This window comes from Adiantum capillus-veneris, chromosome 1 (assembly GCF_014529385.1).
Source record: "Adiantum capillus-veneris isolate H3 chromosome 1, ASM1452938v2, whole genome shotgun sequence".
NCBI lineage: Eukaryota > Viridiplantae > Streptophyta > Polypodiopsida > Polypodiales > Pteridaceae > Adiantum > Adiantum capillus-veneris.
In genome coordinates this window covers 48,493,729-48,565,817 of record NC_140931.1, presented here as the reverse complement: position 1 = coordinate 48,565,817, position 72,089 = coordinate 48,493,729, and the positions used below count along the sequence as shown (strand labels likewise).

At 41.7% G+C, this 72,089-nt stretch overlaps 2 protein-coding genes and 1 pseudogene across 2 annotated transcripts; all 3 read left to right on the top strand.

Moving 5' to 3' along the window:
• The first annotated feature begins 35,476 nt into the window (after positions 1-35,476).
• On the top strand, positions 35,477-35,770 carry LOC147464680 (uncharacterized). Its single transcript, XM_086509925.1, has one exon. It carries the CDS (start codon positions 35,477-35,479, stop codon positions 35,768-35,770), a length of 294 nt encoding a protein of 97 aa, XP_086366051.1.
• A 39-nt stretch (positions 35,771-35,809) lies between these two features.
• On the top strand, positions 35,810-36,288 carry LOC147464679 (uncharacterized). The gene is made up of 2 exons (XM_086509918.1): positions 35,810-35,870; positions 35,960-36,288. Exons 1-2 carry the CDS (start codon positions 35,810-35,812, stop codon positions 36,286-36,288), a joined length of 390 nt encoding a protein of 129 aa, XP_086366044.1.
• A 20,202-nt stretch (positions 36,289-56,490) lies between these two features.
• Positions 56,491-63,007, top strand: LOC147464678 (uncharacterized; annotated as a pseudogene).
• Positions 63,008-72,089: the final 9,082 nt, after the last annotated feature.

Sequence of the window (72,089 nt, the reverse complement as noted above, 5' to 3'; positions counted from 1 at the left end):
AACTTTATCTTTAGTATCGCTTGGAAGAAATTGCTTTATGATGGAAACTCGTAGAGTTTTCCATGTCTTTGGGGCTTCTCCATTTCCATGAAGGCTAGCCCACCATTGACGAGCTAATTTTTGGAAGTGCATAGCTACATGGCGTAGCTTGGAGGACTCTGTGAAGCCCTCGTCCCCAAAGGCCGCATCAAATTGCTGGATGAAGGCCAACACTTTGTCGGTAGCACCAAAGGTGCCATCGTAGGTGAGAAAAGAGATACTCTTTCCTCCCTCCTTGAACTTCTTTAGCTTTTGTGACCTTCGCCATGCAGGAAATGATTTGCGATGTCCTCCCCTCTTGTATTCTCTAGGAGAATAGCCATAACTTTCATCGGAAGAGGAGGAAGATGAAGAAGAAGGAGAAGAGGGTGACCTCTTCCTAGCCCTTTTTTTCCTTTGTTTCCTCTCTTGCCTTTCAGATTGATGAGGAGAAGGACTATAGGTTGCTCTTTTCCTCTTGGGAGGAGTAGGCGATCGTCTAGACCGCCGTCTTCGTGGAGCCACATCTTCAGAATAACTTAGACTGTCATTGCTTTCTTTCTCTTTGGATTCCTCCTCTCGAATGGGAGAGAGTCTTCTTTTGGGGGTCTCTTCAAGAGGCCTCCTAAGCTCTCTCTCCTCTGGGAGAGGAAGGGAAATTCCATAAGCACGAAGTTGTTGAGTAACTTCGTCTTGCAAAACAGGGTTGCCCATAGCTTGTTGCAACCTAGTGACGAGATAATTCACAAACATGGGAGCATCATCATTAGCACCTTCATGTGAAAAATCAAAGCTATCAATGTTCATTCTACTCTCTTGATTATTGTCAACCATGTTAACAAAATTTATGTTTATACTTAGTGTATGCTTTGGCAATACAAAACCTTAGTTGCCACTCCTCTTAGCCTTTGAAAATCGGCTCTTAAGTATCTACACCCACGGCTCAAAGTGGTTAATTATAGAGAGTAGAGGAGTAGGTCTAACATAGCAGAGTTGCCAAGGGCTAGCTCCTTTCGGACTTCTTATGGCTCAATAATGGTAAAGCCGTAGGCAAGTCTAAAAAGACTCCATTATTAAGTCCAAAGCTCCAGAGGTGTGCACCATCCCCCACATAGTGGGCTTAACAAAACCGATATTAGATCCCAGTTCCACTTACTCTATTATAATTAACAACATCAACCATTTATAGGCTACTTAAGGACCTCTCTTCTTAAGCAAGAAAAGAGAAACCAAATGCTCTGATACCAATGTAATGGAATTTGCCTATTCAATTTGAGAGTACCGGAATTTAATGAGAGTACTTTCAAGAAATGATTTTGTGAGCATAGCGGGTTAACATAATTGAAGATAGCAACATAATCATAGCAATTAGTTAACTTGGCATAGACAATACTTTTGCAAGAGAGAGAATTTAGAGAACATGACAACAGTTGAGGACCGGATTTATGTGGAGCCGGTCCCCCCTCCAATAGGCATTTGTATTATGATTTCTCCCATAAAGAGAGACTTGTTACAATACATTCTTTGTGTTCCTTGTGACCTAGGTGAAGCAATGAAGATGGAAAGCTTCATGCATCACCATCATAGCATAACCTAAACTTGAAGAAAGATTTAACTATACCAAGCCTCAGTCCCAAGACCTCAAACACCTTAGAAGGTGGAGAGAGCTAGCAGGGAATGAGGGTAGGGAAGAGGAAGAAGAAACATTTCGTAGGAGAAAGAATTAGTTCCTCACTTATCATACTCTTGTTGCTAGCATACATAATAGCATAGTAATGAAGAAGAAGGAGATGGCAAGCTTAAGCATTGAAGCATGGCTCTTGGATGGATTTGCACTCCATAGCCAAGAGTGTTGGTGTAGGCTCTCAACCTCTACTTGCTTGGAGAAGGAGAGGGAGCTCTTGCACTTTGCATAGTACACAATGAGAGTGTTTGTGAGTGTGTGTGGGTGAGTATACCCCCTAAGCACCCCCCTAGCTTACTTGGGTCGACCCCCCCTTGTAGCTCATGCTTGAAGCTCATTGGACCCCTCCAGGACTAGCCAATCACAAGCAGAAGCGATTACAAGCAACAGGGATAGCCTTGGGACAAGTGTCCCCCTTTCCCCTTTGAGAGAGAGGACTTGATAAATTCAAAAACAATTAGATAATTCAAGTAATTTATCATTGGACCCCTTTGAAGCCTAGCCAATAGGCTTCAAGCAACACATGAAGGTAACATGGGTAGGGACCTGACATGTGTCCTTGCTGCCTCTTCAAGCTGGGGCTTCCCTTGTGAGTGTGAGTGTGTGTTCTCTCTCTAATCCCTAGGAAAAGGGCTCGCCCCCCCTCTTGTAGGGATGCTTTTGACTTTAGGAGCTCAAGCATGTTAGTCATCAAGCATGACAAAGCACTTGGACTAGGGGGTATTCCCACAAGCATCTCAGGCAAGCATGTCAAGGCACCTCAAGCACCTTAATCTAGTGGCAAGTCAAGCACCTCAAGCATGGAGTAATTCAAGCACCTCAAGCACCTTAATCAAGCACCTCAAGTAGGACAAACACCTCAAGCATGACAAGCACCTCAAGCAGGTCAAACACCTCGAGCTTGGGCCGGGTTCCCACCTCAAGCTCAGCCCTAGCTTACCTAAGGTCAAAGGACTTTTACACACATTATTGGAGGTCTTCAATGAAGCTAACCCTAAGGTCTTATGCTCCATTGGTTAGCCTTGCTCTTGATAGACCATCTCCCATTTGGGCCCCTTTACTATTGGCCCCGTGTTGAGATAGATCTATAAGCACATATCTATATCTTAACACTTGTTCCCATTTATTCTCCCACATTAAGTGATCAATTTAATATGAGAAAATAATTTGGGTTGGTATAATTTGGGTTGGTATAATTTGGGTTGGTTAGATATTATATTTTATGACAGTGGTCATCTTAACAACAAGGGTAAATATCTCTTCAAAGTCCACACCTTGTTGTTGCTTAAATCCCTTTGCAACAAGTATTGCTTTGTATGGAGCACTCCCAAGGCCCTCATACTATGTTCTGAAATTCATAGCATGTTCTGCTCTTATCACTTGCTTGTAGAGAGCAACATGTTCCTAGGGATCTCCATTCCCATTGAAAGTTTTCTTGACCCATTTTTGCACTTGGGAGGGTCTGAAACCATCCTTTGTTGGTTTGGTATTTGATACTGTACATAAGATGGTCGATACCGTATTGGTGGTTGGATCAAATTCTGTGTATAAGGTGTTTGTGGTTGGTATGGCCCGTGCATGGCCAAATAAAAACCATTTCATTCTTGCATTCCAAGTTGCTAGAATGTGCTTCCTATAGGTGCTAGATCTGGAAGGGTTTGGAAGACCTTTGTCTAGGTATGCCCCCACATGTTGACAAACCCTGCAAATCTTGCGGCATTACTCATGGTTTTCCTATAGTAGAAAATCTATTCATCATTGGGAAACCTTGGTAGGTGTACCTTTGGGCTTCACCTTCTGGTATGGCTTCAAAATTTTGCCTATGTATGTCTTGGAATGTCACATTAGGAAGTGGCACATTGTCGACATACACACACAAAATCGTTGTTTTGGATAAAGAACTCATGCATGGATACGTTGTGCGATAAAATACTCTTACGTGAGCTTTTGTATCATCCATGTAGTAGATTCCTATTGAGGTATCCTCAATCATGATTCTTTTCACAAGTATCGAGTTCACATACTTGGCCTACTGATTTACTGGGGTCAGTGGTTCCATGGACGGTGGATGTATTGGAGTAATGTCCATTGCACGCCTCTTGGAAACCAATCTTCCCATGTTGTTGACCTCGTTAGGCTTGTCCATGGCTAAGTACATAGCCCCGTCCCTACCTACGTATCGATCTCCTTGGTAATTTACCATGGGTTTCGCTTGGAAGTTGGTTTGTGTGTCCTCTATCTTAACACAAGTCCTATCCAGTGAATCTTCATAGATTTCGACACCATGGGCATTGTTGTAAAGATATGTCAAGGTAATTTTAAATGCCCTTGATCCTCTTTGTGAAGAATCACTTTCAAAAATCTGCCCGTCAATGGTGGACTAGTCTCCGCGCGAATGGCAAAGCCCCAAGAACATGGAAAACTCTGCGAGTTTCCATAATGAAGCAATTCCTTGCAAGCGATGCCAAGGACAAAGTGCTCATCGAATGGCAAAGTTTGAAGCTACTTTCCAATGAGTCTATCCACAAGTATGTGGACAAATTTTGGGATTTACATCTCAAAGCTGCAATCTTTCAAAAGATAGACTTTGTCGAGCAAAAGCAAAAATTTTGTGCGGGATTACCTGAAGAAATGGCCGAGTATGTCAACTCACAACGGTCTAGTACTATCACCGAAGTCATCCACCACACTATGTTTGCTTCAAGGATCAATTCCAACAAGGGGCTAGGAGGAATACTAAGCCCATGGAAAACAAAGACCGAAATGAATCTAAAGGAAAGAACACTGCTCAAAACTCTTCCCAAGGCAACACCACCACCACCAACAACAACAATAACAAGGCAAAGGAGAAAGGAGTTTAAAAATGTAAAAATAAACTCTTTCCTGAAGAGTTAGAGGCCTTTTGCAAAGACCATAAATGCTTTAAGTGTGAGGAGCAAGGACATGGCTATCGTTCTTGCCCCAAAAGAACTATATGCAATGACACTCCTAGAGCGTCCATGGTTGAAGCTCCAAAAGAGGACACCCATTGCAAAGGATCCTCTCTCTCCTATGCTTGAGGAAAGGTGAGAGAGCATGATGCCCTTATGCTTTTTGAGCCACTAATTTGTACCTACGCTTCCACTATGAGCATTGGATGTGTAAGAGTGGAAAGTGGATACCCTACAATCCAGTGTTGCTGATTTGTGACATTTGACATACCCATTACTTTGTCAAATGGTGTTTTTGAGATTGTGCATGTCAATGACCATTGGATTCTCTCCAACATACGAGAACACTTGATTATCTTGGGCTATGAAGATATCAAAGATGCCTATTTTCGTCTCAATCGGCACAAAGTCAGTTAGATTTTTATGTTGTCTACATGTATCCCAATGTTAGTCTTCTAAAAGCTTTTTTGTTGTTTCATATCGGTAGGCGGATGGAGGCAACCATGAAGTGCAAGAGGAGTGGAGGGTTGGCAGTGCACTGTCTTTACGTTGATCTGATAGATCAATGTGACCGACTTTGATGCCACGTTGTAAAGCATTTTGTTTAATGGAAACACAAAACTTCTTTGTCGTTATAGTATCACTACCATTGATTAAATTTTTTACATTTTGTTTAAGTGTTTGTGTGTGCACCTATGTGTGTTTGTGTGTATCTCAAAGAGCTTTGGGTTTTTTTTTTTTTTGCAACGAGGGGGGGGGGGGTATATAAGATGCTTATTTGTCTATCACCATTGGAGAGAGAGAGAGAGAGAGAGAGAGAGAGAGAGAGAGAGAGAGAGAGTTCACCATGGCAACACATGCTCCTCCCACGCAGCATCATCATCAAAAGAGACACACACCCCCCTTTTGCGGTTCCTTCTTTCAGAGAGAGAGAGAGAGAGAGAGAGAGAGAGAGAGAGAGAGAGAGAGAGAGAGAGAGAGAGAGAGAGAGAGAGAGAGAGAGAGAGAGAGAGAGATCACCATGGCAACACATGCTCCTCCCACGCAGCAACATCATCAAAAGAGCCACACACCCCCCTTTTGCGGTTCCTTCTTTCCTAGAGGACACCAAATACGTTGGACGCAATGATCTTCACGGCTTCTTCACTTGCACAATCGATTTACAAAAACCTATGCAACTCCACAATGACACTTTTCACACCATCATTGAGTATATGCATGTGCACATACTCAAGTATGTTGTGAGCTTTGAAGACAACAGCATGTTGTGGTTGCCATGTGACCTGCTTTGCTACATCCACAAGGGGGACACTGCATTTTCAAAGAGACTAGCCTGCTTGAGGTGATTGCAAAAGAGGCAAACCACTTCCTCCAAGTGACAAAGGAAGTTGCAGACTCCTTCAAGAAGCACAAAATTGGGCAATCTTTCTTGTCCAACATTGCCACTTGTGATGAAGTGGGAATTAGTACTAAGGGCTACGTTGCCTTATATGGTCTCCTTAAGGATGCTTTAAGGGAAAGAGGAATTACTGAGAATGTTTTTCCTATACCATTTAAGGTCAATCTTGCTAAGAAGGCTTTGAACTAGGATGTGTACTTTCGAATAGGGGGCTATTTGCACATAGAGGAGATAATGTCTTCATCCACCTTTACCAAGAGGTCAAAAGGAGTAAGAAAACATACCAATGCAAGCGTCGGTGCAGACAGAGTGGACAAGGGATTTCCTTACTCAATGTCAAATAATATTTTTGTTGATTTGAGAAAGCTTCAAATGGCAATGGTACATTTTTATGGTGTACCATCTAATGATGAGGCTACAACAATGCGTAGTCAGTTTTTTTTTCCAAATTATGGTTTTTCATATGTTATTTTTGACATTTTGTAGCGCTAGGATCAAAGTTGACGTGTGTGCTCTAGCTAGACGAGTGTCAAATTGTGAAGAAACAAAGACTAGAAAGGATGAGTATTACTCTCATGAACGAGGCCTTATTTCATGCGAGGCGTTATCCTCATCATCCATACTTGGTGTGGCTTCAAGGTTGATATAGGATTTGCTCTCATCAACTGTGCGGGGATTGTGCGAACCAGACAAGTCAGGGCGGATAGGAGTTTGGTTGGCAACAATCTTGCTTCTGTTGCAACAAACTCCTCATTCGTGACTTTACTCTGCTCTGACAGAGTCCCTTAATGGAAGCAACTTGTCATCTGTATGTTTTGGTGCAGGATCAAGAGGGAACTCCATCTTTGTGCATATAAGGCTTAAGCACTCATCTAACCGCTCACCAAAAGCCTTTTCCAGATCATACAAGAATAGATACTCTTCATCTTCAATCATTATGTTGTTTAGGCGGTTGATCTCCACTTTGGGTATTGCACCTGGGTCACGATTGTTGAGGTCGGGCACCTCGAAGGTGCCAGAAATATGCTCTCTCACTGTAATTTCCCCTTCCAAGAAGTGGGTATATTTGACGGCTTGCAATCTTTGCTCACTCTGAACATCTATAGGGGCGGGCGTGGGATCTTTACTATTTGGCAACACCCCACCCATTGCCAAATGCGGGATCTCCATCTCCTCCAAGGAGGGCTCCTCATTGACAAGGAAATAGAATGTTCTATATTTGGTGCTTGTAAACGGGCTACGACATCCGATTTCTTGAGGCACAAACTCAACAAATGGATGAGATCCTCTTGGATGTGGCCACACAGCTCTTGGATAAAATTCCTAGAAGAAGGGACAAAACATTACCACAGAAGAAATTTAAAGTATGTATTGGAGCATAGCAAAATGCACCTTGTAGCTGTAACCCTTATTTTTTGAGCACCGCCTTCGGGGGCTAAAGTCTCTATGGATGAGAAACTCCTCTTATGTTTCCTTGCACCTAAGGGCGTCTTTTTAAGATGCAGGATCTTATCTTTAATCTTTGCAATCTTAGCATTTTTCTCTTCCACGTGTAGTTGCACTTCCTCCTCTGCATGAATGATCCTTTCGCGCAATCCACTAGTGGTATGGGAAAGAAGTTGGCATTGATGCAAAGACCATTGTGTGCTATTAGCTCCAATAGTCAACAATCACTTGCAGTGTCCACCAAGAAGACCTTGCTCCCCTCTCTACATATTGTAAGAATAAGCAAGGCTATTGAATGTTGAATACACATTGATCATTAGGGTAGAGGCAACCATGCACCCAAAGGTCCACATTGGTGTGACATGTATCATGGTGTTGTTGTGCAATTTACAAGTATTGAGTTTTAAGGGTGCGAAGTCCTTTGGCAGTCGAACATGTAGAGACACCATTTTTGAACTTGGAGATCTTGCTGCGGATGGGAGGTTTGTAATGTCACTTAGCTCCATGGAAAGGGGGATAAAGTTGGCATCAAGCAAGAGACCTATGGTATGAAGAGCTACAACAGAGATACGGAGTGGAGAGGAGAGCTATGGAGTGGACAACTATGGAATGGAGAGCTGCAGAGCTACGGAGTGGAGAGGAGAGCTATGGGATGGAGAGCTGCAGTAGAGCTATGGAGTGGAGAGCTATGGAGTGGACCTGCAACAAGGAGAGGGAAGGAGAAAGAGTTTGTGATGAAAAATAGAAGAGAGAAGAGAGAGGGAGAGGAGTGTGAGAGAGGGGAGTGATTTTGGAGGGAACTGAGAAAAGGTGGAAATTTGACATTTTGCAGGTCTAGCAGTGAGATTTTGAGAGAAAAATTTGATTTTTGGGTATGCATATAGGTTGGGGAGAAGTTTTGAGTAAAAATGAGGTTTATTTGAATTTTTCTTGAAAAAGGGCGGGGGTTATGGACGCCCTTGATGATGTGGCAAAAGAAAGGGGGTAGGGTAGTTATTGTCATAAGGGCCACCACTTTTTTGGGTAGAGAGAGAATGTACCTAATACCCCCCCAGACTCTATTTCAGCCTACAAAAATCCTATGACAACCCAAAAAAAATCCTATGAGAAAACCCTCATTGAATGCTCTTCTCTCCTAAATCACACACATTTTTTTGCCTTAATCCCTTAAAATTAGGGATCCTTACAAGGCCCTTTTGGGGTTCATATTTTTGCTAATGTGACAGAGCACTAAACCAGATCACTATCAAAGTAATATTTCTTGTACTGTGGGTAGAAGATCTGTTTGATAAGCTACAAGGCTTGACCTACTTTAGTAGGATTGACCTTAAAAGTGGCTATCATCAAATAAGGATAGTGAATGAAGATATCGTAAAGACCACATTCACACAATGTTGGTCTTTATATGAATACCTTGTCATGCCTTTTGGCTTGACAAATCTCTAGACACATTCAACTGCTTAATGGAGAAAATCTTCAGACCCTGGCGCAAGTTTACTGCGATGATATCATCATCTACTCCAAATCTATTGAGGAGCATAAGCAACATCTCTAGGTAATTTTTCAAGCATTGAGGGAGAATAAACTTGTCATTAATCAAAAGAAGAGTGAATTTTTCCTTCAAGAGATTCAATACTTAAGTCACATTATCTCGCAAGATGGTATCCGTATGGATCCAACCAAGTTAGAGGTAATAAAAGGATGGCATAACGCAAGGAATCTACAGGAGCTCCAAAGCTTTATTGGTATGTGTGCATACTATAGATGCTTCATAGCTATATTCTCACAAATAGCAAGACCATTACATGACTTGACAAAGTAGAATGTTAAGTATATGGATTGCCAAAGAACAAAATGCTTTTGAGAACCTTAAAGAAAAATTTACTTTTCAACCTGTGCTTACATTGCCGGATCTCTCAAAACCATGTGAGGTCCAATGTGATGCTTGTGGAGATTGCCTTGGAGCAATCTTGCTTCAAGAAGGGCATGCCATAGCATATGAGAGTCGAAGACTCGATTCCGATGAGCGAGTATTGGGCATCTACGAAAAGGAGTTGCTATCTGTCATACATTCCCTTGACACATGGAAGCACTATCTTTTGGGGATCCTACTAACAGATCACCAAAGTCTTAAGTACTTCATGACACAAACCAAGCTCTCCGACAAACAAATGAGGTGGGAAAATTTTCTTTCACAATTCAATTTTCATATTGCTCACAAGCACAATCAAGTGGCCGATGCACTATCATGATGACCAAGGGGAAATGCGGTGTCCATAGCAACTGACAATGATCTATCTTCCATGATAGATGAGTATGCTATTGACCCCGATTTGAAGGATGTAATTTCATCCCTTGCCTTAGGGAAGAAAGAAGAACCATTCACCTTGCAGGATGGTTACCTTCTCCATGGCAATAGGCTATGTGTTACTCACTCCCTTCATGACAAAGTAATGTATGAATCCCATGCTCCTCCCTATGCAGGGCATAGAGGGCAACCTACTCTTTGAGAAGTAGAAACATACTTCTATTGGCCTACCATAAAAGTAGACATACAAGAGTATGTTTGAAAATGCATCGTATGCCAAAAGACAAAGTATGATATAGGGAAGCAACCTGGGGTACTCCAGCCATTACCAATCCCTAATTCACCATGGGAGAGTATATCCATGGATTTTATCTTTGGATTACCCAAGCCTATCCATGGGAATATGCAAATATGGACAATAGTCGACAGGTTTAGCAAACAAACACACTTTATACTTGTCAAAAAGACTATTAAGGCGCACCAAATGGCAAACCTCTTTATAGCCCAAATTTTCAAACACCATGGCTTGCCAACATCAATCGTGTCGGATAGAGATCCTCAAATGACCAATAATTTTTGGAAGGGTCTCTTTGAGAATCTAGTTACAAGGCTAGATTTCTCTTCAGTCTATCACCCACAAACGGATGGCCAAAGTGAAATAGCTAACCTCACGATTCTAGATCTACTCAAGACCTATGTTACGAAAGTAGATCAACGTTCCCAATGGGAGAGGTACCTACCCCTTGTAGAGTATGCGTACAATAACACTATATACAGGGAAGACTCCTTTTGAGATCATTGACGAAAGACCAAAAAGTCCCTTGCTACTTAAGGTACATGGGAAGATCTTCGCGCTGATGAGTATAGCCGAGACCTACAAGAATATTTTCAAAAGATTGAGGCTATATCCATCTCCCAACAAAGGCAAAAAGCTGTTATTGACAAGCACAGATGGGACTTAGCCTTCAAGAAAAATGATTGGGTCCTACTCAAGTTTCCCAAGGCTCAATTGAGGCAAACTACGAGCAAAAATCTTACGCGTTATCAAAAGTATTATGCTAAATTATCAAAAAGATACAATGGTCCTTTCCAAATCTTAAAACGAACCAATGAGATGGCCTATCCGCTAAGAAATGTAGACTAATGACTAAGACTTTATCTTCTCTACCTCATAGTCCAGGACGACTATGGTTTCAAGAGAGAGGTAATGTCATAAAATGTAATATCTACCTATTTCAAAAAGACTTTCTCATATTAAACTGATCATTTAATATTGCAAAGATGAATGGGAACAAGAGGTAGAATATAGACATGTGCACATAATGGAGCTCAAAAGACCTTAGGGTTAGCTTCATTCAAGACCTCCAAAGGTTAGTGTTAAAAGTTATTACCTAAGATCTTAGGCAAGGTAGGAATAACCTTGAGGTGGGAACCCTACCCAAGTGTTGACCGTTGGGTCAACAACACAACATAACTCAAGTTTCGTACCAAAGTCTTATCTTTTGCGAGTTATGAAATGCTGCAAATTATGGCTATAAACTTCATTTGTAATGAGTAGTTATTCTAGTTTCAGAAGCCGGGGTGCAATGGCACTTCCAGATTGTAAATACAAAGCCATTTGACCCTTTCAACCCCATTTTTGGTTAAACCTAAGGTAGCCTTAGTATATAAGGTACCTAGGTCATTTTGTAAAAGGACTTTAATCATAATCAAAGTTTTAGCGCTGCCGTCTACTGTGTGTGAGAGAGAAAGAGAGTGAGTGTGAGCTTCATCCTCCCGCTACGCCCGGCTCGCTGAACACATTGGAGATCCGATTGCACCATTGCGGTAGGCTCGAGGAGAGCTACGCGACAACGCCAAGCATTCCACGCGAGACGAAGCGCGCACGCCGACGTATCTACTAGCTATTTGTGGCCGTAAGTGTATCAAACGATGTCTGTTTTTTGTGTGCTAGTAGTCTATAGAATCGTGGCGACATAAGCTATGCATAGGTACTCATAAATTTCAGTTTCGAGCACTTTCAAAATTCGGCTCTGTCATCCTATGCGCTTTCCGCAGATGGGTTTAGAGTGAGGGTTTTGAGTGTAGAAGCTTATGGACAGGTGTATCCTAGTGAGGGGATGGTGTTCCTTAAGTTTCGTATGAATCTGGCATGATTAGGTGAGTTACCTTCCGCATGTGTGTATGTGGCTAGGTGGTGTAGTTGAGAGCAGTGAGGTTCTTGATTGTGGTTTAGTTGGCCTTCCTGAGTGTTGTATGTGTAGGATGGTCTCAGCCTGACAAGCTTAAGAGATTTCCTCCGTGTGCCTATCGTGTCATCTGTGTCCTCGATTGACATTATGTTGATCTAGGTAGTGTTTGTATGCACTTCATGGGTGTGTGAGTCTCTCCCGTCCAACATTGGCGCCGCTGCCGGGGACACAAGGACCTAAGTAGGTTTCCTACTAACACTTGTGTGATGGTTGCTTGATTTAGTTTCGGCTAAAAAAAAGCGTTTTTCTTAAGTGGATCCGGAAGAGGATATTCCGCGATCAAGTGGATAGCCAGGAAGCGTGTGTCTTGCCGAGGGTCTGCGACTAGATAGGTTTAGTTAGGATATGTGGATTAGAGTAGTTGTTGGTGGTCGAGTGATTTGTGAGGTGATAAAAGCGTTTACTAGTCCGTGTGTGGCAGTGAAGCGTTTTTCTACTCATAGATGCAAAACCCCATATGGTTTGTAGGAGTAGCTTTAGGTAAGTGATTTGATTCTGATCTAGAGCTATTCATCATTGAATTATTTGCTAAAGTGCTTGATTGCATTTGAAATCACGAAAAAGTGTGCTTTTGAGGGTAAAAATGCATTAAACAAGCTTTTGTGGATATTTTTGTATGACTAACTGATGTTGTGCATATAAAAGAGCATTTGCAAGGGTTCTATGAAGAAAACCTGCAATTTTGTAAACATAGACATCCTATGCGTAGGATGTCTCAAGGGGGTTCTGGAGACCAATTTTGAAAATTCAGACTGCACCAGTGGGTTAAGAGGGTAGGTTTCACCCTAATAACATATTGACTTGGGCGTTTTTCCCTATTTTTGTTGACCAAAAGCCAAAAGGCGGAGTCAAAAAACGCAAAATTTTAGCAAAGGCTTAATTGAGTGATTTTTGCATGTTTTTGCAATTGTGAAGCATACTTGCACTTGCTGAGAGCATAAGGAAGCATCAGGGACACTTCAGTCTGAAAAAATCAGCACTAGACATCCTACGCGTAGGATGTCTACAGGGTGATCTGGTGGAAATTTTGAAAATCTGAGGTTACCAGTGTGTTTAGAAGGTAGATTTTACCCTATTTTCACCTGGAAAGTGGAAGTTTGACCAAATTTTGACAGATCAAGACCAAAAGATGAGAATGGACAGACATCCTATCCAAATTGTGCCCAAGGCATAATTTTAGAGACCAAACCATAGGATGACTTCATGTGCATGTTATACATGATGTTTTGAGTCCATGTGGGAGTTTTCACCTCATTTGGGTGAGAAAATTGGGTTCAAAGCGGACTTTAACACTTTTGACTGAAAAAGACAAGAACAGGTAAAATTTGGGTCTTTTGAGATCCAAACTCAAATCTAAGCATACCACTGGGTTGCTGACATCAAGGGGAAGCTTTGGGTCAAGTATGGGGTCAAACAGGCCAAAAAGACATCCTACGCGTAGTATGACATATGTGTGATTTTGCACTCCAAACTTAATTTTGAGCATACCACAGTGATCAGCACCTTAAGGAGAGTCTGTGGTTCAAATTTGGGGTAATTCTGAGCAGTTAGACATCCTACGCGTAGGATGTCTAAGGCATAATTCTGAAACCAAAATTTTATTGTGACCATACCATGCTGTCATATAGCCTTAGGCAAGCCTCCTAGTCAAATTTGGTCCAATTTGGAGCTGATTTGACTTAGGAATTCATCAGAACAGACATCAGGATTTTGAAACAGATTCTTGATCATTTGACCAGCCTATAGGTGTCAGAATCAAAAAGTAAAAATAGCTGTGAGTTTAGCACATCAAGGGGAAGCTACAGTGCAAGTTTGAGCTGAAACAGAGCGAAAAGACATCCTATGCGTAGGATGTCTCCAGCTTGATTTAGGACTCCAAATCAACCTATGAGCACACCACTGTGATCAGCACATCAAGGAGAAGCTGGGGTGAAAATTTCAAGTCATTCTGAGCAAAAAGACATCCTACGCGTAGGATGTCTCAAGGCCATTTTTAAATCCAAATGAGATTCTGAGCATACCATTGTGTTGCTGGACTTAAGGGGAGTCTCTAGACCAAATTTTGTTAAATTCTGAGCATATAGACATACTACGCGTAGGATGTCTCCAGGCCAGTTTCAGGGTCCAATGGTGCTTTTGACCACACAGAAGTGTTCACAGTGTCACAGAGATCCCAAATCTTTTTTCAAAATTGAATTTGGACTCATTTTGACCATTCTAAACTGCATTTCACTGTTTTGGCCATAACTTTCACAAACGGTATCGGATCGGAAAAGTTTTTATATCAAAACGTAGCCTGAGAGCGGCTCTACAGATCTTAGAGCAAAATTTGAACTAAATGTATGCCAATGGAAACCATTTAGTTCAACTTTGAAAAAAAAAACGTCGTTTGAGGCCTCAAAATTCATTCGGAAGTCAGGGGTGTCTAAAAGCGACAATTTACAAGAATTGTGACGAAACGGTTGTGGTTTTGGACATAGTTTCGACTTTTCCCTAACCAAAGCACTTGAACACAGTGGACTAAGTCTACTTGAACCAAGAAAAAGATCTTAAGCCCAGAAATCATGTCTACCCTAGATTCAAACGCAGCTTACACAAGCTTGGAGATCTCGACGATAGAGGAATATCCTCCCACAATGGATCTTCCAAACTTGCAATTGATAAAGACCCATCTTGTTGAGAGAGTTTGGATGATCGATCATGAGAGTGAAGGACTATATAGAAACATTGATGACAACGAGGTCAATCTTTATAGGTGCTCAGATCCATACCTAGAAGAGATAACGGAATACAAGCTCTTATATGTCTACACATACGGAGTTGACTGTCAATGGAGATCTATAGTTGCTGACAAGTATTGACGAGAATACAAAGTTGTAGAAAGCACAAATCCACAAACTGTACTAGAAAGAGGTGGATATTTGGTCAATGAAGGACCACAAATGCCTCCACCAAAGACGAGAATTCCTATAGGAATTCCAAGAAGAGAGCCACCAGGATTCCCTTCAAGAGCAATAACGAGAGAAGGATTGGGAGAGTCTCTGGTTAGACTTGTAGACAATCGACGAGTTAGACCATCCCAAGTCTAGAAATGGGTAAACAGAAAATACTCCGGAGATAAAGATCCGAGAGATCACATAGCGGCTTTTAGAAGAGTGATTAGAGCAGAGGAAGTTTCAGATTTTGCGACACAGTTTGCCGGATTTGGATTGACTCTAGAAGATGATGCAGCTACATGGTTCGACTCGGTGGAAAAATGGGATTTTGAGACCCTAGATGAGCTGTTTGAGGAGTTTATTGAAGAATTCTCGCCAAATGGCATTGCTCACAACACGGTCTCGCAAATCCATAGATTCAAACAGAAAGAGAATGAATCAGTACGCAAAGCATCATTACGGCTCAAGAGATATGTTAAGCTCTGTCCGAGAGCGGAATTAACTACGCAAGCACGACTGATGCTGATCTTTATCCAGGGAATGAGACATGCGGGCCTTCAGAAGGATCTGCATATGATAAGGAGGATGACGCTAAACGAGTTGATCAAAGAAGCTCTTTATCTAGTGGATAACTGTGAGGCATACAAAGAAAAGGACTTAAAGAGTGAAGGAGATGACACATCCTCTCAGCACAGTGTTTCACAGATAAGTGAGTCCATTGCCAAGCCAACGACACCTATTGATCAAGAAAAGCTTATCGATGACTTGGTCAAGAGGTTGATTCCTCTTGTAAGGTCTGATTCGGGAGAGCCGAAGTGGTGTGAAATTGAGAGAAAATGGACGAACCATACAGGGGAAGAGTGCTATTATAGCATGGAAAATGCTAGGGAGAGGTATGTACAACTTGTTCTAGAAGCACCTACTCCACCTAGATACATTACGGGAAATGCGCCAGGACCAGTAGGAGTTTTAAGGCCACAGCTTGTCTTAGGACAACAACCTCCGCTGCCAGGTGCTAGAATGCCGGTAGACATGAGATACATGCCAATGATGGAAGCATCAAATAAACCAATGCCAGTACCAGCTACAATGTGGTATAGCAACCAAAGTAGGTACTACCCTTCGGAGCAACAAAAGGTGAGAGAAACACATGGAGTGGTGAGGCCGGTACAACCTCCACCTCCCGGGTTTCAGTCGAAAGAAAGAAGGTATGAAATGGATGAAAGGACATTGCGATTCATTGCAAATAGCGGCTTATCTAGGTCAAAGCTTGCTTATAGCCAAGAGGAAATGCTAAAAGAATCTCCTCAACCAGAGACAGATTTTCACAAAAGTCGTGACAACCACTTGGTCAAACAATGTCCTCATATGGAGATCACTGAAGTAAATGCCTATTGTCTTGAGTGTGGCATCACTCACTTGATCCCCGATTGCCCGAAAAACCCAAACCAAATCAGGAAAATCACGACAAATGTATCAGGGATTGTTCAACTCCCTAGTAGCTCAGAAAATGAAAATGTTGTACCAGTTCAAGTGGTTACGAGAGCACAAGCTCAAAAGAAAGCTGATGAGAATCCAGAGACAAAGAACACGAAAAGTGACACGAGTCCAAAGACAGATGATGGACCAAAGACAGACGCACCTAGTCAGAAAACCAAGAGCAAACGAAATAGTTGGAAAGCTAGAAAGACTAGGATGAAAGCACACAGGTAACGAGAGCAAAAATCCCTAGCTGAGAAGCTTATCGAAGCTGCGGAGAAGATAAAACAACATGAGGAAAAGGAGGCACCTTCTCTTACACAGATGGTTAAACCTCTAGAAGTACCATCCACGGATGAGAAACCGAGAAGTGCTAGTTCAGGAGGATCTGTGTTGGTAGAGAAGGTTAATGAGACATTAGATGCCCTCTTGAAAGCCTATGATGCGAGGCTCAAAAACAATCAAACCCAAGAAGAAAGGTGGATGACATATCCCTGTACGAAACTAGAAAAGCAAAGGTTTGAAATGTGCAAGAAAATGATTCAAACAGCCCAAGCTTTACTAGAAGCACGAGTTGCAAAACCTGAGGATGTGATCCGTGTCATGCCTACACAAATAATCCCACCAAACCAGGAACTAAAAGAGCCAGATTCTAGTCATGAGCACAGACCAAACCTCAAAGACCCAGCATTAGAACCAAGGATAGTACTGAATACCACGGATAACTCTTCCGAGGGATTTCACCAAGCTATACCTGAGGATTGTAAAGAGATAGATGGTCTTGACGAATTGTGGAAACAAGTCAATGAGGCCAATGAAGCCGATGACCTAAGAAGACGAGTAGACAAGACTGGTGATGAACGAGAAGTGTTTCTACCACCAATAGAGGAATTTGAGACTGGATCTCAAATGAATCTAGACGTGCGATCGTATTGGGGCAACAAAGGATCTGTACAATCTATGGATAGTCAACCCCATTCGCTAAGAACACTACCATCCTACATGGGAGAGTACGAGACCAAGTTAGATGTGGTTGCAGTCCCATCACAGAGACTGTCTCCCAACAAGGCCATCGATTCAAAGGGGCTAGTAGATATTCTATCTACCCCAGTCACCTGTACAATAGTGTTAGCCGAGTTTCTCAGAATAAGACCAAACATGTGGGCTAATGTGGGTAAATGTCTAGAGAAATTTGGTGTAAAAACCCCAATGACTCAAATTGAGGAAGGCATCAAAGAGCTTGAAATGCCTCAACTAAATACTAGGCTAGTGCCATTAAAGAAGGTAGGCGAGTATTACGAGGGAGAAGATGGAAACACCACCCTTCCTGTGGAATTAAATGGTGTACAAACCATGGCAATCCTTGACAGTGGAGCTGGTGTGGCCATTGCAACCAAAGAGGTTTGGAAAAAATGGGGAAAACCTGCCTTGAGATCCACACGAATGACCCTGCAGCTTGCAGACGGACACAAGGAAAAGCCCATAGGACTGCTAGAAAAAGTAATTGTTACTTCTTGTGGAATTGAATATGAACACACTTTTGCTGTTGTTGACTTTGGCAAGAAGAACAACTATGAAATCATTCTGGGAAGACCATTCATGCGACAATTGAAAATGGTCCAAGATTGGGGTTATGACCATATATACCTGAGACATATGGGAACCATAACAAAGATAAACTTGAGGGACCATAGCTATAGGGATGTGACGAGAACACCGGTTGAGGAGTTTGATTTCGCCACAGTAGCAGGATCAGAACTTCCAGCTTGGTTAGGTAAGCCTAAAGAACTGTGGATGTGTGGAGCTTCACAATGTGGTAGCTTGAAACGTGAGGAATGTATCCTAGAGCGTGTTATAGAGGATATGGACTATATCCCAGAACCATTTCCTGAAGAAGTGTTAGAGCCTTTGGGATGGGAACACATCTTGGCTACTCTGGACGTGTGCGCCGTTGAGGATTCTCCCACAACAAATTTTTGTGATGAAAATGGCTATGATGTCGTTCCTTATTTTGCAGTGAGTGTAATCCAGGAAAACGAAGAGAAACAGACATCAACAAGCTCTTGAAATAAAGAGCACACAAAGAAATGTGGAGAATCAAAAGATGAAGAAGACGACGAGTTCTATGACTCTGTAGAACACTTCGAGCTTCAAGAAGATCAACGACCCGGGAATCAATGCCATCGCTACACGAATAAAGTGCATCAAAAGTGGATTCCAAAGTCCTCCGTGAAGACACAGCCACCACAATCATCCTCATACATGGCTCCTAATAAGGATGCAAAGACTCAGCTAGGAGGAATACGACCAGAGCAACGAGCTAACAATGCTCTAATCAATGGGCTAGAAAAGTTCTCCAAGAAACTACCACCCACGAGCAAACAGACAGTAACTTTCCAATACCAGCCAAAAAATCAAGGGAAAGTACAAGAAGTCAACCTTGTTGAGGATAGTAGCGATAGTGATGAATCTTACGACATCCCCTATCATCAACTCAGGCCATCACTATCACCAACCCCTTCAGCAACAACCATGACAGGTCAAAAGAACAGGACAACAAGTCAAAGCCGAAAAGCTCGACAAATCTGGATACCAAAAAGCCAGATTGGCCAAAAACAGATATGGATCAAGAAGACAAAGATCTCTAATGACAAATCACAAGATCCAACACCAAAACAAAAGCAAGGAAAGCGTGCACGAACGGGTAAGAATATCACAAAGTCGCAAGCTTTCACAACTCAGGTTTGGGTTCCAAAGAAGTCGATTCAAGCACAAAAAAGTCAGGAATTCATTTGGATTCCAAAACAACCACAGTATCAACTTTCAAAGCCTAAATCCCATCACCAAACAAGCGTACAAGGGCTGAAGCAAAGACCACTGTTGACTCACACAACAAAAAGGTGGATCCCAAAGAAGTCTCTTCAAACACAAACGAAGCACGGGCAAGTATGGGTTCCCAAACGAGCGTCAGCAACAAAACCACCAATAATCGCAAAGAAATGGGTCCCAAAGAAGAACAACAAAACTGATGTCAGTGCATCGCCGCTTGAATTCTTACAATTCTTCCTACGATTACAGTACAGTTAGAAGAGAGCAAGTCACTTCAATCAAGCAACGATACAGGAGCTTCAAAGACCATTACATTGCTTAGAATAGGAAGCCTCGCCAACAAATGCCAATAAGCAAATTGCTTATACCCACATCTTGCACAACATAAATCTTTTCCATGCATTGACTGTGTATGCATAATAGGGCTACATTACAAGGCCTGCATAGGCACAACTTTTAATTGCCCAAGCACAACACATACCCTTTGCGATACCCTGTCGTAAAGGATGAATCCAAATAGGAAGGGGGGAGGCATTCTGAATGCGGACCTAATATTATAACTATTAGAGGGCAATGTTTTGTGAGATGCATTGAATTTTTGCGTTTTATTGTGATAATTTTTGACGAAATTTAGAGTATATGCCCTCATAGTAGTGTTACAGAGGAGTATGGGGACAAAATCCATATATGAGCCCCTAGGGACATGTGTATAGTGTACATAGCATTTAGATTTCTATTTGAATGAGTTTTCTTTTGTTGAGTTGTTTTAAGATTTTCTTTGTTTATTATTAAGAAAAAAAAAATCCATAATCCACATGAAGAAAAGACTGACGAGAGGCCTGAGCACTACAAGGAGAAGAAGGTACAGGAAAACGATGAAACTTCACGAAGTATGTCTCAGCAGCCACTACAACAGCCAAAGAACTTGTCACAAAGCAGTGTCAATATGCAACCGACAAGTCATACAAGTCAGAGTCGAGTAGCTAAGCCACAAAATGAGTGAGGTGTTAGTCCCAAAGCTTCAAGTGATATTCTCTGTGGTCTAAGCGTCTTAGCTATTCTAGGTACTGCTCAAGCTGGAAGAGTTGAGCATATTTAAGTTGTGTCGCTCATGCTGGTATAGGTGAGCAAAAGAGTCGAAGTCTACTATACTTAAGTCTGGTGAAGTGAAGGAGAAGGTCCAAAAGACACTCACGTACTGAGCACTGTGAGATACGAGTGGAGAAACTTCTACATCGAAAACCCTTCTTGGAAAGGTGGAAGCTATTGAGACATCTTTTGATGTCACATGTGCTACATTTATTCCTCGAAACACCCATCATCTCCTTCTTTCACATTGCATGCTTTTGTTGACAAATTTCTCATATGCATATAGAGTGTCCCATAATTGGCACTTGCATCAGACACTCTTTCTATGTTTCACCCAAGCACTCACCTTTCATGAACATGTACTTCACATTCAACTGCTCAACTCCGATAAGAGCGTATACCAAAGGCATTTTTTCCCACCGGGTTTTTTTCCCTTTGGTCATCCAGGTTTTAGACCCTAATCTAAAGACACCTATCACCATCCTCTTGTACATATTCCTTCTACATCAAAAATCAGGAAATGCTACTCAAATCAATTGACAAATGAGGATAGTAGCGATAGTGACAAGCTTAAGAGATTTCCTCCGTGTGCCTATCGTGTCATCTGTGTCCTCGATTGACATTATGTTGATCTAGGTAGTGTTTGTATGCACTTCATGGGTGTGTGAGTCTCTCCCGTCTAACACCAAGCTTGAGGTGCTTGTCGTGCTTGCTAACTAAGGTTCTTGTTTACTAAGGTGGTTGTTGACTAAGGTGCTTGTGGGAACCCTGCCCAATCTTGAAGTGCTTGTCATGCTTGATGAGTAAAATGCTTGAGAAGCTTGAAGTCAAACCAAGGCCTACAAAGAGGGGGGCGAGCCTTACAAGTAGGGGATGAGAGAGAATATCACCTATATCCTCTCAAGGGTCACCCCTTCCACAAGAGGCAACAAGGGCACTTGTCAAGCTCCTCCCCGTGTTCCCATCATGGTGTGATTGAATCCTATTGGATAGGCTTTAAAGGGGTCCAATGAGAATTTAGTTTGATTAACTAATTATCTAGGAAATATTCAATCCCTCTCTCTCAAAGGGGAAAGGAGGACACTTGTCCAAATGCTACCCTTGTTGCTTGATATGCACAAAGCATGTGATTGGCTAGGCTTGAGGAGCTCCAATCAAATCAAGGCTTGAGCTACAAGGAGCGGTTGACCAAGGCAAGCTAGGGGTGTGCTTGGAGATACACACCCTCTTACACACGTACATTCTCATTGTGTGAAGTGCAAGAGCTTCGATCTCCTTCTCTAAGCTTGAGAAGTTGAGAGCCTACACCAACACCTCTTGGCTATGGAATGCAAATCCAACCAAGAGCCATGCTTCAATGCTCTACTTCTTTCTCGTATGTTACTTCTTCTTCCTCATTCCTTGCTATATCTCTCTCCACCTTTGAAGGTTTTTGAGGTCTTGGGACTGAGGCTGGGTACAAGTTATGTTAAGTATGGAGCTTGATTTACCTCTTGTAATTTTTTGTGGTAAAAGTGCACATTTGTAAGGCCCCCATTATGAGGAGAAGCCATCGTGCGTGAAGGAAAATCACTCGCTTGAAACCAAAATTTTCACGGTAAAAAATCAGGCCCCGAGACTTTTTTTTTCCTTCGCCGGAATATTCCTTTTCCCCGAAATATTATGGCCGGACGGTGGCCAGAAAGTGATCAGAAAACGATCCATCGATTGGCCGGTTGGTCAGTAGTCAATGGCCGGTGGCGGGTGGCCGAATTCAAAAGCAGACTTGTCTTCTCAAGGGTGGCCACACATGCGCGGATTGGAGGGTCCGATTTGGACTTATCTACACAAGGGCGGCTACACATGGCTGCCTCTCATGAAAGAGGGTAGCCCTTTTGGCCTATAAAAGGAGGCCATTTCTAGACACATTAGACAGTGTGAAGTTGATGCAACAAGGTGAGTGTGAGGTGGTGAGAGTGAAGCAAGGTGGGAGCTCTATTAAGGGTATAATCCCTTTGTAAACTACTTCTTGTTTTGAAGTATTAAATCCATTGAGTGGCTGCTTTCCCGTGGACGTAGCCCACATTGGGTCAACCACGTATATCGTGTGTACTCTCTCTCTCTCTCTCTCTCTCTCTCTCTCTCTCTCTCTACTCTATAATCTCTTGTGTGTTTCATAGATGTTCTCACCTCTTCACAAACAAGGATCAATTTTAAACCATGAAGGCTAATACTCCCTTGTGGGGATAGAGAGAAGGTAGAGATAGAGATTCGGTATAGAGTAGATAGATAAGGTTGGTATTTATAAAGAGATAGATTAAGTAATCTACTCAAATATCTATTTAGCTACGTCTTATTTCCCAACAACTGGTATCAGAGCAAGGTTTGCTCGTAGCTAAAGTATCTCAAGGAAAGGATTCCTTGAATTGAGTGGGAGTTATGGCGGAGGAAGGGAAGCTCAAGATTGAGAAGTTCAACGGCAAAAACTACCAACATTGGAAGATGCAGATTGAAGACTATCTCTACCAGAAGGACCTCTATTTGCCACTAGGCGGTCTTGCGAAGAAGCCCGCAACAATGGCAGATGAAGCATGGATTGTCCTTGATCGAAAGGCACTAGGAACAATCAGGTTAAGCTTGGCGTCAACGGTGGCCTTCAACATTTTGGAGATGAAGACCATGGAGGACTTGATGAAGTCACTTGACGACTTCTACAAGAAACCATCGGCATCCAATAAGGTATTTCTTATGAAGCGCTTGTTCAATCTAAAGATGGCAGAGAATGGTTCAATTGCAGAACACCTAAATTACTTTGACACAAACATAAGTCAACTTCGATCGGTGAAAATAAATTTCGATGATGAAGTGCGAGCTCTCCTTATACTATCATCTCTACCGGATAGTTAGGACAGCCTTGTGATGGCTATAAGTAATTCTATCTTTGGCACAAATACTCTTAAGTTTGATGATGTTGTGGGTGTTCTCCTAAGCGAGTAAATGCGAAGGAGAAGCACAGGAGAATCATCAAGTGCTGCACTATCAGTGGAAACAAGAGGAAGGCCTAAGGAGAGGTTCAAAAACCAAAAGGGTCGTGATTGCTCAAGGCGGAGCAAGTCACACACAAAGTCAGTTCTTGAATGTTGGAACTGCAGCAAGAAGGGCCATGTCAAGAAGGATTGCTGGTCCAAGAAGAAGAAGGAGACATAGTCTCAAGACAACAAGCCAATGATAGCCATTTTTCGGCTCTCCATAATTGCCATAGTAAGTTACTCCACACTACCAAATTCACCCAAACGCTATGGCTATCCCTACCATTTCACTGTACATAGGCGTGTGTGAGTTAGGGGGCTTTTCCCATATCTTCTTAAAAACCCTCAGCTAGCTAGTCACTGGGCTAGTTGAGCCAAAAAAAAAAAAACCGTATATTATGGCCTCTTTGTGTGTAAATATTTCATTGTATATATGGCCTAAATATAGGGATTTTTTATAATTATTTTGGTATTTTATTTAAATATTCTACTTAGGTGTGTGTTTTATTAAACCTATGTACACCTTCTTTCATTCTCTTACACAATAATTATATTTTTTGCCAATATTGTACATACTCTAACCTCATATTTTTCCTTTATACAAATCACTCCCATATTTTCACCCTCACCCTCGTGAAAACAAAAAATTGATTTCTACTCATTGGTTACTTTTATTATATTATTTACTTGCATACCTTTTCTTCTTTCACCCAAAATAATTCAAGGAGGGACCATATCATATGATTCCAATATCTTTCCATATCCATAACTCCTCCATATTTTTATTATTATTTTTACTCATTATTCTAACACCATGTGCTCATTGAGCTAAAGTCCATGAATAGTCCATACACTAGTCCCACCATGTATATATTTCTTTATTCACCAATAATCCTCCTCCATGCATGGGTCAAGGGCAACTTGGATGCTTTGTTTTATAATATGACAAAGGAGGGGCTCACTCTTGGATGCATTGTACAAATTCAACAAAGGAGGGGGCCACTAAAAGACTTTTGCAGGCATAAAAAACAGGCTTTTTGGTGAGAATTTTGGCACCTATCTCCACTCCGAATTTGGAGTAGTGGTCAAAAGAGAAAATGTAGCCCACGCTCTGAATAATCACCTCAAATTTTTTCATGATTTTTGGAGCTACCAACGGTGAGATATGATTTTTTGAGTGGACCCCAATCTGCCCACTTTTCTCACAAGTAGCCCATAGTCTTCTCTCACCCTTCCACACACCTACTCACTCTTACACATCCCTCCCTCTCCTTCCCTCACTCAAACCTGCAATTTTCATGGCTTCTCCCACCCTCTTCACCATTACCCTTCTCTCTCATCCCTATAGTTCTTTTATGAACCTCTACATACATACACCCTCTCCATGTCTCTCTCTATTGCTTCTATGTTACAATTTCATTTACCTCTCCTAAAAATATCTAAAATTCAGCATCTTAACCATGATAACTTCTGAAAATTGAGGATTTTTCATCAACAAATCCTCTTTTCATCGTGGTGGTCAACCGTGGCGGCGGTGTAAAGAAGCGAAGAAGAAGAAGAAGACCAGCGGTCATTTTTTTCACAATCTACACAAGGGTGAGTTCAAGCTTCTTCAAAGCTTCACCATCCCAATGATTCTCTTTTAATTCACCCCTCTTCCTTCATCAAATCAACTCACTCTACCCATTGTAAATGTAACATTAACTTTCTAGTGATTACTAACGACTAACATACTAACACAAAATAGCATTGACCTAACCATAAAAGACACCTCACCTCAAGACATGTGTATAGTAACTCTCTCTCTCTCTCTCTCTCTCTCTCTCTCTCTCTCTCTCCTTACTTACTTTCACCTTATCTACCATCAATAATGCTCTCTTTTGAGCCCACACCCATGACTCAAGCAGACAAAGAAGGCCCGCAATGTTTTGATATTCAAAAAAATCATAATCCTGATTTGTTAGCTTGTAAATTAGGATTTCCAATAATCTTTATGAGGGGTCTCCAACCTATAAATAGGCCCCTCTCCTTCTTGTAAAACAACCTCCAACATCTCACATAGCACCCCGACACTCTATGCGTGAGGAGAGACTTAGGTGTAGCAACCACTTGTGAGCTTCACTCTTGGTGTGAGAGAAGCCTTCAAGCTACACATTGCAAGTGAGAGAGCGTGAGTTCCACAAATCTCAAAACCACTATTGTATATGCTCCTTCATCATCAATAAATTGAGGTTTGGTGCATCAAAGGCGTGATTCGACGTTCAAATCTTCGTCCTTCCATTTGTGCAATACGGTTTGGTGAATTCAAGGTGACTTGTGTATTTTGAGTTTTTATCGGTTGATCTTGATTTTAGGAAGTGTTTTAGTGTGTTTTTCATTGCCAATTTTGTGTCCATTGTAAGAGGGTATTGTGGTGAGAGGTCTCCCACACCCTAAGATAGTGTGTGTGTGTTTTGGCAATGTTTAGCAATCACTAAGCATTGAGTGAGTTTTTGTACAAGCTCTACGATAGCATCATAACAAACCATCTCCATTTGCAAGTCACAAATAAGGTATTACGCAAGATCCTTTTCTCTCTCTCTTCCCTTTGCTCTAGCTCTCTCTGGTCCATTTTGTGTGTGTCTTGGTGTGAGGTTGCTTGTGTGTGTTGTGTGGTGCATCTTCTTGTTGTACCAAAATCTCTCTTGCGTCCTAGTTCGCATACCATAACTAGGTGGTGCCCCTATCTTGTTTGGGTTTGGCTGTGGGTTTGTTGTTTTGTTGTGCTTGTGGTTGCCCCAGCCCCAGTTGAGCAGCACGGGAGCCTTGAGGGGTGTTTAGAGGTCGCCTTTCTTGTTGCCCGCCCCGGACCGCCTCACCAACATCGGAGGCCAATGTGGAAGGTAAAGTAGAGCAAGATGCTCTAATTATCTCATTAGACAATGTGTCTAATTCCTGGATAGTAGATTCTGGGGCTTCATTCCATGCAACACCACACAAGCAACATTTCCAAGATTACACCAAAGGTAATTTTGGGTATGCATACTTGGGATTGTCGACAAAGGTACAGTTTCTGTCAAAACTACTAACGAAAATGATTGGAAGCTTAAAGATGTTAGGCATGTTCCTTCTCTTCTCAAAAATTTGATCTCTACAGGACAATTGGACGATGAAGGTCACAACATCGCATTCGGAAACAAACGGTGGAAGATCTCAAAGGGATCTTTGGTGGTTGCCAAAGGAGAAAAGGTCGGTACACTTTACTTGTGTACTATTAGCACACAACCTTCAGCTTGTGCAGCAACTACAGAAGTTGACAGTGCGGTGTGGCATTATCGGCTTAGGCATATGAGTGCCAAAGGAATTCAGAGAAAGAAGCTTCTACCAGGTTTGAAAGAAGTGGACTTAGAGTTCTGTGAAGATTGTCTTTATGGTAAACAAAAGAGTTGTCCACCAACTTTTCCAACAAATAAATCAATAAATTGATTTATTAAAATTGGGTTGGGGGGTTCTAGATTAGGTGCACTTGTTGCACACCCGCCCACCTAGGAATTCGATCGACACGGGGAATGGCTCGTTGGATTCCTCTAACCTAAAACTACATCACGTCATGCAAGATTCCCATCGTAGTGTAATAACACCTGCCAAAACGCGTATACAAACCATTTAAGAAAGAGGGTTCCAAAACTAAAAAACCTAATCTAATGGACTTGTTCGGACATGCAGGTCCTGTGAACAGGCTCACAAAATTGCCGGTACTAATCCTCCTAGGATTCTAGACACTTCTATCTAGGAAGAAGGAAAATTGGCTATGGAAGTCAATGAAGCATGTCCACGTGGCACATAGAGCCATGTGCACGTGACATCCCCTTCTGCTTAAGGTGAGGTACGGGTACCGATCTGCATGGCCTCCTTGTATGAGGTTAGCAAATCTGGATAGTGGATGAGCAAGTCCTTGTTCACCCAAGCATCTGCATGTGTCCCTCGATCCTTGAATTTGAGGAAATGTTGCTGCGCTTCCTTCTTATTGCCAAGTTGAATGGGAAGCATTCAAAAACACTTCGACTTGGTGACAACAATCTCTGGTGGTTCTTCTGTTGGATTGCTCCTTGAAAGGCCACCCTTGTGGTTGCAACTTGACAAGTCCGCTTTGGAAACGCGATGTGCCTCTTGTAGACGCTCCAAAGGAATGGCCATGTGAGGTCGCGGCTTCTAGAATTTGACCATCCGTGTCTTGAGTGCCCTGAAATCCACACAAAACTGAAATGAGTTTAGTTTCTTACGAACAAAGAGAACTGGTAACCCAAAAGACCATACCTTGGGAGGGTGAAGCCTTCTAAACAAGACATCACTTGGTTTTGGCTTCTCTTTATCCGATCGAGAAAAAAATTTACCTACATATTCCTCGTCATGCAATTGGTCGGAGACAATGTCCATAGGTCGATGGGGATGGTGAGTAGGGGAATGATGATCCTGGGAAAACACAGAATTGACTTTGACAAACCCTTTACTATACCTCTTAGGAATACCCGAGTTCCTTGATGTGGGCTTGGCATAGATGACCGCCTCTTGGGCTCTTTGACGCAGTTCCCTATTTGCCTGGACGTGCGAGATGAGAGGGAGAGAGGGAATACTATTCTCGCCTCGAACGAGGAATGGCTGCAACACATTATCTTTGATTGAAACATGAGCTTCTCCCAATCGATAATGGGCTTGAACATACGAAACCATTTAATGCCCAAAATAATGTCACATCCTGCAAGTTTAGAGACTACAAAACGACGAGTAAATTGGGTTTGTTGAATGATCAACTTGACATCATCACATTCTTGAAAAATCAAAGCATCCATGCATTCAGAGAACCCCTGCACCAGGAGGGTGGGAATAGGAGAAGTTTGAAGACGTGCACGTTTCACAAGAGATTCACTTATGACATCATGAGAACTTCTAGAATCAAACAACACAATGACCCTTTAACCAGTCACATCTCCATAACATTTTATGAGTTCATCATCTTCAAAAATCCCCTCCTGCTTAGCTTCTTGCTTTCCCACACTCATAGCATTCACTTGAGGGGTAGCATCAAAAGTCGACGCAGTAGAGGACCGAGGTTTCCTTGTTAGATTCCTTCTTAGGACACTCCCTTTTCATGTGACCTATTACGTGGCAATGAAACACCTATGTTCCTTTTCATACAATGCTTGTTCTTCCTCTCTTAATTGACCACCAAAAGAGCATCACCTCTTACCCTTACATGATGGATGCCAAGCTCAAGGCAACGGTTGAGTCCCTTCTCCAAAGTAGCATAATCAGCTTCATTGTTGCTTTGTGCCATAACCTTTATACTCCTTTTAATTACCAAAGCACCTTGAGGATCATAAATTACAACACCTCCTGAAGCTTCACCATGTGCTTTCCTGTAAGAACCATTAAAAAACAATAGATAGGCATTGTCTCTTTGAGCTTGTCAAAAGCATTTTGCTCCTTAGCAATCCATGAATACTTAATTTTCTTCTTTGTTAAGTCATGTAGTGGTCCTGCCATTTGAGAGAATCTTGCTATGAAGAGTCTATAGTATGCACACATACCTATAAATCTTCTTATCTCATGTAGATTCCTTGGATTAGGCCATGCTTTTATTACCTCTAACTTTGATGGATCCATTCGGATACCATCTTGAGAGATAATATGACCTAAGTATTGAATCTCTTGGAGGAAAAATTTGCTTTTCTTTTGATTGAGAAAAAGCTTATTCTCCCTTAGCGCTTGAAAAATCACTTGGAGATGTTGCTTATGTTCCTCCAAAGACTTGGAGTAGATGATAATATCATCAAAGAACACTCCAGTGAATTTACGATAAGGTCTAAAGATCTTCTCCATTAGACGATTAAACGTGGCTGGTGCGTTGGTCAAGCCAAAAGGCATGACTAGATCTTCATAAAGATCGAACGTTGTACGAAACGCGATCTTTAGGATATCTTCATTCACTATCCTTATTTGATGATAGCCACTTTTAAGGTCAATCCTACTGAAGTAGGTAGAGCCTTGTAGTTTATCAAACAGATCTTCTACCCGAGGGGATGGGGAATTTGTTTTTGATAGTGAGATGGTTTAGGGCACGATAGTCCACACACAAAAGGGAGAACAAAAAGAAGAAAGAAAAAAAACGGAAAGGTGATAATATATTTTGTCGAGCTAAGCTTGATTCATTTTGGTATGCTATCATGGTAAGAGGCTTGTTGTCCCTTGAAAGCTGCGTCGGCCGTTACAATATCTCCCATCTCAAAAGCTTGAATGCCCCACTTGGTGGCCAAATCTGTTGATATGAAGTTGTGAGTAGAGCCAAGGTCAAACAAGATGAAGGCATCATGCTCTCTTATCTTTCCCCATGCATAGGAGGGAGTTGTTCCTTTGCAATGAACATCCTCTTTTAGAGATTCGATGGCGGAAGCTCTAGGAGTCCCATCAGGAGTATTTCTTTTGGGGCAAAAACGGTAGGTATGTCCTTGCTCGCCACACTTAAAGCATTTGTGGTCCTTGCGAAAAGCTTCAAGATCTTTAGGCGAGAGTTTTTTTTACCTTTATACACTTCCTTCTCCTTGGACCGATTGTTGTTGTTGTTGTTGTTGGAGTTGCCTTGGGAAGAGCATTGAGCATTGCTCTTCCCTCTTGCTTCATTTCGCTCTTTATTTTCCATGGGCTTGACATTACATCTAGCCCCTTGTTGGAAATTGATGCGCAAAGAAACCATGGTATGGTGGATTACTTCAGGGATAGAACCGGGCTGTTGGGAGTTGACATATTCAGCCATCTCTTCGGGTAGTCCATCACAGAATTGTTGCTTTTGCTCCGCAAAGTCTATCTTTTGAAAGACAGTAGCCTTGAGATGTAAATCCCAAAACTTGTCTACATATTTGTGAATAGACTCATGAGAGAGGAGCTTTAGGCTACGCCATTCAGTCAACACTTTGTCCTTTGCATCGCTTGCAAGAAATTGCTTCATGATGGAAACTCATAGAGTTTTCCATGTCTTTGAAGCTTCACCATTTCCACGAAGGCTAGCCCACCATTGACGAGATGATTTTTGGAAGTGCATAGCTACATGGTGTAGCTTGGAGGACTCTGTGGAAGCCCTCGTCTCCAAAAGCTGCATCAAATTGCTGGATGAAGGTCAACACTTTGTCGGTAGCACCAAAGGTGCCATCATAGGTGAAGAAAGAGATACTCTTTCCTTCCTCCTTGAACTTCTTTAGCTTTTGTGACCTTCGCCAGGAAAGGTAAGATTTGCGATGTCCTCCCCTCTTGTATTCTCTAGGAGAATAACCATAACTTTCATCAGAAGAGGAGAAAGGTGAAGAAGAAGGAGAAGAGGGTGACCTCTTCCTTGCCCTTTTCTTCCTTGGTTTTCTCTCTTCCCATTTGGAGTGCCAAGGGGACGGACTATGGTTTGAAGATTTCCTCTTGGGAGATGTTGGCGATCGCCTAGACCACCGTCTTCTTGGAGCCACATCTTCAGATGAACTTAGGGATTCAGTGCTTTCTCGTTCCTTGGATTCCTCCTCTCGAATGGGAGAGAGTCTTCGTTTGGGAGTCTCATCAAGAGGCCTCCTAAGTTCTCTCTCCTGTTGAAGAGGAAGGGTTATCCCATAAGGACGAAGTTGTTGGGTAACTTCGGCTTGCAAGGTAGGGTTACCCATGGCTTGCTGCAACCTAGTAACAAGGTAGTTAACAAACATGGGGGCATTATCATTAACACCTTCATGTGCAAAATCAAAGCTATCAATGTTCATTCTACTCTCTTGATTATTGTCAACCATGTTAATTAAACTTATATGTTTGCTTAATGTACTTTTTGGCAATTCAAAACTTCAGTTGCTACTCCTCTTAGCCTTTGAAAATTTTGGCTCTTAAGTATCTATACGCACGGCTCGAATTCGGTTAATTATAGAGAGAAGTGGAGTGGGTCTAACATAGCAGCGTTGCTGGAGGATAGCTCCTTTCAGACTTCTTATGGCTCAATAATGGTAAAGCCGTAGGAACTCTTAAAAGACTCCATTATTAAATCCAAAGCTCTCGAGGTGTGCACCATACCCCACATAGTGGGCTGCAACAAAACCGGTATTAAATCCCAGTCCCACTTACCCTAATATAATTAACAAAACCAACCATTTATAGGCTACTTAAGGACCTCTCTTCTTAAGCAAGAAAAGATAAAACAAATGCTCTGATATCAATGTAATAGAAATGGCTTAATAGCTTGTAGAGTAGTGGAATTAAGAGAAAGTATTTGATGAAATTACTTGAGAGCATAATGGGTGAACTTCATTAGTGGTAGCAACATAAACACAGCAGTTAATTAACTTGGCATGAACAATACTTCTACAAGAGAGAGAGAATTAGAGAACATGACAACAATTTAGGACCGGATTTATGTGGAGCCGGTCCCCCCCTCCAATAGGCATTTGTATTATAGGTTCTCCCATTAAAGGGGACTTGCTACAATACAATCTTTGTGTTCTTTTCAACCTAAGTGATGAAATGAAGATGGAAATCTTCATGCACCACTAACATAGCATAACCTTAGAAGAACGCATTAGTTGGACCAACCCTCACTCCCAAGACCTCAAACAACTTCGAAGGTGGAGAGAGCTAGCAGGGAATGAGGATAGGGAAGAGGAAGAAGAAGTAGTATACGAGAAAGAACTATTCCCTTAATTATCATCACTCTTCTTTAGCATAGCTTAATAGCTTAATAATGATGAAGATGAAGAAGATGGCAAGCTCAATCTTTGAAGCATGTGTCTTGGTTGGATTTGCACTCCATAGCCAAGAAGCTTAGTCTAGGCTCACACTTCTCAAGGAGCTTAGAGAAGGAGATGGAGCTCTTGCACTTGCAATGTACACAATGAGAGTGTGTGTGGGTGAGTATATCCTGCAATCTAGGCCCATGCTTCCTTGGTCGACCCCCTCTTTTAGCACTCCTAGGCATTTGATTGGACCTCCTCCTCAAGCCTGGCCAATCACAGCCTTAGTGCATATCAAGCAACAAGGGTAGTCTTGGGACAAGTGTCCCTCTTTCCACTTTGAGAGAGAGGACTTGATAAATGCAAAAGAAATTAAATAAATGTGGTAATTTATTATTGGACCCCTTTTAAGCCTGGCCAATAGGAGTCAAGCACCTATGAAGGTAACATGGGTAGGGGCTTGACATGTGTCCTTGCTGCCTCTCTAGGCTTGGTCTCACCTTGTGTGTGTGTGTGTGTGTGTGTGTGTGTGTGTGTGTGTGTGTGTGTGTGTTCTATCTCTACCCCCTAGGAAAAGGGCTCACCCCCGGTCTTGTAGGGATATTTTTGACTTTGCATGAGCAAGCACCTTAGTCATCAAGCATGACTAAGCACTTGAACTAGGGGGTGTTCCCACAAGCATAGCAAGCAAGCATGTCAAAGCAACTCAAGCACCTTAGTCATGCATCAGGTCAAGCACCTCAAGCACCTAAATCAAGCACCTCAAGCAGGACAAGCATCTCGAGCTTGGGCTGGGTTCCCACCTCAAGCTCAACCCTAACTTAGGTCAAGGACTTTTAACACTAACCTTTGGAGGTCTTTAATGAAGCTAACCCTAAGGTCTTCTAAGCTCCATTAGTAGCCTGGCTCTTTGATAGACCATCTCTTATTTGAACCCTTTTACCATGGGCCCCTTCTTGAGATAGATCTGTAAGCATATGTTTATATTCTACCTCTTGTTTCCTATTTATCTCTCCCATATTAAATGATCAGTTCAATATGAGAAAGTCTTTTGGAATAGGTAGATATTAGATTTTATGACAATTTAACCATATACAAGTGATGCACCACAACCACACATCACTGTCCTTGCACATAGAGCTAGTTTTTGACATAGAAGGATGGAAAGCAGTACACACATGTAGGTGGGATATCCATAGCTATCCTTTGAGGTTTCATGCATCATTTAATATCATCACATAACTTTAATCATGATACAAAATACCCCCATCACTTTGACCAGTTGTATAGTATGACTTCACATTTTAGTGCCAAACAACTTTTCCTATTATTGGATGCACACATGATATAAAAGAGGGAGTGATTGATATCATATAGTATACTATTCACACTTAAGTGCAAAACAATTTTTTCCTATTTTTGGATGCATACATGACATAAAAGAGGGAGTGATTGATAGCATACCAAAATGAATCAAGCTTAGCTCTACAAAATATATTATCACCTTACCATGTCATTTCACCCATGCGGGACTCATATGATCAATCATGATGTGAAAAGAAAGCCATTTTGTGCAAAACTATCCATACAACTTGTGTTGGCTAAACATACATCAACACATAAGTTTATGGACATGAGAACCTTGAAATAGCGCATAGAACATATATGAACCTCACATCAAACCTACAACTCTATATGGTACTCCTCTTAACCTATACATAAAAAGTAATTCATAACTCACAGTCATGAATGATAATGGTGATCTAAATACATTTATCAAGTATTAGTAGATTTTCCTATCAGATGAATACATATAATGGCTCTCCAAGGAGCTTGGGGTTCAAAAAGTTGCCTTGAGTGCAAAAGGCAACAAGGTATATTTTAACCATAACTCTTCACTCAAGCAAAATTTTCAAATGGTACATAAAAGATAAAATGTTGTATACGATGTGGTTAACACTAGTTCTATAATTGGACACTCAAGTCTCCTGAGACACTAAAGTAACCTATTTTTCTAGTAGACCATCTGTGTGTGTGTGTGTGTGTGTGTGTGTGTGTGTGTGTGTGTGTGTGTGTGCAGTAAAAATCCTATTTTCTTTGCCATTGAAAGTCCCCCTGTGCCTCCCCCAGGTGTGAGGGGTAGCCCTACGAGGGGGTTGTTAAGCATAAGTTTTATTGGTGTTGTACCAACATTGATTCTATTGACAGACATACAAGTATTAGGGGCAAATCCAAATTGTTGCCTACATGACAAATCACATGGTGTTGATAACAATGCCATATGCCCACATGCTTCATTACATTCAGAGGTTGATGGTGTGAGCGTAAATGGTGCTGACAATAATATGTGCCTAGCAGAGGTACCATGCAACCTTGTTGCTGATGTTTGTGAGCCATTAATATGACATGAGAATTTAATGAGCAGAATCTCACCATTCAAAAGAGAGAGGCTTGATTGCGATCTTGAATTTCAGCAAGGCTAATTGCAATCTCAAGGAAGGAACGTCGATGTGCCCTCTTCCAAGCAATAAATTTGCAGCAGTCTCAGGAAGGGCATGCCAACATGCCCTCCTCCAAACAATAAATTTACAATTGGAAAGTCCAATCTCAGGGAGGGCATGTCGACGTGCCCTCATCCAATGATGAAATATGGAAAGGAAAATATCAAAATTTCTTAGAGGAAACGTTGAGGTGTCCTTCCAATGACTTGAATTTCTCTTTCCCTATTTCATCCTTGAGTGAGGGCACGTCAACATGCCCTCCCTAAGATTGTAATTTCCCAATTTAATTAGTTATTTTAATTCTTTTGGCTACCAAACTTAAATCTTTTTAGGATGGGAGACATCATGATAGTCATTCAATTGCTTGTAGTGTTGTGATCTAAAGATTGCTTTGTGGTGTTTGCAGTCCTGTGAGTCCATATCGTTCATCTAAGCAAATGAAGCGACCAATAGTCTCAAAAAAGAAGGATATTCCAATAGGTAGTCAAATTTTGGGTGAAGTTAGTAATGAGGTGGAGACAAGTTTTAAAGATACAGAGGATTTGGGTGAAGAAGGTGTCATTCAATGTGGTGATTTTGTTCCAGCTGAGCCAGGATTTGTAAAGAATTCTAGTAAAATACATGAACTTAGAACGTTATGATGATGTAGAAAGGTTGATAAGTACTTTGGATAAGGGCTTTTCCCCTGATTTTGTAGCATGCACCTTGTTGCTTGATATGAACTGCAAACTGTAGAGGGTTGATAAAGCTAGAGAGATGTTCGATGGAATATGTTCAATGGGGTTACATGCCTGATCTTGGTGCATGCGATAAGATGATTGAGTTTCACTGTGAAACTGGAAATCCTGAAGAGGGAGAAACAGTGCTAGCAGAAATGGAGGAGGAAAAGCTACGTGGATCTGTTGATACTTACCTTATGGTTCTTAATGGCTATGGGAAACAAGATAAAGCTGTAGAGGCCTTGAAAATGTTTTCAATTATGAATGAGGATGCCTTCTTAAGGCCACAAATGAGTCCTGATATCTACTCAGCTCTTATGAATGCTTATATTCACTCAAATTTGCTACCATCTGCTGTCCTGAAAATTGAAGATATGATGAATTCAGGATTTTCTCCTCCAGATGAGTCAGTCAACATGCTAATTGTTGCCTTTGAGAAAAAAAATTAGTTTCAAAGGGCGGTAGATGTGCTGCTAAAGCTAGAATGCATGGCTATAAGGCTCGGGGTGGAGACTCTTATGACGCTAATTGGATGGTTTGGAAAGCTGGGTTTGGTTCAAGAGGCAAAAACTCTTGATAGAACCTCAAAGATAAAGGCGATGTTTCGGATTGCAAACCTTACGCTAGTCTTTTTTCAGTGTATGCTAGAGAAACTTCCGTTGATAAGGTGAAGGCTCTTCTCGTTGAGGAGGTTGAGATTGATGTTTCAACTTATGAGCTAATGATTGTTTCATTGCTGGATGGCAACGATCGTGAGGAGGCTCAGTCCATGCGAGATCGGATGATTTCCCAAGGTCTCACCCCATCTGATGAGGTTGAAAGAGCTTTATTAGGAAGTCAAGCAGCCAAATTTCTTGTAGGTGTTAGAAAGCCTTCAGAAGGAGCAACACAAAGCTTAGGGATAGAAACCAAAAGTTTTCTTGCGGGTGTGAGTAAGCGTGCGGAGGAGGCACCTGAAACTCTATGAGGAATAATCACCACTCTGAATTTCATGTCAGCTTCTTTGAAGTCTTTATTGTTGCTATGACAGAGTGGGGCTCTATTTCGAACCTTTTTCTTGAGTAGCAAGGTATATCTTCAATCAAAGTGCATATATGAGATCTGCAAACAAATGTTAGTGCATTGATTCCACATATTTATTAAAGATTGGACAACGTTTCTGTTTGAAATGCTTATATTGCTTGGTTACAGTTGTAGGTAGTTGTGATCATGGCAATCAGCTAAGATTCGGGCAGAGAGAAGCCTGATTCATGCCAGATTGTCAGATAGCAAACAGGTGGTTCTTTTATTGAAATGTTTATGGCAGTCATTGTCATACCATTATTTTTGGTTTTTGCACCCCCCCCCCCCCTTCCCCCTTCTCTCGCTCATGTCACTACCGGTTGAACAAATGCTAAGCCTTGTATTGGCTTAAGAGTAGTAGAGTCACACGCCGTCTTTAACTTATAGGTCTTTGTTCTTTTTTATCTTGCTTGCCCAATTCCTTCTTTGATTCACATCCCATGGGGCAAGCGTGTGCACGCACACTCGTGTTTTCTAAGACTTGGAAAACCTACAAATAAGAGTCATATTTAGTATATTTGAGCGTTTTAAGATTTATTTTCCACAATTTTAGAGGTCGTCTCTTATAGGTATTGGCTCGTTTTGATGTGTGCATGTGGCCGAACGCACACCCTTGTTTTCCAAAACTTGGAAAACCTACAAATAAGAGTCATATTGAGTATATTTGAAGGTTTTTAGATTTAATTTTCCACCATTTAAGAGGTTGTCTCACCTTCAAATGTTTAACTCGAAAGTAAATGGTAGGTGGGATTACATGTTATTTTGAGCATGTGCAATATGCAAACACATTCTCTCATAATGATTTTCGCACTTTGCAGTTGAGTGCTAGCCTTGCTAGTTGCACACAATGCATCATCTTTGTTGAAGTTTGTCTTTTTTTCTGAGTGGCACTTCGTTCTTTTTGGGGTTTGGGGGGAAGGGGGGGGGGGGGGGGGGGGGGGGGGGGGGGGGGGGGGGGGGGGGGGGGTTTTATTTTTTTTATCTTTTTTTCACACTCGAGATGCCTTTTATTTTCCCCTTGATGGACACTTAGTCGTTAATTGAGATGTATCTCACAATCCCCTCGCTTCGAAGACCTCTCTCTAATGTTTTGTTTTCGGTCCCATAGGTCATATCTCACCTTCGTGGACGATAATTGATCTGTGTGTGTGTGTGTGTGTGTGCAGTAAAAAATCCTAGTTTCTTCGCCATTGCCAGCCCCCCCCCCCCCCCCCCCCCGCCTCCCCAGGTGTGAGGGGTAGCCCTGCGAGGGGGTTGTTAAGCATAAGTTTTATAGGTGTTGTACCAACATTGATTCTATTGACAGACATACAAGTATTAGGGGCAAATCCAAATTGTTTCCTACATGACAAATCACATGGTGTTGATAACAATGCCATATGCCCACATGCTTCATTACATTCAAAGGTTAATGGTGTGAGCGTAAATGGTGATGACAATAATATGTGCCTAGCAGAGGTACCATGCAACCTTGTTGCTGATGTTTGTGAGCCATTAATATGACATGAGAATTTAATGAGCAGCATCTCACCGTTCAAAAGAGAGAGGCATGATTGCGATCTTGAATTTCAGCAAGTCTAATTGCAATCTAAGCGAAGGCACGTCGACGTGCCCTCTTCCAAGCAATAAATTTGCAGCAATCTCACGGAGGGCATGCCGACATGCCCTCCTCCAAACAATAAATTTACAATTGGAAAGTCTAATCTCAGGGAGGGCACATCGACGTGTCCTCATCCAATGATGAAATATGGAAAGGAAAATATCAAAATTTCTCAGAGGAAACGTTGAGGTGCCCTTCCAGTGACTTGAATTTCTCTTTCCCTATTTCATCCTTGAGTGAGGGCACGATGACATGCCCTCCCTAAGATTGTAGTTTTTCAATGTTAATTAGTCACTTTAATTCTTTTGGCTACCAAATTTAAATCTTTTTAGGATGGGAGACAACATGATAGTCATTCGATTGCTTCTAGTGTTGTGATCTAAAGATTGCTTTGTGGTGTTTGCAGTCTTGTGAGTCCATATTGTTCATCTAAGCAAATGAAGCGACCAAGAGTCTCAAAAAAGAAAGATATTCCAATAGGTAGTCAAATTTTGGGTGAAGTTAGTAATGAGGTGGAGACAAGTTTTAAAGATACAGAGGATTTAGGCGAAGATGGAGAAAGTCAACCTAATCCAGAAGGTGTCACTTAGTGTGGTGATTTTGTTCCAGTTGAGCTTGTTCCTTAGGAACAAGCCCTTGCACTTGTGCCTTTTGTGGTAAGGCCTGAGCTTGGTCAAGATGACAATAATGAAGCAGAGATCTACCTGAACAAAGGACAAGATGTTTTAAATCAAATACAATTGTTTAATTATCTATCATGAGTGTCATTCTATCCCTCTTTGTAGGTGGATGCCTCATGCAAACGTTAGAGGACTCAGAAATGAAATGGGTGGTTTGAAGGCTGCTTTTGGCAAAGAGGGTTATGCCACTAAAAAAGGTGCTTTTATTGTTTCTTTGTGGAATTTTTCATGCCAAGGGTGCTTCATCTCAAAAGAAAAAACCTCCTAACGTAGGATGTCTTCTCAACTATGCGTAGGATGTACGATCACCTACGTGTAGGATGTCTTGCTCTGCCTCCTCTGCTCTGCTCGCGCCTTCCTTGCCCTGCCCCGCTCGCGTCTTCTCTTCTCTGCTTGCACTTTCCTTGCACTGCCCTGCATTGCCTTGCTGAGAGAGAGAGAGAGAGAGAGAGAGAGAGAGGAAATGAAATGTTATATTAAACGTCTTTAAAAGGCCAAAATGGCCTATGAGATCAAACCGATACAATCTTGGTGGATCTAATACAATGTTTGGGTACAAAAATAAAATAAAGTGTCATAATAATCAATATCTAATTCTCCTAAATGATTTTCTCCAGTTAAACTAATCATTTAATATGGGGAAGTGCCAAGGGAGAAAAAGCTAGAATATTGGTTAAGTTAGCAGACCGGCCGCAAGAGGGATCCAGAGGAGGGAAAATAGGATCCAAAAGGGGGGCCATCTGCAAAAGAGCTATGTGCAACAATGGGCTTAAAAGACCCTAAGGTTCAGCCCATTAAGACTTCCAAAATGCTAAGGTTCCAAAATTCAAAGGTTGTGTCCAAAGGTCAAACATTAGGGAAATTTGATGCTTTGTGTGTGCCCCAAAAGTCTTCATCCATCCCTACATAGGAGGGGCCGAGCCTTCCAAGTAGGGGATGAGAGAGAAGATCACACACACACACACACAAGCTCCCTTTACACAAAGGGAATGAGGGACACATGTCAGCTCCCTAGCCCAGATGCCCACAAGGTGTACTCAAATCCTATTGGATGGCCTTGGAGGTGGACCAATGAGAAGTAGGCTAGCTTAATTAATTTAAAAACACTTAATAAAAGAAACAATGGGAATTAAGCTCTCTAGAAGACAATTGGATAGTCTCCCAAGGGGTCCAATGAGCATTCAGCAGCCCAATGGCTTGCCTGATTCCTATTGGCCAAGAGGCAAAGGGGTCCAATGAGATTTTACTTGGATGAAATAATTACCTAAAGATCTCACAAAAGGGGAAAGAGGGGACACATGTCAGAAGGCTTATCACTTGTGTTGCTTAATTGTCATTGGCTAAGCCTAGGGAGGTCAATAGGATGCTAGCATGAGTAATTAGCAAGGGGGTCAACCAAGAGAGAGAGGGGGCTGCTTTTTTCAAGGAATTATCACACACACACTCACACAATCTCATGTGTGAAGCAAAGAAGACTCTATCTCTCCCTCTTCTCAAGCTTTAATGGAAAGCTTATCACCTACTCTAGGCTTGTGAGAAGGGAGGCCTACATCAACAACTCTTGGATTTGTGATGCAAATCCAACCTAGAGCCAAGCTTCAATGCATTCTCATCTCCTCTACCATGATAATTACTAAGTTAAGCTATGCTAATATGAGTGATTATGTGAGGATATGTACATCTTTCTCGTAAGAATACTCCTTCTTCCTCTCAATCTACTCTCATACCCCGCTAGCTCTCACCGTCTTCGAAGGTGTGTGAGGTCTTGGGTCTGAGACCGTGAGGGAATTGATGTTGTGTTTGATAAGTGTTTTGCTTGGTGCATGAAGTTTCCATCTTCATTGCACTAGCTAGTATTGAAGGAACACAAAGAATTCTACTGTAAAATGTCTCTCTTGATGAAAGAAACCATAATACAAAGCCTTTTGGAGGGGGGACCGGCTCCATGTAAATCCGGTCCTTTACTGTTGTCAATAGCTTAATTTCTCTCTCTTTTGAAGTATTGTTCATGCTATCTAACAAGGTGTTGTGATTTTTGTTGCTCTCTCGACCCAAGCACTCTTGTTATTCGCATTAGGAATCTATTCTAATGAAATGCTCACTATGTTCATGCTATTTTCCACTACACACAAGTTACTAGGTCATTAAATGCTACATTGGTATCAGAGCACAAGGTTTCTCTTTTATTTCTCAAGAAGGGAGGTCCTCAAGCTAGCTATAAATGGTTGGTATTATTAATTGCATGTGAGTAAGTAGAATAGGGATTTTTCAGCCTTGCAATGCGCCTGCCTTCGTGTAGTTAACGGGGCATCAATGTCGAGAGCTATGGTCTTAATAGTGGAGTCCTACGAGGCTTGCCTACGGCTTAACCACTATTGAGCTATTAGAAGCTTGACAAGAGCTAGTGTTGTTTTGGTGTTGAACGACCCTCTCTTCTATTCCTTGCAATCAATGGTATTCGAGCCACGGGTACAATAGCTTGAGTGCTTTTTCTAAAGGGGTTAAGAGGAGTAGCAACTAGGGCTTGAAGTGCCAAAGTACACCAAAAAAGTTTACACCTAAAAGTTGTTAGAATGGCTGACAATAGTAAAGAGAGTGAAATTAATGTTGATAACTTTGATTTTGCTAATGAGCAGGCTACTAATGATGCCCAGATGCTTGTTAACTATCTTGTTTCTAGGCTTCAACAAGCCATGGGCAATCCATCCCTCCAAAGTGAAGTGTAACGGCGGCTCCGTGCTCATGGGATTCTCCAAGCTCCCCACCGTGATGACAGAACACCTAGTAAGCCTCCTTGTGTGACTTCCAAAAGAGGCCTCTCTCCGATTTGGGAAGAAGAAGAGGATCCATATGAAGGGCTCAAGAATTTACTTCTTGATGATGTATCTCCTTCTCAAAGGAGAACTCAAGAGCCTTCACCAAAGGAACGAGAAAGGAGTGAGTCTCCCGCCACCTCAATGGAGATGGCTCCACGAAGACAGCGGGCTAAATGCTCTCCATCCCCTCCAAAACGGAGAAGACCATCGCACACTTCTCCACACCATAATTCAAAGAGGGATGACAAAAAGCAAGAGAAGAAAAAGGCGAGAAAGAGGACACCCTCTTCTCCATCTTCTTCATCCTCTTCCTCTTATGAAAGTGATGGTGAAGAAAACGAAGATCAAGGCAAGAAAAAGGTGAGAAAGAGGTCACCCTCTTCTCCATCTTCCTCAAATTCTTCACCTTCTGAAGAAAGTGATGGTGCAACCTTTGACCCATAAAAAAGAAGAGGCCATAGGAAATCCTATGCCGCGTGGAAGAGGTCGTCCAAGCTCAAGAAGTTCAAGGAGGGATGAAAGAGCATCTCTTTCCTTACCTACGATGGCACCTTTGGTGCTACAGACAAAGTCTTGGCCTTTATCCAACAATTTGATGCGGTGTTCGGAGATGAGGGCTTCTCGGAGTCCTCTAAGCTACACCATGTAGCTATACACTTTCAAAAGTCTGCTAGGCAATGGTGGTCTAGCCTACGGGCCAACGGTGAAGCTCCACAAACATGGAAAGCTTTAAGAGCTTCCATTATGAAGCAGTTTTTGTCCACCAATGCCAAAGACAAAGTACTCATTGAATGGCGAAGCTTGAAGCTCTCCCCCTATGAATCCATCCATAAATGTGTAGACAAGTTTTGGGACCTACAACTCAAAGCCACTGTCTTCCAAAAGTTGGATTTTGGAGAGAAAACGCAACAATTTTGTGCGGGCTTAACCGAAGAAATGGCGGAGTATGTCAACTCCCAAAGGCCATGCACCATATCGGCGGTAATACACCATACTATGGTGGCCTCTCGAATCAATTTCCAAACAGGGGCTAAGAGGAATTCTAAGCCCTCGGAAAAAAAGGGTTCCAATGAGCCTAAGGGGAAGGACAATGTCCAAAAGTCTCCTAAGGCCAATTCCAACAAAGATAAAGAGAAGGTAGTTTACAAAGGCAAAAAAAAACTCTCCCCTGAAGAGCTTGAGCGTTGTTGCAAGGATAACCAGTGTTTCAAGTGCAGCAAAAAAGGGCATGCGTACCACGCTTGTCTCCAAAAGAACACCCGCCATGAGCCTCCTAGAGCTACCTTGGTTGAAATCCAAGAGGAGGAAACTCACCACAAAGGATCTCCTCTATGCCATGCTTGGGGAAAGGTAAGAGAACACGATGCTTTTATTCTCTTTGACCCTGGTTCTACTCACAATTTTATATCTATAGAGTTGGCCACCAAGCTAGGCATACAAACCTATGAGATGGGAGATGTCCTACCCACAGAGGGTGCTTTCAAGGGGCAAGAAGCTTCAGTTACTCCCTTAATTGGGAAATTGAGGCTCCATGTCCAAAGCTATGTGGACAAAGAGGACTTCTTTATCTCTCTTGTCAAGCATGAGGATGTAATCCTAGGGGCACCATGGTTTGATCGCCTAGCTGTCAATGTTAAATTTCCCGAAAGGAGAATCTACTTTAGGCTCAAGGGAAAAGATATGTACATAGATGCTAAGCAAATGGGTAACACCATACCCATTGTACAAACACAAGCTTTCAAGAAGTCAATAAAGAGCTCTATTTTTGTGTACATGATTTTTGTTAAAGATTTTCAAAATGAACCTAATGCTTTAGCAAAAGAAAATAAAAGCAACCACAAAGAATTAGAGTTATCCAATTTTCTCAAGGGGTTTCAAGATGTATTTATTAACAACATCCCTTTTGAACTACCTCCTAAATGAGACAATGATGACCATGCAATTGAACTTCTTCCAGGAAGTTCACCACCTAACAAACCTCCTTATAGAGTTTCTCAAGCTCAACAAGAGGAGATTATGCGGAAAGTACATGAGTTAGTTGAGAAGGGCATGGTTAGGCCTAGCTCATCTCCATTTTTCTCACCTGTCACACTCATCATCAATCTCATAATGTCAAGTCTCATCACATAAACATGCCATAATAATCACCAGATACCAAATCCCAATCCAATTCCAATTCCACAATATAAGTCCAAATCCAAATCACTTTCATTATGTACCCGGGTAACAAAATCATACCAGTTGCAGTGGTGGCCAGCCACTGCAGCATGATTTTGTGATCGATGTTGCCTAAATCGACGAATCTACACCAATAAGACGCGATGCCTAGATCGGCGAATCTGCACTAATGTTGCCTAAATCGGCGAATCTACATTTGATATTGTTTAAAAATCATGGATCTATAATTTATCAATGTGCTGCCTAAATCGGCGGATCTGCACCAAGATGAGTATTTACACACTACCTAAATCGGCGAATCTGTGTGCTTGTGACCAATGGACCAAGCAAGGCATAAAAAGAAAACATTTACCACCTAGTAGACACTAAATTAGAATATGTTCTATTAACAAAGCACTTACAAACTGTGGCTCGATATCCAAGAGCATCCCATCTCAAATGAGGAGTTGGAGAATATTTTGCATATGAAAATGTATGTACCTATATGTGTGGTGATCATGAGGCTCTTGTACTACTTTAACTCATGTGTTTAACAATGTCATACTACTTAAAATCTTGAGCTTGTAAACATCATTTGTTATACCATACTGAAAATCAGAAGGTCAACGATCCAATTTATCTTTAAAATTGTTAAGAATGAGTGTACGAGTGAAATGTACAGCCGCATAAGTAGAGTCGATGCAAACATCATCCCTGCACCCGTCCAAGTAACTAAAGAAAGAAGTTTTGATGCCTTATTAGAATACGCAGCCCATTTTCCGGGTGAGAGTTTCAAAGTTTCACAAAATAAGCACAAAAAATATCAGTATTGTAGTGTGAGGAGAGATTTCTCAATAATCAACTGTAATATCGACTTAAAAAGCAAATGAAATTATTCAACAGTTATGATATCTGGTAGCAACAAATGTTTGTAAAACACTAAATACAACATGAATATATCACAATGACTAACAAAATTGTATCGTAAAATTGTGGATAAAGTGCCAATATACGTGTGATAACCGAGAGAAAACATGGCCCATTTGTGAAATGAAGGTAGGGTAAGTTTATGATTAGAATTGGGGTGCAAGGTAGAGATTCATTAACAAGTGACACTCACTCCGAATGGTAGGGGTCTGCATAGTCGTAACCAGAGTCTCGACTAAGAGTGACCAGAGTCTACCTAGTCATAACAAGAGTCTAGGCTAAGAGTGATCTTAAGAAGAATACCAAAAGTACAACACCAAGATCATGCACTCCTTGCATTGGTTGAAGTTAAACAATAAAATGGGGTGGTTTTGGACAATTAGCACGAGGTATCTCACTTGGTTGAAGCGACAAGGGTCTCCCCTTTTCAAGGTTTACAAATGGTACGTATGTAGATAATTTAGACTATTTATAAAACAAAAAAAAAGGACCTATCAGCAATATCAGACGATTCTTTGCCTTATTTTGGGCCAAGAAGTGCAAAAATTTAAATGTATTCCTTGTTGACTACATGTGGCAAGAAGGGAAACTACATCATCCAAAAACCAGTAATGAGGAGCTTATCACTACCTAGCCAAAATTGTAGTAATGGTTTGCTACAGTTCAATATCATGTTGTGTGTTTTTTTTTTGTTTTTTTTTTTTAATTAGTTTATGCGACCACGCCTAAAATATGCCACAACAGGACGCCGAGTTGACGATCAAAGATACAAGCACATATTTGTACGAAGGACACCACTACGTCGTTAGTAGATTAACCGTCTGCAAAAATCCCATGAGAACAATTGATACATTCATTATGGATCCTAATACAATGGATAGGTATAAAATAAAACAAAGTACAATAAAAGAATGGAAAAAAAACAAATGGTCATTAGCATCAACGTCAATGCTCGAGGATGCTCTACATTGGGCGTCGACTGAGAAAGTATTGTTGTGGTCACGGAAGAGCGTCCTCTATGTCCGTTTCTGTAGATGCAATAGACGAGGGGGAGAGCGAGAAATAAAATGAAATGTTATATGAACCGGATTTACAAGGGGGATGGGAACTCATAGAATTTTATGGATTCCATACAATGTTTCGATACAAAATAGAATGAAGTAAAATAAAAGCTGAGGATGGATGACGTGGTCGGGGTTGCTGTTGTAGAGCTTCGGCAATATCCAAGACTGTACGCAGTCATAGTGGAGGGAGAGAGACAGATGATCTGCTGGTGGTTTGCCACAGCGCACGCGAGAGAATCCCTTGGCCTTGACAGGAGAAAAGCGAACCCCGAACCCCCGACGGACTCTAAAACACCGGGGACCGAATGGAGCGCCTCGAGCCTGTCATGGTAAAGAAAACAGGGGCACCACCTAGCTTCAACGGCTAGGACGCAAACAACACACCACCATAACAAAGTTTTCATCCAAGAGAGATGGATGCTTGGGAGTAATGATGAAGAGGAAAGGGAATGAGATCAAGTGAGAGAGAGAGAGAGAGAGAGAGAGTGAGGGAGGGGGTATAGCGGCTTAGTACTTAGGCATTACAAAAGGATGGCGAATCCGCACACCCTTCACACATACAGAAGCTCACTCCAAACACAAGATTAGGTGGCGATTCCGCACACCTCACATGGGCAAAACATTGCAAGAAAACATACTCACAAAACCTCAAGCTTTATTTAGAGAATAAGGCGATGAAATGGGGAGCATAGGGTAGGGGAATGAGATGGGAGAGAGTGGTAGAGCACATGGCGGATAGGTGGGAGTTGATGGCGAAGACTCGCACGAGGGTTATGGCCATCATCCTTCATTTAGTTGCCCTTCATCTTCCATAGCCAAGGGTGTAGAGGTCATGCTCAAGACAAGCATGGTGATTGCGGTGATGGTGATGGTGTGTGTGTGTGTGTGCACTAGGCACACACAATGCATAGTGTGTTCTTTGGTGATGTTGTGTGTGTATTTAGTGTGATGGTGACCCCTCTTTATATAGGGGAGGAGGGGGGAGAAATTCTAGAATTTAGAAATGAAGAAATCATTATCTACATAGGCCATGTGACTGTGGGCCCCACTTGTCTGGCTGTGTGTATATGTGCCAGAACAGCAGTCTCATGAGAGAGAGACTAAGAGAGAGAGATGGGTGGATGAAAAAAAGTGAGAGGTGACATGGACAATAAAGTAATTACAAGAGGGGAGAGAGGGGAGTGTGTTCAGAGGTGAATCTGTGTACAAATGTGTGTGAACACAAGAAAAATCAGGTAACCACCGGGTGGGGATGGGTCTGTGGGCACTTTTTTTAGTGAAACTGAGTGTGTGTGAGTGTGGGGGAGGTTATTTAGCTACAAGACAAGAGACATGGCGCCCTTTAGAGAGAGAGGGGGGTATTTGGGTCATGGGATATGATAGGAGAGAGAAAGAGGGGGTGGGGTATACTATTTTGGAAGATAGGGTAAGTTGCATGTGAGTTAGGGTGCATTATTGGTGAGTTATAATGCATTATTGGTGAGAGGTGGGGTAGCTTGAGGGGAGAGAGAAAGGAGAAAGGACAAGGGGAAGAGAGAGGGGGTTGACCTTTTGAGTGGAGGAGAGGAAAAGGGACACACGGCGGGGCAACAGTGAAGAAAAAGGAGGCAAGGTGGGGATGGGCTACCCCGCAGGCATGAGGTGGCCTATTTTACCTTTCTTATATATTTACATAATCATACTTTATTTTTTTCTTACTTTTTCCAATGCCTTTTATCACTCCCTCCCTAAGAGGGGGTTTTCATGGGGTGGGGACGAGAGAAGAGGGGTATGGGAGCTTGGCTTGTGAAAAGCCCCCATCATTAGCCCTCCCCTTTTGGCTAGAGGCATTCATGTCTCTAGCTCATCTGTTTGATCATTATCGTCGGAGGTGGCGGCTGATGGTGTGTCCTCATCTGGAATGTCAATTGGTGGAGCCTGGTGAAATCGAAGAAAATAAGGTTTAAGTCGCCAACCAATTACCCTGGTTTTATGAAGTTTTCCATCAGCCTCCATAAGCTAGTAGCTTCCATTGGCATACTTTTTCCTGATGATGAAAGGGCCTTCCCATCGGAGCAGGAGTTTCTTATCCTTGCACGTGTCGAAGCGATTGTCATAGCGGAGCACCAACATTCCTTTCTTCAATTCTTTTTTCCGGAGATGCTCGTTAAAGCTAAGCCGTCTATGCTCTGCTTGTGCTGCATAATAATTTATTGCTTCTTCTCTGTCCAGCTGCAGTCTTTCCAAGTTGATGATGTGATCTCTCAAATGCATGTTGGGCTGTTGAAGCTGGCTTGCCATTACTCTGAGACTTTGTAGTTGCACTTCAAAATGCAAGATTGCTTCCTTACCAAATACTAGATGATATGGTGTGAATCCCAAGGATGTACGAAATGAAGTTCTATAGGCCCATAAAGCTGGTAGTAGATACTTATCCCAGTCTCCAGGATGATTGTTTACCTTCTTGGTAATAATTTTAGAAACCATTCCATTTACCTTTTCAACTAGGCCATTACATTCAGGGTAATATGGTGAAGAGTGCCTCCTTGTAATGCCCAGTTTCCGCATTAATTCTCCTACCAAGTCTGCTCTGAAACCTGGCCCTCTATCAGAGATGATCTCTAAAGGTGTGCCAAACCTACAGCATATGTGCTCGTAGATAAATTTAGGTACCTCTACCGCTGTGATTCTAGTGGTGGCTGTAGCCTCTGCCCATCTAGTCATGTAGTCGACCCCCATGATAATGTAGAATTTTCCTGAGTTGGCCCTAGGTAATGGCCCAATGGCATCGATACCCCATTTTTCAAATGGGCCATATGAGAGAATAGGTGTCTGTGGTTCAGGCATAAGTGACCTAGTGCTGGCCTTTTGACACAACTTACACGTTTTGCACCAATGGTGTACATCACGGTTGAGGCTAGGCCATATGAAGCCTGCCTGCAAGATTTTCCTACTTGTTATGTCTAGGGCAAAGTGACCACCACAAACCCCGTCGTGACAGCTAGCAATTACTCCTTTGATTTCCTGAGAGAGAGAGGGACCTTCCTGAGTATTTGGTCCTTACCCTTACAGTACAAACCGTCATTGATGAGTTGATACCTTGTGGCCTTCCGCGTCAGCCATTGCTTCTGTCCCTTTGTTAAATCTGATGGGCATTCCCCTGTTTTCAAAAAAGCATGATGTCAGGCAAGGCATCACTTCCTTGAAATAGAGGGAGCTTTAGTTTTATTGCTCCAACTACCACTTCCTGTAGTCTTTCACTTGCTAGGGCATCTGCTTCTTGGTTTTGAGCTTGGGATATGGTGTATTTGAACTTCTTAAAACTTACCCAACAAGGTTTTTACACCACTTAAGTGAGTCCTTAAACTAGGATTCTTGCCTGTCCATGCTCCATTTACTTGCCTTACCAGAAGTAGAGCATCCCCAAATACATTAAGGCGTTGTACACCTTGCGAGACGCACCATTGTAGACCCTTGGTTAGTGCTGCATACTCAGCTTCATTTTTAGAATGTGAATCTAACAATTGGCCCAGCAAAAATACCTTTGTCCCTTTGTCATCAAAGACCACTATGCCTGCAGCTGCTTTGTCGGACGCTCGCTTGTAGGCTCCATCAAAGTAGAGAGAGTGTGCTCCTTCTACCATCGGTGGTACTGGAGGTAATCGGACTTCTCCTTCCTTAGATTGCTTCTCCTCCCTTTCAAAGACTTGGTAGGTCATGAGTCCCCCCAAACTTGCCCTTGTCGTGCTTTCTACCTGTACCGTGTAGTCAAACTCTTGCATATGAACTAGCCATTTAGTAATCCTAGCAGACACATCCATGTGTTGTACAACATAGGGAAATATTTCATCCGTGGTTAGAATCACAAATTGCTTAGGCAACAAATATGACCTAAACTTTGTAGTTGCAGATCTAAGAGCTAGGACTAAGTGTTCCACATGGGTGAAACCTTTCTCTCATGCTGTCATCATTCAACTAGAGAAGTAGATTGGCCTCATGAAAGATGTCGTCGTATCCTTTTGGAGTAGCACAGCCCCCAATGAGTCATCACCAACACTTGAGGTGACATAGAATTTTTTCTCCCACTTAGGTGGTGAGATAGTTGGCAGAGTGGCTAAGACCTCCTTTACCTTGTTGTAGTGATGTTCGCTTTCCTCGTCCCAAGTGAAAGTTGATCTTTGAGTGAGTTGTTGCAGTGGTAGAACAAGTTGTGATAGTAGATGTATGAATCTACTTAAGTACCTCACCTTCTGTAGAAAAGAGACCAGTTGACGTGCGGTCGTTGGTGAAGGTAGGGCTATGAGTGCGGACACCTTACTTGGGTCGGCGTTGATACCTCTTGCTGAAATTTCATGGCCTAGTAGAATGACTTTACTCTCCCCAATGTGACATTTATCCACATTTAATTGCCCACCTAGGCTCTGCAACCTGGCCAAACCTTCATTTACCTTTTCTAAATGTGAAATACGGGAGCTATATATACAAAAATCATCAATGAACACTCTTATGGATGTTCCAAAGAACGGTTGAAAAACATATGTGACATATCTTTGGAATGTGGCAGGTGCATTTGTGAGACCAAATGGCATAACCCTGTATGCAAAACAACCCATGGCGTGATAAAAGTGGTTTTTAGCTGATCTTCCAAGGCTATGCGTATTTGAAAGTATCCTGAATAACCATCACAGACGGTATAGCATTCAAAACCCGCTACTTCATTCAGAATTTCATCCAAGAAAGGGAGAGGAAAGTGGTCTCTCTTTGTAGCTGCATTTAGTGGTTTGTAGTCAACACAGACCCTCCACTTACCATTCTTTATAGGCATCACCACTACGGGTGACACCCATTCTGAGTTTTCTACAGGATAGATGAATCCCACCTCCAACAGTTTCCTTACCTCGGCCAAGAGTGCCTTTTCTTGTATGACCCCCAGTCGTCGTAGCTTTTGCACAACTGGTTTTACCCCTTCCTTCAGCTTAATATGATGTTCCACCACTGTAATGCCTGTGATTCTTTCATAGTTGTCAATGAACAGGTTAGGAAATCCCATCAACATTTGCAAAAAACTATCTTTCTCCTCAAGTGTTAATTCTGTAGACAACATACCCTTCAACCTACTTTCTCCTAAGCCAGGTGATTTGCTCTCCTCTTCATTGGGTTGCCCTTTTGGTGATGGATCACCAGTTGTGCTTACCCTTTGTGGATCCTTCATAATGATACCCATCACATCAATGGAACTGTCACTTTTGTCGGTGGATGTGGCCTCCTCCTCAGAACTGGAAGATTCGCTAGTGGTTTCATCTGCCTATGTTTCCAGATTCATTTGCTTCTGCTTGCCAATCCTCATGTCGTAGAAGATTGTCTCCCCTTTCTTACCGGTCATGCGTAGAAGGCCAGTACCCCAGTACTGTTTTGCCTTCATGGCCATCAACCATGGCCTTCCCAAAATTAGTGGATAGCCCTCCCCCTTAGTAGGCATTACAAAAAAATCTACCTCTACCTCAGTGTTGAAAGCTTTGATTTTCACGGCACTTACCACACCCACACACTTTACTTTTGCGTTGTTTGCCATCTTTGCCTTGCATGGAGAAGGCCTGTCAACCTCGAGCCCTAATCGAAGCATCATAGCGTCGCTCATTACACAGATTTGTGCACCTCCATCAATGTAGGTGTTTCCAACCCTCTTTCCTTTTATGTGTACATCGACAATTGGAAGGATGTCATCCATGTTGCATCCCGAAATTGCTCCGGCTACCTTTGTTTTGGAGCATCTTGTACTTACCATTTTAGACCATTGTCGCCTTACTTTAGGTACAAGATTTAGCAAATGTGGCCATGTAATCTTCGGTCCTTGCTCTACCACATCCAATGTTAGATCATAGGGCTTAGAACTTTCCCCTAGCTGGAAGTCGGTGATGCCCAATTTCCGTCGTGGCCTGGATGGCCTCTTGCTAGTTTCTCCTCTCATGCTTCTCTCATCATCTGATTGTGTAGCCTTCTCCCTCCTAGCTCTTTTCACATTCATGGCCTCAAGTGGTTCTAAAAAGGTTACCTTCTCCTTATCCTTTGCTCTGGGTGGATCCACTACTACGGCTTTTCCTTTCTCATCTAGCCTTATGATGTTTACAAGGCGATCAGGTGGTGGGACTGGTGGAAGAGGTGGGATGGATGCTTGTAGTGGTGTCTTGGGTGGACGTAGAATTTGTGTTGGTGGGTTTGGTGCTCGGGGTGGGGGTGTTGTTTCTCTAGGGGGTGACAATTGGTTCCTCCTACCTCCTCTATTATAGTTTTGTCATGGTTTGGGACAGTAGTACATACCGTGACCGTCTTCTCCACAGTTGTAGCGATGATACTCCCTGTTTTGTCGTCGTGCTCTTCCAGGGTCTTGATCTCTTTCTTGACTCCTCCCTTGTTGTATTAAGTGGACAGACAAATTCCGCAGTTGGTCAGTAATATGGGCCAACATATCTTGTTGGTCATCTCTTACCCCAAGAGCCGGTGGTGGTGGTATGGTGGTTGTCGTAGTTGCTGGTCGACGCAATGTTCCTGCTTCTGTTGACTCGGTTTCTTTGGCTTTCATTCGCAGCTTCTTGTCCTTAAGGCGAGCAATCTCAACAGCTAACTCGTACGTAGCCGGGAATCTACCTTTCACCTTCTCCTTGAGAAGCGGCCATAAGCCATGCGTGAACCGATCTTTTTTTAGGAAATCGGGTGCAGCTTCCCCCCTTGCCAGTGACTCAACCCACCGTTCCCACAAATCCACAAATTTGGACTCATAGGTGGCATATTCTAAAAGACCCTCCTGCTTCAAGTCTCTCAACTTGTCCCACAACTTTTCTGAAGTGGTACCTCCCCCAAAGCGCCTCTTAAAAGCGGTTTTTAAGGGTTCCCAGTCATCCTTGGTTGCTTGTGGAAGTGCATTGTACCATGATCTAGCTTCTAGCTTCATGAGATGCTAGAAGATTCTAACCCGGGATTCATCCGTATCTTTGTTACTCACTACACATGCTACTTCAAAGTCATCTAGGAAGTCTGTTACCAAATCCTCCCCCTTCTTTCCTTTAAATGTTGGAAATGCTACACTTGCCATGATTACTGAGAGAGAGCTAGAAAGACACACTGCTTAACTTGCAAAAGTTTTTTTCTTCTTTACAAGGAGGCGTGTATACCCTCTTATACTAGGACATAGATTAAAACTTCAAACGGTACATTGCCTTGTACCAAAGGTAGGACAAATGGTTGATCTGATGCCAGAACCTCATAAAATCGCTCCCCACCCACCATGGTGTCAATGACGTGCTGGTAGTGAGCCTTCAAATCCAATATCACCTTGATTCAGTGTACACGTGTTGGTATGTGTGATCTGTCTTGAGGTAGGTTGTACTGATTCATGTGAAGCTTAGAGGTGCTTAGTCACTATCCAAGCTTGTGTGACTTTCTATACAAGGAGGTGAGGGTTGCTTTGGCCCCTTACTTAGCCTTGATTTTGTGTTTTGTGTGTGTATGAAAAAGTGAAGAGAGGGGGATTTTTGTTCTCCTGCTTATCGTGATGCTCGGATAGCTATGATCTCATCCTCTACCTACAAGCACAAACATATTTTATTGCATCATATATATATATATATATATATATATATATATATATATATATATATATATATATATATATATATATATATATATATATATATATATAGAGAGAGAGAGAGAGAGAGAGAGAGAGAGAGAGAGAGAGCGCCAAATCAATGTGCGAGCCTCTAGAGTGTGTGTGTGTGTGTGTTTGAGAGAGAGAGAGAGAGAGAGAGAGAGAGAGAGAGAGAGAGATTCAAAAGTGGGGAAAAGAGTGAGGCAAAATATTGAATGTGATACGTCATTATGCATGTGCACTACAGATGAGTCATAAAGACCTCCACATATTAAGGGTTTATAATTGGCAAGGTAGGCTTCTTGCAAAAGGTGGAGTCCCATGTAGGACAAAAAATCCTCACCCCTTAAGAAGGGAATATTCCCACAAGGGGTTTAAGTAAGCTCCATGTTCATAAGGGGGGGTAGGAATCCAAGCTATGCAGCCTGGTGTTAAATGCATATACGACCATTCTGAGACATTTCATCTTGTCAAAAACCCTCACTCTTCTTAAAAGTTCCTAGAGACTCCTTACCATAGCTATCATGCAATCATTGCACTCCAAAAGATAATCTTGTACACAACAAGCTTGGCAAGCTATGCTTTTGTTAAAAGCACCCATATTTTCCATACATATTGAATGTGAACGCCACTAAGCACGATATATATTTCCAAAATCTCATGCTAAACTATCTCTCTCAGCTGAATGTCTTGAATAATGTGACAACCTTCAAGGTGCTCTTGAATAAACATCGTGCTTGGAACTTGCTTGGTCATGCCAGATATAGTGTACTTTAGAAAACACATAATCAACAATGTAGTTTTGTAGATTGACTGATAATGCCAATTTGAATGATTTTGCCCATGTTAGAATGTTCGATAGTGTCACACGCCTTCAAAATGCAAGCGTGGTTGATAGAATTTGGAGAAATGCCCTCTCTTTGCATTTGTTGAATGAGAGAGAACATATTAGCATAATGCATAGGAGTTCTTCAAAAGTAACTCTGAATACTACACTGAATCTATTTGGAACTTTTATAGGCCCTATGTCAAATGTGCTTGTCGATTTCTTGGCCCTAAGGCCTCTTGTGAATCAAGCATTATCTGGTTTGATCATGCTATATGGTATGCCCTCAACGAGTGCTATCATTTAACGAGCAAAGAATGAGCAGCTAAAAGCGAGCGACGTATGGAAGCCACGCGCAACACTAGATTCTTATGTGCAATATAAATGTTATGTGCCATTCAAGTGAAGGCCTAGCTAACCTTGTTAGCAAAATGCCACTACCTCAATTCTCCACATAGGGAATCCTCTTAATTTCTTTTGATGTTCATTGTATATTTTGTATATGGCACTCAATCACATAGACTACAACCAAAGAAACACATGCTTGCCATTGTTGAAGTTATATCATTCTAGCCTTCATGAAGTTTTGGTGTGCAAAAGGTCGTCAAATAGACTTTATTTAGGTGCCTTTTAAACTACTTTTACACTCATAAAGAATTTATTCATTTGAGATTGACTCTTTTATCTTTGTTAGTAACTTGGCTACGGTGAAAACAAGGAAAAACTCACAATGGTCTTAGTAAGGTAGTTCATGATAATGATAGTCACACTTAGGCCTAGATCCCTTTTTTCACTCTCTCTTGAGCCAAACTCACAAGAATGAATTTTCCCTTATTCTATTCCTTGCTAATGATAAAATTTTCCTGGAAAATTTTCACGATTTTAATTTCTTGAAGAAAACCTACACAATGCTAGGGTGTATATGTAGAAACTGATAAAAAATCATTCAAAGTTGAGATTTACTTTGGTATTTCCCCTTTTTATTCTTGATGGTTGAAGTTTTTCAATCTATGAAAGCTTGATTCCTTGTCCATATACCCCCTTCTCTCTCTCTCTCTCTCTCTCTCTCTCTCTCTCTCTCTCTCACCCAAGAATTTCCTCACATTCATGATTGCCAACCAAGTAATTGCAAGACTTTTTTGTCCAATGTGCAGTTGTTAAAATGAAAAATATCATCATTAAACAATGAGATACCAAAATCCCAAAAGTGATAGGGTACCATATGTCTTTGTGCATTGGAATTTTGTATTACATCTATATATGTGCTTTGGTTGTATGAGATCGTTCAAATGACATATGGATCTCCATGTGTATATTTGCATTGAACTAGGTCTACCCCTAGGGTAACATTTTCAATTTTTTTTTTCAAACTCAAAACTGTGAGTGGATGTATTGAATGCTCCAAAATAAATCTACAAAGCAACCTCAAGCTCGTGTCGAGCATTGTAGGGTTTCATAATACATCGATAAATTAATCAAAATTTTCAAAATGCTAATTAATTTCCTTATTCATCAATACCAAACCCAAAAATTGTTGGCAACTAGTTGTGATTATTTCTCTAGGTAGAGAGGGCGGGATGTTCTATCTAGGATATGTTGCCGCAACCATTTGATTTACTTACTTCACTTAACTTCTCCTTAACTAACATATATTCTCTCTCTCTCAGGTCTTGAGTTCAAGACCCGTAGGGTAGATCTCCGAGGTCTCATGGGATTGTTTCCAAAGGACATTTAAAATTAAACTCTCTTCTCATGAATGTGTGTGTGAATAACGAGAGATTGAACAACCTTTCTATCGCTCAAGTGTGGCAGATTGGTTTCAAGTTTCTCATGGAGTATCAATTTTCTATGGATTATCAATAGGTCTTTAGTTTAAGATTAGTCAGATAGATCTTTGAGGTCACTTATGATCTTATGACCTTAAAATGTCTTTTTTTTTCAAAAGTTTTAATAGTATTATGTTTCTCTCTCTCTCTCTCTCTCTCTCTCTCTCTCTCTCTCTCTCTCTCTGTTGGAGAGATATACTAGACTGCCTCGACTGTGTGATAGTCATCCCATTTTCGGTGTGCGTTAAAAAGACAAAGGCATGCTGCGTGTTTGCTTATGGCTGCTCGTTCTCGATTATCTCACTAAAAAAGTTGCTATTCCATTGTGAGAGAGAGAGAGAGAGAGAGAGAGAGAGAGAGAGAGAGAGAGAGTCCAAGCTCATGCACCGGCTTCAACGGCCACATGAGAAAAACTATACACTGTTGATGCAATTGCACGATAGTAATTTGACCAGTGCAAAAGCCCATGCAGCTAGTAGTCGATCGTTCACCTATCAGAAGCCTATGCCTGTAGCAAAAGAGAGCAAAGGGAAGAGGGCAGCTTGTTTAGCAACATCCACTAGGTACGTATAAGCTGTATTATAGCCATGTTAGGTCAGAATATGTGTTTACAATATTACTCTTAAACATTGTTTTTCTAGGAGCTGTAGTTTTGAAATGGAGTATTGTTGTAATAATTGGGCTTGCATAATTTCAAGAGAAGCCATCATTTTTCTTTTGCATGTTAAAGATTAAGCTCTTCTTTGCAGAGAATGTGACGACTCGGTGCATTCGGCCAGTGAGCTTGCAACCAAGCTTATGAGATTCCTCTTGACAGGCATTCAAGTGCAGGGCATGAGCCCCATGAGGGGTAGTCCATATTGTAGACAAGGGAAGAGCCCAGCAAAGCAAAGTGATTTAGTTTCCAAGAACGTGGAGCCCGTGCATGGCGACAAAGGATTGTAGGCACAAAAATCATGAATGTTGCAACGAGAGATCTGCAAATGGAGTAAAGCGTACATCGTCTAAATCATCACACGGAAAATGAAGCGCAGCATTATCATGAGCTGATCTAGCGGTTGATCCTAGAAATGGTGCAAAGTCTCTGAGAAGCTTATACACATTGACAAAGGATGGCACTTTGATTTCCCTGAGCTCTAACGTGAATGCTATGCCTTACAAAGACTCAGAGTGCAGAAACGAGCGAGCAGCCTGCAATATTGCTGAGACTAAACTACCTGAGCCTAATACTACAATCTCCATTTGGAGGATGTGATCTGGGACGGGACAATTGCGAGGGCCCTTCGTAGCCCCGGTGTTGAGCTCCATACAATCATCCCCGGACGGGCTTCACCCTTATGGGAAGCAGCCGCATGATCAGCCTACAATCTAGCAGTTCTAATGACAGCAGTTATAGTGTGATGAAGATGGGGTCGACCTGCGTGGTCGTCGACGACGATAGCATCTTTGACTATATCAATATGCGCACTGTCGCAGCCGCAGGTGCTTTCTCGCCTGCATCAAAGGGATCCGATGAGTCGCAAGCATATTCGGGGGCCATCAGGACGTTTGTGGTCAATCTTCATCAGGTCTTTTAATTGGTGTCTGCCATCAGGACGTTTGTGATCAAACCTCATCAGACCCCATTATCTGGTACTATAATTAATAGCATTGGTGAATAATTCATGTATCGACAAATTAATTTTGAACCAGCTTAATATTATTATTATTGCTTTGGAGTCGAGAGACAGACAATATAGAGTCTAGGCACTCGACACAAGCACTTGTAGTACAGTCATGTGTGAAGGAGTACGAGCGGAAGTGCGACGCGAGAGAGAGAGTGCGAGAAGAAGAGCACGGCGATATGATGAACTCGCTCTACTGTAATGTGTAGAGCATAGTGAGTTCTTATTAGGTTTTTACAAAAGAATATGTGTACATACCTGGCGGCCCGCCCACTTACCTGGGCGACCACATTGGGCTTTATACCCCAACAACCTCCCACTTAAAGTCCAATGTGGTACTTTAAGTGTGAGAGAAGCTACTATACAAGCTAATATACAAGAGATGTAGAGAAGTGATGTACTACCTTACACCTAACTACTTGCGAAAATGCGCAAAGCTCTATGAGGGAAGTCCTTTTGTAAGGAGATCAACAGGATTTTCTGTGGTGTGAACTTTGACAAGCTGAAGTTGCTTATCCTCGAGCATTTCCCTGATGAAATGATACTTCACATCCACATGCTTTGTCTTTGAGTGATAAACTGGATTGCGAGCCAATTGTATAGCACTTTGACTATCACAATATAACACAGGCATCTCTTCTTTGATTCCCAAATCTTGGATAGGAGAATGAGACGGACACTGGATGCAATCTCCCCCATTGCAAGAGTGACCATTTTCCTCTTGCACGTATTTGTTTTATAGATTTCTTAAATGGTCAATTGTGAGTACAAACTGGTCGGTCGGTCATAAATGGCCAAAGCTCATAAAGAGCACTTGAATAATCAAATATACATAAAATATAATATCCTTCTACATAATCCATTATCTGCTAATACTTTTGCCACCTGTCAACTGCAATAAATGGATAAATATCAATTCCATAACACCTGTGTTACTAGTGCAAAAGAAAGACGACACATATCGTATGTGTGTCAACTATAGAGCACTAAATAGGATCACTATCAAGAATAGGTTTCCCGTTCCACTGGTAGAAGACCTATTTGATAAGCTACAAGGATCGACCTACTTCACTAGGATTGACCTAAAAAGTGGCTATCATCAAATAAGGATAGTTGATCAAGTCATTGTAAAAACCGCATTTCACACTACGTTTGGTCTTTATGAATATATTGTCATGCTTTTTGGCTTGACCAATGCACGAGCCACATTCAAGCGCTTGATGGAGAAGCTATTCAGGCCTCAACGAACCTTCAGTGGAGTATTCTTTGATGCTATTATCATCTACTCTAATTCATTAGATGAACACAAGCAACACCTTTAGGTAATATTTCAAGTTCTAAGAGAGAATAAACTTTATGTTAATAAAAAGAAAAGTGATTTTTTCTTGCAAGAGATTTAGTATTTAGGTCACATTATCTCTCAAGATGGCATCCAAATGGATCCATCAAAGTTAGAGGTAATAAAAGGATGGTCTAAACCAAGGAATCTTCATGAACTAAGAAGCTTTATAGGTATGGGTGCATACTATAGACGCTTCATAGAAAAGTTCTCACAAATTGTGGGACCATTATATGACCTTACAAAGAAAATCGTTAGGTATACATGGTCTGCTAAGGAGAACAATGCTTTCGAAAAGCTTAAAGAAAAGCATATCTCTCAACCTGTGCTTACACTACCGGATCTCTCAAAGCCATTTGAGGTCCAATGTGACGCTTGTGGTGATTGCCTTGGAGCTGTTTTGCTCCAAGAAGGGCACACCATAGGCTATGAAAGTCGAAGGCTCGACCCTATTGAGCAAGCCCTAGGCATATATGAAAAGGAACTCCTCACAGTTCTACATGCCTTAGACTCATGGAAGCACTATTTATGGGGGATTCCTTTCATTCTGCGAACGGATCACTAAAGTCTCTTAAGTACTTCATGACGTAGACCAAGCTATCCGACAAAAAAATGATGTGGGAAAATTTTCTTTCGCAATTTCATTTTCATATTGCTCACATTGCTGGCAAGCATAATCAAGTAGCCGATGCACTCTCAAGATGACCGAGAGTGAATACAGTTTCCATAGTAACTCACAATGATCTATCTTCTATGATAGATGAGTATGCTATTCATCCCAATTTTAGAGATGTGATTTTAGCCCTTGCATTAGTGAAGAAAGAGGAACCATTTACTTTACAACATGGTTATCTTCTCTATGGCAATAGACTATGAGTTATTAACTCACTCCATAAGAAAGGAATATATGAATCTCATGCTCCTCCTTATGCGGTGTCGTGCCGTGGCACATGTATAGTGGGAACGGAAGCTAAGCCCTACAATATTATGGATTTCATGTGTATGTATTAAGTGTGTATAAGTATATGCATTTTCTATTTAGCATGCAAAAAGCTAGTCGAAGTCTGATGTGTCACTCTTGTTGGCAATGGGCTTCGTACTATGATCCCGGGCTTCTTTGTGAACCTCTTCTTGGAGCCATGATGAAATAAGCCTATAAAACATACCTCCTATCTACTAGGCATCCTAGGTGGCATATGACATGTGTAGCATGGCCAAAAGTGGCCTTAGTCATAGTATACCCCATGAGGTGTCATTCTACACATAGTAGGTGCACTTTGGAGTGATTATGGACCTAGAAAAATCCCTTAGAAAAGTGGTTACGTGTTTGTTTGATGTGATCCATGATGTATGCAAAGCTCTCTCTCAATTATTTATGAAGATATTTTATGCACATGTTCCCACCATAGCTCAACAACTCTTGGAGGCTTAACCCTTGACATGTGGCCGCAAGGAGAAGATATCTGGAGAAAGATCTAGAAGAACCTCTAGATATTTCTCGAAGAGAAAGATCTAGAAACTTTGAAGATAATTTCAAGATATTTTGAAAAGATAGACACTTGTCACACAAATCCCTTGGATATTTCTAAGCAAATATGTTCTTCAAGGGCAACTTCACCTATAAATAGAGCCTCTTGTCCCTCACTTGGGCATCAAGCAAACCATCAAGCAATCAAGCGCTCAAGCAATCCCCACAATCAAGCAACTCTATCAAGCCATCACCCAACCTCCTAGCCATCTCCTTGAGTGAAACTTTCTCTCAATTTCAGCCCAACGCATCTTGATCTTGCTACCTCATGCCTCAAGCCTTCTATCTCCTCACTTGTAATACTCATACACTCTATGCAACCTTCTTTCATGAATAAAGACACATTGTTTGTGGCTCGCAAACGGTGTTGGGTACTACTACTCATCTTCTACTTCATCAAGTTGGCTACAAGACCACAAAGTCTTGAGGTGTGCTTCACTTATTTGGCTTGAGCTTGTGTGGGTCTTTGTGTTGTTTGACTGCTTTCTAAACTTTCTTAGATGTATAATCCCAATGGTGTAACCTTTCAACCCTTTCACTTTGTGAAAAATATTAGGATTAATTTTTGTATTAGCCATAAAATCCACTTCCAACAGAGAATTGTGTTACTCTTTGGTCCGGAAAGACTGCGAGAAATTCTTCTTTCTCCACGTCCTCTTATTTTGCCACTACTAGACTACTCTAATTCTTTCGATGTGCACATATTTATTCTCCTCTAGGGGTTGAGCCTTACGAACCAAGAAGACTTGTACACACGGCTCACTCCTATCACTAGGCAAAACATCTACATCTTTGTAAGCACCAAGCCCGGGGCAGTCACTTTTTAGAATGTGTATGATATCACGTGAGTTAATCGGAGAGGATTATTAAAAGACCAAAATGTATAAAAATGTATACATACAGAGGGGGGTGGGGGTTTTTTAAATAGGCTCACAGTGTAAGTATAGTATGTATATTGGGATATTATTAATTACCTCTTGAACGCACGTGATATAGGGGTCTTTTGATAAGTGACTACCCCAGGGCACTAAGTCACAGTTTCAAAGAACCATTTGCAGTCTATTTGGAGCACAACGACTTGCTGCTATAAATGCATTTGCGAACCCTTTCATCTTACCTTTGATTAGATACGATCAAAACCTTGATGTTTTCATCTTTGTTTTATTTTGAGGGTTTCACGTGTGCATATGTGTGTGTTTGCGTGTAAGATTCCAATGGCTACACACAATGTATTTGCTATAAACACTAAGCTTGCTTAAGTGAAAGCCTTCACAGTCTCCCCACAAACCCTCATAGCTAGAGTTCCGGCGCCTTCCTAGCAAGACCGCCAACTCTTTGACACACTTTTTGGTGAACCCGACGTGAAGTTTGTCAGGGTGAGTTAATGGGGATCTACAAGCTACTTCAACCATGGGTGATCATCATCCGCAGCAGCAAGGTATGCCTTTTGATCCCACTACAATGCAAATGTTTCAAGAATTTTCCTTTTTTATGCAACAACAACATGCTACAGAAAGACGAGAAGTGTCAGCAACCAAATCTATTCAAGCAGTGGTGCACAAAATGGATCAATTCAATGGGAAAGATGTGACAAAGTATCTTCGTGGCTATGTAAAGGGGATGGAGTTGTATCGTGTGCCAGAAGATGAGATGCTCCAAAGCTTTGACCTTGTTGTGAATCCCGAGATTAGGGAGCATGTGAGAGGAATCAAGAATGAGCATGGAAGAAATTGGGAGGAGTTCAAGCTAGTGATGAAGGAGGAGTATTTCATGGAGGACTCTGAGAGAGTAACAAAGAGAAATTTCCTGGAGTGGGTAGCCAAGCCGAAGGAGGGGTTCTCTCCAATAGAGCTACTCAGGGAGTTTGAGCGATGATATGCTCAACTCACAAGGACAGAGAATGCCACACTCGACTCAGAAAAGACAGATCTCTTCTTACAAGCAACAGGAAAGGAGCTCAAGGAGCAATTGGAGCTACTTCTTGAGGACAAAGATGTTGAGCAGAGACTGAAGACAGATTGGAACGAAGTTGAAGCTGATGTTTTATTACTTGCCAAGCACCAAAGGAGACGGGATAAGATGGTTGTTGGTAGTGCACCATCTACCTCCACAGCTTCTGAAAAGATGGTAAAGCCTTGTTCCTTTATAATTCCAAAAGTTGATGACGTTGTAATAGATGAGCTTGTGAAAGGTATGAGGGATTTAAAAGTAAAACTCACAAAGCTTGAAGATAAAGGGCAACCATTGGCACCATCTTCAAGGCAAAAACAACAACCTAAAGAAGGTTTTGTTCATAGATGCATATGGTGTGACAGCACAGAGCATGCTAGGAGAGAATGTTCAGTGAATCTTTGAGAAAAGATCTTGTCTCCTTCAAGGATGGGAAGATTCACTTAAGGGAGACAGGTTTACCCTTAAGGGCTAACTTTGGGAAAGGAGGAATGCAGAGTTTGGTAGAGGATATGGCCACTACCCATGCCATCTCTGCATCTGAGGCATCTACTTACACAGTCAAGATTGAACCATTGAGGAGTTTTGAAGAAAGGGAAACTTACAAGAGAAGTCCTGCATGAAGCAGGTGACTGTATTTGTCTAGAAACAGGATGGAATGACCCTGTGGACTCCTTGTTAGTGCATCCTATATTGCAAAATGCCAAAACAACGAAGTGTTTGTGGAAGAAAAGCGCAGGCGAGAGAGTGGTGACGAAGGACCATAAAAAAGAATTACTAAAAGAAGCGACACAATACCTCCTTGAGCGCCTCCAACACAGGAAGCACCCCCAACTGAAGCGACTATGGAAGAAAGTACAACTGGGAGGAAAAAGGAGTCATCAAAAGGTAAGCCTAAAACTCCAACTTATAAGTTACCGTCTGATATTGAGGCTGCGACAGACTTAAAGAAAGTTCTAGAAGAAAGAATTTTGAATAGCAAAATAGAGTTTACCTTGGGGGAGGTCCTTGTCATAGCCAAGCGCAATTTTCACAAGGAGATCATTGATATCATCAAGAGGAAGAGGAAAACTCTTGTTGACACCATTTGCCCGCAATCTGAAGGAGAAAGCTTAAAGACACATGTAATACAGGTGGAAGACAGAGAGCATGATGAGGATGTGGTAGGGTGCTACCATTCTTCTGGGAGAACAAAGCAAGTATAGTTTTCAAATGAAGATGAGGAGTACGAAGCCATTCCAAGAAGTCACTTTTCCAAGAATCATTGGGCAAGGAGCTACGATAGAGACAATGGTCAAGGTGAGTGATCTACTAGAGACATTTGTTGCCTTGATTGACCATTGCTCAGAAATAAACATAATGTCAAAGAGCTTATTCAACAAGTGCAAATTACCAATGGACACAAATCATGGTTGGATGGTTAAGGTAGAAAATAATTCATCAGGTGACTTATATACAGCTTGTCCTAGTGTGAAAGTGACTATTGGAGATGTAAAGGAAGAGCAGAATTTCTTTGTACATGACACATCTTCTTATGATCTCATCCTTGGACAACCCTACATTGTAGGGATTAGAATGGAAACAAAGCTAATGGATGATGGTTCTGCTTATGCTAGGATAAGAAGTAAAGATGAAAAACATGTTGTTCAATTTCTCACTATCTGTGTGCATCATGAAAGAAATCGTGACAGTCTCCGAGAGCGCCCATTGCCCAGATTGAGTAAAGAGTTTTCTGATCATCACGAGAGAATGGGTTTTGGCCAGGTACCATTGTAGAGCGGGATTATGATGGTACAAAAAGGGAAAGTTTCTCACATAAGGAGGTTTTCTGTACAGGTTTTGCAGGTCTAACAGAATATGGATATGTCTCTTTTCTAAAATGTGAGAACTTGAGTCGAGGTTCCTGCAAACATGTACATAGTCTACGAAAGGAGTGGAAAGAACATGGTTTGCTAGGAAACAATGAAAACATAATAGGTGTGTTTGAGGAGTTTTCTTTCGTGGACACATTACAGGATCTGCAGTCTATAGTAGATTATCCTTTGCATGACCAAAATGAGATAGTGAAAGTATGCTCACTTGAAATGTACAATGTGGTTGAGGCATTTCAAAAGGAACAGGAGGATAGGAAGCAAAAACATGAAGTAAAGGTGGACACCAAGTACAAGACTATGTCAAAGAAGGTAAAACCAGTGGCACTTCCTTTGCCAAAGGAATGCAAGAAAAAGCTAGAACAGGCTTCTTTGCAACCTAGTCTCAGAGATCCAAAAGGGATTGGACATAGGTTTACAAAGGAGTCTCTAAAGCAATTGAAGATTGGGAATGAGGACTCCTTGACACATGTTGAAAGGGAATGTTTTGAAGAGATGCTCTCTAAACATGGAAAAGCATTTGCATTTGAGCCACATGAGATAGGATGTGTAGATCCTCCCATTGTTTCTCCTATGGTGATCTTTACCATCCCTCATGTACCTTGGAACTTACGGCCAATACCAGTTCCAAAGGCTCACTTACCAAAGTTAATTGAGCTGCTAAATGAGAAGATCAAGATGGGTATTTTGGAGCCTTCATGTGCTCCATACTCAAACCGGTGGTTCACAGTACCAAAGAAGAATGGAGCTTTGCGCTTCATCCAAGATATGCAGCCGGTCAACAAAGTCACAATCAAGAATATGGGTACAAGGCCAATTGTGGATGAGTTTGCAAAAGCATTTGCAGGAAGGGCAATATATTCTATGGGAGATTTGTACTCAGGGTATGATCAGTTCCAACTAGCAATGGAAAGCAGGGATTTGACTACCATGAGGACACGCTTGGGTTTGGTAAGGATGTGTACCTTACCACAGGGAGCAACCAATTTGGTTGCACATATGATGAATGGTATGAATAAGGTCTTACGTGACTTTATTCCCCAAGTAACTATGCCCTTTCTTGATGATGTTCCTATCAAAGTATGTGAAGTAAGTAATAAAGATGAAGCTTTGGATTCCAAGGGGTGATGCAACTTTGTGGCACAACACATAGATGATTGTGACAAGATCCTATCCAGATCGGAAGAGGTGAACCTTACCCTCTCAGGACAAAAGTCTATGTTTGGAGTGAAGGAGGTGTTGATTGTTGGGCACATGTGTGGTCCCAATGGGAGACGACCTTGTCCAGCAAAAATTGATGCAATCCAGAAGATGAAGGAGGTATGCATATCTGTGAGTGAAGTTTGTAGATTTCTTGGTGCATATGTGTTTTATGTTATATGGATTCCACATTATGCACATGTAGCAGATCCTTTGTACCAGTTGTTAAGGAAAAATCAAAAGTTTCATTGGGGAGACGCACAAGCAAGGGCTATAAGAAAGCTAAAGGATTTGCTACAACAAGCACCGACTTTAAGAAAGGTAAACTATGAGTGTGGAAAGCCAGTAATAGTGACAGTGGATACGAGTCTGATAGGAATTGGATGGGCAATAGGGCAGGATGACGAAGAGGGACATAGGTATGTGGCAAGGTTTGGAGCCAAGGTTCTAAGTACTCAACAAAGGAACTACCCACAGGTAAAACGGGAGTTGTGGGGCATGGTCACAACACTAAAGTGTGAAAAGGAGTACTTGATTGGAGCATATGTGGTTGTGGAAACAGATTTTTTGCCACTCCTTGGAATGATTACAAGCTGCTCAACACGAGAAATTGCCATGCTAAGATGGATTGCCTACATTAAGTCCTTGAATCCTGAGTTCACGCATATTACAAGAAAAGACAATCCGGTAGCAGATATGCTATCAAGGGCAAGGTATGAGGATGACCAAGACATGGTAGATGATAGTGAAGATGTAGGCACAAGGTTCTACTCCATTAATCATGTTGAGCATAATGATGTTGGCACACCTAGTGCACTTGAGTTGTTTTTAGAAGAATGGTATGAAGGAGATTGATTGCTTATGGTCATTATTTGAGTACTTTAACAAAACAGGGTGATTGGTTTGAGCATGAGTTTAAGAGGATACACAGAAAAGAATATGGGTACTTTCTGCAGGATGGTTACTTATGGAAACATCCAAAATAGAGGGGTGCTATACCACAAAGGGTAGTATGTAACAAACAGAGTCAAGTAAAGCTCATGTAGGAGTTTCATGAGAACCTATGGGCTGGACACCGTGGTGTGCGGGCAACCTTTTCAAAGCTAAAGGAAAGATATTAGTGGAAAGGTATGTACAAGGATGTATCCCTCTTTGTGGAATCATGTGTAACATGTCAAATGTATTCAAATGTGCGACATCGTGATAGGTTGCATCCTACTTATCCACTAGCCATGCATTACAAATGGGTTGTGGATCTAGTCACCATGCCTATAGGAGTCTCGCAAATGAGGTACTTGGTTCTTGCAAGAGAAGACTTGACTAATCAGGTTGAAGGGCGAGCTTTAAGGACAAAGACTACAGAGGCAGTATGTAAATTTCTCCTTGAGGATGTAATATGCCGCTATCGTTGTGTGGGAAAGATAACTAGAGACAGAGGAGAGCTGGATGCTGAGGAAGCAAGGGAATTATTTTCTAGGATATGAATCAAGCTTTCCCTTACCACCGCTCACAATCCGGAAGTCAATGGGAAAAGTGAAAGAGGGAATCCGCCAATCATCAAAGCCTTGGCTAAAGCTTGTGAAGGGAGAATTAGTGAGTGGCCAAAACTATAACCATATGCTCTATGGATTGATCACACGACACACAGCTCAGTAACTGGCTACATGCCTGTAGAATTGATGTATGGTCAAAAGACTATAATGCACATTGAAGAGACCATTCCCACATGGAATGTGCTACCTTGGCAAGATGGGCTTAGCAGAGAAGATCTCCTTGGCTTACGTATAAGATAGCTAGAAAGAAGGCCTGAAGATATTGAGGTTGCAAAAGAAAGATTGAAGAATGCCAAGTTGAAAAGCAAGGACTACTTTGATAGACGACACAGTCTAAGAAGGAAGGTAATTAAGCAAGGAGATTGGGTTTTAGTGTATGACAATAGTCTTGATAACCAACATACTGTCATGCAAAAGGTTTCAAAAAGATGGTTTGGACCGTATATAGTCAAGTATGTACATGACAATGCCACTTACACCTTGGCTGAATCGGATGGAACAAAGATAAAGATACCCATTGCAGGAAAGAGAATCAAGGTATTCAAAAGAAGAGAGGATAGTCATCCGGCTGATGAAGTAATTGAGAATGAAGTTTTGGAATCACCCAGTGAAGATGATGAAAAAGAAACTCCAAGAGAGTCAAACTTGCAAATATTGACTGTGGCACATACCCGAGGATGTGCAGGTTTAGAGGGGGTGGATGTCGTGTTGTGGCACGTGCATAATGGGAACGGAAGCTAAGCCCTACAATATTATGGATTTCATGTGTATGTATTAAGTGTGTATAAGTATATGCATTTTCTATTTAGCATGCAAAAAGCTAGTCGAAGTCTGATGTGTCACTCTTGTTGGCAATGGGCTTCGTACTATGATCCCGGGCTTCTTTGTGAACCTCTTCTTGGAGCCATGATGAAATAAGCCTATAAAACATACCTCCTATCTACTAGGCATCCTAGGTGGCATATGCCATGTGTAGCATGGCCAAAAGTGGCCTTAGTCATAGTATACCCCATGAGGTGTCATTCTACACATAGTAGGTGCACTTTGGAGTGATTATGGACCTAGAAAAATCCCTTAGAAAAGTGGTTACGTGTTTGTTTGATGTGATCCATGATGTATGCAAAGCTCTCTCTCAATTATTTATGAAGATATTTTATGCACATGTTCCCACCATAGCTCAACAACTCTTGGAAGCTTAACCCTTGACATGTGGCGGCAAGGAGAAGATATTTGGAGAAAGATCTAGAAGAACCTCTAGATATTTCTTGAAGAGAAAGATCTAGAAACTTTGAAGATAATTTCAAGATATTTTGAAAAGATAGATACTTGTCACACAAATCCCTTGGATATTTCTAAGCAAATATGTTCTTCAAAGGGCAAATTCACCTATAAATAGAGCCTCTTGTCCCTCACTTGAGCATCAAGAAAACCATCAGGCAATCAAGTGCTCAAGCAATCCTCACAATCAAGCCACTGTATCAAGCCATTACCCAACATCCTAGCCATCTCCTTGAGTGAAACTTTCTCTCAATTTCAGCCCAACACATCTTTAGCTTGCTACTTCATGCCTCAAGCCTTCTATCTCCTCACTTGTAGTACTCATACACTCTATGAAACCTTCTTTCATCGATAAGGAGGCATTGTTGGTGGCTCTCAAACGGTGTTGGGTACTACTACTCATCTTCTACTTCATCAAGTTGGCTACAAGACCACAAAGTCTTGAGGTGTGCTTCACTTCTTTGGCTTAAGCTTGTGTGGGTCTTTGTGTTGTTTGACTGCTTTCTAATCTTTCTTAGATGAATAATCCCAATGGTGTAACCTTTCAACCCTTTCACTTTGTGCAAAATATTAGGATTAATGTTTGTATTAGCCATAAAATCCACTTCCAACAGAGAATTGTGTTACTCTTTGGGCCGGAAAGACTGCGAGAAATTCTTCTTTCTCCACGTCCTCTTATCTGCCATTACTAGACTACTCTAATTATTTCGATGTGCACATATTTATTCTCTTCTAGGGGTTGAGCCTTGCTTTCTTAATATTACTATGAACCAAGAAGACTTGTACACACGGCTCACTCCTATCACTAGGCAAAACATCTACATCTTTGTAAGCACTAAGTTACAGTTTCAAAGAACCATTCGTAGTCTATTTGGAGCACAATGACTTGCTGCTATAAATGCATGAGTGAACCCTTTCATCTTACCTTTGATTAGATATGATCAAAGCCTTGAGGTTTTCATCTTTGTTTTGTTTTGAGGGTTTCACCTGTGCATATGTGTGTGTCTGCATGTAAGATTCCAATGGCTACACACAATGTATTTGCTACAAACACTAAGCTTGCTTAAGTGAAAGCCTTCACAGTCTTCCCACAAACCCTCACAGATAGAGGCCCGGTACCTTCCTGGAAAGATCTCCAACTCTTTGATAGCGGGACATAGAGGGATTCAATCTACCCTAAAAGGAATTGAAACATATTTCTATTGGCCTACCATGAAAGAAAACATGCAAGAGTATGCTTCTAAATGTTTGGTATGCTAAAAGACAAAATTTGATAGAGGGAAGCAACCTCAATTGCTTCAACCCTTGCCATTCCCTCATTCACCATGGGAAAGCGTATACATGGATTTTATCTTTGGATTGCCTAAGTCTATCCATGGAAATACGGGAATATGGACGATAGTAGACAGGTTTAGTAAACAAGCTCATTTTATACATGTCAAAAAGACTATCAAAGCCCATCAAATGGCAACTCTCATTATTTCACAAATTTTCAAGTACCATGGCTTGCCAATGTCCATAGTGTTAGATAGAGATCCTAGAATGACCAGTAATTTTTGGAAGGGTCTCTTTGAGAATTTAGGGACAACGCTAGACTTCTCTTCGGCCTATCATCCACAAACGGATGGCCAAAGTGAAATAGCTAACCTAACAATTCTTGATCTACTAAAAGCCTATGTAACGGAAGTAGATCAAAGGTACCAATGAGAGAAGTACTTACCCTTAGTGGAGTATGCTTACAATAACACTGTACATACTTCCATTGGAAAAGCACCTTTTGAGGTAATTGAGGGAAGATCAAAAAGTCCCTTGATACTTAAGGTTCATGGAAAGATATTCGCTGCAGATGAGTATAGCCGAGACCTACAAGAATCTTTTCAAAAGATTAAGGATGCTATCTCTATCTCACAGCAAAGGCAAAAGGCTACTACTGCTGACAAGCACAGAAGAGCCCAAGACTTTAATGAAAATGATTGGGTCTTATTAAAATTTCCCAAGGCTCGACTAAGGCACACGGCGGGCAAGAATCCTATGGGACACCAAAAGTACTATGCTAAACTAGCAAAAAGATTCTTAGGCCAATCAATGAGATGGCCTATCAACTCAAGTTTCCCAATCACTGTCTCATACACAATTATTTCCATGTGAGCCTATTAAAGCCTTACAAAGGAGAGCCACCTCAAGAACCAACTACTGAAGACCCACCGGAGATCGAGGACCAAGAAGAGGTGCTGCAGCCCGAGTCCATTCTCCGACATGAAGACAAAGTATTAAGAAGCGGCAAGACTATCCGACGATATCTTATTAATTTTAAGAATTATCCTTTTGAAGATGCTAGATGGATGCAAGGCATACAATTAAAGGATAACCTAAACCTTGTCAATGCTTACAATGCTTCCCAAGATTAAGCAAATGTACAAATGTTAAAAATGAACAAAGTTTTTGTCTTATAAGACTCTCTTTTTCTTTATTGTGCACAAAAATGAAGTAGTATGCATGCTTAGATCAAGTTTGTGGAGACGACGTCTCCCGAACACCAAGTAGAGCTTGTCACTCTACTATGGAAGACTGATAGGACTAATGTGCAGACATGCTTGCGGAAGCTTAGGCTCTCAAGTGCCAAATGGACTAGTCATCCATTCTGGAAGGATGTGGTAGGGTAACATAGGGATCCTCTACCCGCTAAGAAAAATGACTCATGAATATGCTTTATCTTCTCTACACCATAGTTGAGGATGACTATGATTTCAAGAGAGAGGTAATGTCATACTAATCAAGTTCTAATTCTCCTAAATTATTTTCTCATGTTAAACTGATCATTTAATATGGGAAAGTGCCAATGGAGAAAAAGCTAGAATATTGGTTAAGTTAGCAGACCGGCCACAGTAGGGATCCAAACAAGGGAAAATAGGGATCCAAAAGGGGGGCCATCTGCAAAAGAGCTATGTGCAACAATGGGCTTAAAAGACCCTAAGGTTCAGCCCATTAAGACTTCCAAAATGCTAAGGTTCCAAAAACCAAAGGTTGTGTCCAAATGTCAAACATTAGGGAAATTGGATGCTTTGTGTGTGCCCCAAAAGTCTTCATCCATCCCTACATAGGAGGGGGCGAGCCTTGCAAGTAGGGGATGAGAGAGAAGATCACACACACACACACACACACACACACACAAGCTCCCTTTACACAAAGGGAATGAGGGACACATGTCAGCTCCCTAGCCCAGATGCCCACAAGGTGTACTCAAATCCTATTGGATGGCCTTGGAGGTGGACCAATGAGAATTAGGCTAGAGTAAATCTAGTTTAATCAATTTAAAAACACTCAATAAAATAACCAATGGGAATTAAGCTCTCTAGAAGACTATTGGACAGTGTCCCAAGGGGTCCAATGAGCATTCAACAGCCCAATGGTTTGCCTGATTCCTATTGGCCAGGAGGCAAAGGGGTCCAATGAGAGTTTAGTTGGATTAAATAATTACCTAAAGCTCTCACAAAAGGGGGAAACATGTCAGAAGGCTATCACTTATGCTGCTTAATTGTCATTGGCTAAGCCTGGGGAGGTCCAATAGGATGCTAGCATGAGTAATTAGCAAGGGGGGTCGACCAAGAGAGATAGGGGGCTGATTTTTGCAAGGCATTATCACACACACACTCACACAATCTCATGTGTGAAGCAAAGAAGACTCTCTCTCTCTCTCTCTCTCTCTCTTCTCAAGCTTTAATGGAAAGCTTATCACCTACTCCAAGCTTGTGAGAAGGGAGGCCAACATCAACAACTCTTGGCTTTGTGATGCAAATCCAAAC

Coding starts and splice junctions, on each gene's coding strand:
- LOC147464680 (XM_086509925.1), top strand. CDS start 35,477: ATGGAGGAGGAAAAGCTACGTGGATCTGTTGATACTTACCTTATGGTT.
- LOC147464679 (XM_086509918.1), top strand. CDS start 35,810: ATGGCTATAAGGCTCGGGGTGGAGACTCTTATGACGCTAATTGGATGG. Junction 35,871..35,959: donor TGGATGGTTTGGAAAGCTGG/GTTTGGTTCAAG, acceptor GTCTTTTTTCAG/TGTATGCTAGAGAAACTTCC.